General features: G+C 36.0%; 7 protein-coding genes across 8 annotated transcripts in view; 5 read left to right on the forward strand and 2 right to left on the reverse strand.

The window, feature by feature from the left end:
- Positions 1-25951: 25951 nt before the first annotated feature.
- LOC141692005 (uncharacterized) lies at positions 25952-27227 on the reverse strand. The gene is made up of 2 exons (XM_074496752.1): positions 27138-27227; positions 25952-26479 (listed from the first exon to the last, which is right to left on the reverse strand). Exons 1-2 carry the CDS (start codon positions 27225-27227, stop codon positions 25952-25954), a joined length of 618 nt encoding a protein of 205 aa, XP_074352853.1.
- Positions 27228-33603: 6376 nt separating this feature from the next.
- Positions 33604-40031, forward strand: LOC141689646 (DEAD-box ATP-dependent RNA helicase 7-like). Its single transcript, XM_074493999.1, has 14 exons — positions 33604-34128; positions 34911-35045; positions 35146-35286; positions 35417-35528; positions 35706-35776; positions 35921-36075; positions 36158-36269; positions 37137-37238; positions 38165-38225; positions 38314-38482; positions 38565-38661; positions 38745-38839; positions 39092-39225; positions 39477-40031. Exons 1-14 carry the CDS (start codon positions 33679-33681, stop codon positions 39674-39676), a joined length of 2034 nt encoding a protein of 677 aa, XP_074350100.1. The 5' UTR covers positions 33604-33678; the 3' UTR covers positions 39677-40031.
- Positions 40032-43157: 3126 nt separating this feature from the next.
- Positions 43158-44970, forward strand: LOC141692007 (subtilisin-like protease SBT1.3). Its single transcript, XM_074496753.1, is given in 10 exon segments — positions 43158-43268; positions 43271-43346; positions 43529-43916; positions 43918-44116; positions 44118-44411; positions 44414-44507; positions 44510-44547; positions 44550-44678; positions 44681-44710; positions 44713-44970. Coding segments are annotated over 10 exon segments (1617 nt in total).
- A 3452-nt stretch (positions 44971-48422) lies between these two features.
- LOC141692008 (uncharacterized) lies at positions 48423-49478 on the reverse strand. Its single transcript, XM_074496754.1, has one exon. It carries the CDS (start codon positions 49476-49478, stop codon positions 48423-48425), a length of 1056 nt encoding a protein of 351 aa, XP_074352855.1.
- Positions 49479-50537: 1059 nt separating this feature from the next.
- On the forward strand, positions 50538-59363 carry LOC141689021 (PTI1-like tyrosine-protein kinase At3g15890). The gene is made up of 4 exons (XM_074493176.1): positions 50538-50673; positions 50919-51069; positions 51166-51428; positions 58563-59363. The coding sequence occupies exons 1-4, from the start codon at positions 50618-50620 to the stop codon at positions 59212-59214; spliced, it is 1122 nt and encodes a 373-aa protein (XP_074349277.1). The 5' UTR covers positions 50538-50617; the 3' UTR covers positions 59215-59363.
- Positions 59364-65295: 5932 nt separating this feature from the next.
- Positions 65296-69261, forward strand: LOC141689754 (putative fructokinase-7). The gene is made up of 7 exons (XM_074494136.1): positions 65296-65592; positions 66245-66462; positions 67080-67292; positions 67390-67587; positions 67716-67856; positions 68285-68401; positions 68828-69261. Exons 1-7 carry the CDS (start codon positions 65571-65573, stop codon positions 68960-68962), a joined length of 1044 nt encoding a protein of 347 aa, XP_074350237.1. The 5' UTR covers positions 65296-65570; the 3' UTR covers positions 68963-69261.
- A 655-nt stretch (positions 69262-69916) lies between these two features.
- LOC141689755 (uncharacterized) overlaps positions 69917-71932 on the forward strand; it is a 3894-nt gene continuing 1878 nt past the window's right edge. The window contains exons 1-4 of one of the 2 annotated variants that reach the window (XM_074494138.1): positions 69917-70223; positions 70456-70487; positions 71164-71261; positions 71366-71448. In XM_074494138.1, coding sequence (XP_074350239.1) covers positions 70107-70223; positions 70456-70487; positions 71164-71261; positions 71366-71448 — 330 coding nt within the window. In that variant the 5' untranslated portion in view covers positions 69917-70106. The remainder of the gene's footprint in view (positions 70224-70455; positions 70488-71163; positions 71262-71365; positions 71449-71932) is intronic. The other variant, XM_074494137.1, reaches the window with a different exon arrangement.

Genomic DNA, 71932 nt, shown 5'->3' on the forward strand with positions numbered 1-71932 from the left:
TTGGATGTAAGTGCTTTATACTGAGGAATCAATCTGACTATAAAGGAAAGTTTGATGCAAAGGCTGATGAAGGGATATTTGTTGGTTACTCAGCTGGAAAATCTTATAGGGTCTACAATCTAAGAACCAACATTGTTATGGAATCTGTGCATGTTGTGTTTGATGATAAAAAGATTGATGGACTAACAGATGAGGGACACAATGAGAGACTCAAATTTGACAATATTGAGATATATTATGATGATAGTGAAGAGGAGATTGATGGAGATGACACTTCAAAAGGGATTCAAAATATGCCCTTGGATAATGCACAAAATTCTGCACCCGTTGATAAAGGCAATGCAGTATCCGTTGAAAGACATAGTGCATCATCCGTTGAAGTACAAAATGAAGCATCCGTTGATCATAGTTCATCAACGGATAATCGATTTACATCATCAGTTGATAGAACTCCAAATTCCCTGCAAAGAACCAACAACTCAGGGGGAGTTTCAACTAATCAACACTCTGTCTCACATCATGACAATACTGAGGCCACCTCATCTAGAGCAAATCTTCCACCTTAAAGGAAATGGACCAAGAATCATCCCTTTGAACTGATCATTAGTGATGCATCATCTAAAGTGCAAACAAGAAAAGCTACTCAAGATGAATGTCTGTATAGTAGTTTTCTATCTCAGGAGGAACCTAAGAAAGTGGAAGAAGCTTTATTGGATCCAGATTGGATATTAGCTATGTAGGAAGAGCTGAACCAATTTGAGAGAAATAAAGTTTGGAAGCTGGTACCCAAACCAAAGAACAAGAGTCCTATTGACACAAAATGGGTATTCAGAAACAAGATGGATGAAAATGGCATCGTCATAAGGAATAAAGCCAGATTGGTTGCTAAAGGCTATTCTCAACAAGAGGGAATAGATTTTGATGAAACATATGCTCCTGTTGCAAGACTTGAAGCCATCAGAATTTTTCTAGCCTATGCAGCCCATGCCAATTTCAAAGTCTATCAAATGGATGTCAAGAGTGCATTTCTAAATGGGAAATTGGAGGAAGAAGTCTATGTAAGTCAACCTCCAGGGTTTGAAGATCCAAATTTTCCAGACTATGTGTATTATCTGTTGAAAGCACTCTATGGACTGAAGCAAGCACCTAGAGCCTGGTATAAAACCCTATCAAAATTCCTTTTGGAGAATCACTTCACTAGAGGTACTGTTGATAAAACTCTCTTCTTTAGGAATGTTAATGGCTCTAGTATACTTGTTCAAATTTATGTAGATGACATAATATTTGGTTCTAAAGATAATAAACTTTGCAAAAAGTTTGCTAAGCTAATGCAAAGTAAGTATGAAATGAGCCTGATGGGAGAACTAACCTATTTTCTTGGTTTACAAGTTAAACAAGTTAGTGATGGAATTTTCATTAGTCAAACTAAATATATTCATGATCTTTTAAAGAAGTTTGACTTAATGGAATGTTCATCTGCAAAAACTCCCATGGCCACTGCCACCAAACTTGAATTAAATAAGACTGAAAGGTCTGTGGACATTACAAGTTATAGAGGCATGGTTGGTTCACTTTTATATTTAACTGCCAGTAGACCAGATATAATGTTTGCTACATGTCTGTGTGCTAGATTTCAAGCTGATCCTAGGGAGTCTCACTTAATTGCTATCAAGAGGATTTTCAGATATCTCAAGGGTACACCAAATTTAGGTATTTGGTATCCTAGAGAATCTGGCTTTGATCTAATTGGTTATTCAGATGCAGACTATGCAGGTTGTAAAATAGACAGGAAAAGTACAACAGGCTCCTGCCAATTCCTGGGAAACAAGCTTGTATCATGGTTTAGCAAAAAGCAAAATTCAGTCTCTACTTCTACAGCTGAGGTTGAATACATTGCTGCTGGAAGTTGCTTCTCTCAAGTGTTATGGATGAGGAATCAACTCCTTGATTATGGACTTCATGTTGATAGAATTCCTATCTTTTGTGACAACACAAGTGCCATAGCCATAACAGAGAATCCTGTGCAGCACTCAAGGACCAAGCACATTGATATCAAGTACCACTTCATCAGAGAGCATGTCATGAATGGTACAGTGGAACTACATTTTGTTCCAAGTGAACAACAAATTGTAGACATATTTACCAAGCCACTTGATGAATCAACATTCACAAGATTGGTAAGTGAGCTAGGTATGCTTAATTACTCATAAAATTTATGTCCTTATTGCAATTTGAATTGAAGCCTGAAATGTATTAGTTGCTAGAACAAATTTGACTTCTTAACAAAGATTATTCCATCAACGGATATTTCCTATCCGTTGAAAGTCAAAATTGTTCTGTCATCGGATGTTCATTATCCGTTGAAAGACATATACATTTCTGGAATTTTTATCCGTCAACGGATAAAACTGAAGTACCTTTCAACGGATGACAGTTTACTTTATCCGTTGAAATGTCACATCAGTCGATTCAGGTGTTTCACAGTCGTTGATTCTATTTTCTTAACCGTTGATACTCATACATACAGCTGTATGTATTTATTTTAAAGGTAGTTTTTAGAATACTTACAGTTTATTCTTAAACGGCTGAAATTCACTAGCATATATTTATTGTTTAATCTTTTATTTATGCTTTTTAATTTGAGAAAGTATATAAGCCCTTCTGATTTTTCATTTTTACTTTACGCTTTCTTGAAATTTCAAAGCTTTTACCATTTTCTCTCTGCAAATCCTTCAAGTTATTCTCTGCAACTTCTACTTACAACAATGGCACCTGTAGTAAAAATTATGTCTCAATCTGGGTTCATCTATGAGAAGAACAATTTCATAGCTTTGGTAGCAAAGAATGAAGCCCACTCAGATTATCACAAAATGATGGACTTCATCAAAAACTGTAAACTTAGCTATGCAATGCTGGAAGCCCCAACGATTTACTGTGAAGTAGTTGAGGAGATTTGGACAACTGCTGAGTTCAACTCCATAGATATGACCATCTCTTTCACTCTCAAAGGTTTGGTCATAACCAATGAGAATAACAAACTCAAGTGTTGGGCACAAGAGAAAAGAGTTCTTGCAGATTTATTGAGAATGGATCTCAACAGCAGTGTACCATTGGTATATTTACCAATCATGGATGCACCTCAGGTAAGTGAGGTAATTGTTTCTACAACTCCTACTTCTTCCAACCCCTCTATTTCTTTATCTTCTAGTGTGCCCATGGAATCTGTGATAATGCCCCAACAGATTCCTACCAAGGTCACCAAAACTAAAATTTCAAAATCAAAGACAAAGAAAACCACCTCTGTTGTTTCTCAAAAGACAACAGTTGTAACACCTACCCTTAACCCTGAGGGGAGTGAACAGGGTGTGAGTGGTGAGGGGAGGGGTGAACATCAAAGAAACCCCCAGGATAAGGAAGGAGAGATAAGTGTTTCCCAAGCTAGCCAAGCCACAGTTTCTCAAAAAGCTGTGGTGTTTGAAAAGGTTACTAGCACATCCCTAGCTGCATTCTCCCAAAAGGATGCAACTATTGAAAATAGTTCCCAACCAGGAATACAGAACAAACGAGGGAGGGACACAGAAGCCAAACACTCACCAACAAAAGCTTTTATTAGAAGAAATAGGGCTAGAACCCAATCTTCTACACAGGGTGCACACACTGCACAGATACATCCATCTGTATCTATGCCTTCTCAAACTCAGTTTGATGTGGCTCCAACAAATGTGGAGTCACAGCCCCATTCTCTCACAATTAACACACATCAATCAACACACACTTCATCACCATCTCTGGATGTGGATATGTTATTCCCATCAATTCCTGATTCTCCCTCTTTACAACTCAGGGAGGAGCCCCACTCAAATACAGGTGATCATCATCTTTTAGATGATTTGTTGGATCACCCGCAAATTCTTTCAGATGTAATTGAAGGATCTGTGTCACCAAAACTCAAATCAATCCACACAGATTCAACAGTTATATCACTTTCAATTTCTACTTCTTTTCCTTCCTCAACGGATATCACTCATCCGTTGACAAGTGGTTGTTCTTCAACGGATAAGCTTAACAGCAGTTATCCGTTGATACCATCAGTGTCACCTTCAACGGCTATTTCATATCCGTTGATAGTCTCTACACACACAACTGAAACAATTCCAAGTGTAGAAGACATGATTACTGTACAATCACTTTTAGGATTGAGGGAAGGGAGTGACAATTTGAGTGAGAGGCTGGGTTGCTCCCAGGCAAAAGGAGAGATTGAGAGCTCAAATAAGCATGCTATTTCTTCCAGCATGGCAAAAGTAAGTGAGAGGAGTACCACCTTAGTAGGTGAAGGTGAGGGTGTGAGGAGTGTGAGCCAGGGGGAGCCCCTGATGCAAGAATATAGAGAAAAAGAGAGAAAGGCAGGTACAACAGATATAAGGGTGGATCCAGCCATTGCTAATGAGTCAATGATTGTGGATGATGCTGAAAAGGAAAGACAATTTCAGCAACATTACAAAGCTGTAATTGATAACATTTCCTTGGATGCTGACACTTTTACTCATCCTGTGTCAGCCTATCATTTATTGGCTGCTCAGGGCAATGAGGAGGCAGAAAAGACACTACATCTAGTACATACAACAGAATCTCTTCAAAGGGATAAAGCTGTTATTAACAAGATGCCTTCTACAGCTGGTGAGTCATCTGAGGAATTTGGAGTAAATTCTGATGATGATGACTCTGTTTCTTTTGATGGAAGCATGAACTTAGGGGGAGATGAAAGCCCTAGTTCTATTCCAAATTTACCTAAATGGGCCTTGACAAAGGAGTCTACACCAGGGCAATTCAATGTCTCCTTAGTCAAACAAATCAGTACTATCCAACAGGCCATTCAGAAAACTTCACATGCTGGTACCAAGGCAATCCTTACAACTCACCTGGACTCACTGCATCTCATGAAGTTGCAGCAAGTAAGCCAGAATCAGAGTGTGGATGAACTCAAGAAGGATATTGCTGACTTGAAATCCTATAATTCTGAAAAATTGGATTCAGTCATGCCCTATGGTACAATGAAGGACTTATTGTTGAGATTGAAAAAGGATTCAAATACTGAAAAGAGGCTGGCTAAGTTAGAAGACAAAGTCCAAGTTATTGAAAATTCTGTGGCCAGCATTCTTCACAACCAACAATCTCAAACAAGTCTACTTATGCAGCTGGCAAAGGCACAAGGCTTGACCCCTCTCCTTGATGATAACAAAAAGGGGGAGAGAAAAAGGGAAGGGGAAGGAGAGCCATCTACAAAAATCCAGATATCTAAACTGCTAGTTCCTGCCATCACTACTTCTCCAATTATGCAGATCAAAGGAAAGCCTGATGGAATTGACCTAATTCAGTTAGCAGCAGCTGAAATTCAAGTGAAAGAGCAAAGGAGGAGAATTGATGAAAGGGTGCAACAAATGTTTGGCTCAACACAAGATAAATCAATATCTGTGAAACATAGCACAAAGGTTGAACCAATCATTATGGAGCACAAGCCAGAAAGGAGGAATAATGTTGGAGAGACTTCTTTCAAGAATCTAAAACCTATAGTTCTCAAGCCCAATACTAGATCCAGCAAGGACTCCACAAAGAACCCCCTAGACTTTGCTCAGATGAAAGAAGTGGACTTTCCTCTTCCAAAGCCTGATGAAGACAAAGTTTTGGGTACTAACATTATAAAGTACAAGGAGACCAAGGACATAGCTGAAAGAATGAAAATGGCCATTATCTTTAGAGAGGGAAAGAGTATTTGTGTGATGCAAGGACATCCCAAATTTCTAAAGGCCAAGAGGGAAGAAACCAAAAGGTTGAAGAAAGAAGCTGAAAAACTCAAGGCTGACAAAAGAGCACAAGCAAAGCTTGAACAACAGCTAAAGTCAAGTCGAGTTGAAGGAGAGAAAGGAATTGAAGTCAGGGGTGAAGACAAGATTGCAAACCTAGATGAGGTTTTTGGGAGTATATTTGGTGAGAGTATGGAGGAAAGAGAGGAATGGCAGAAGGGAAACAGAAGAAAGGCCAAGGCACATAGAAGGAGTGAAGATAACACTGAAGAAACTAAATCAATATCTAAACCACTACCTTCCATACCTGAACCTTGTGTTGTTGATCCCACTATAAACATCCATGGTGAACTAATCATCCCAAAAGAGGAACCTATTGATTGGGACACCATCAAATTGCCTACCTTTTTAACCACTCTTCCACTACCAAAGAAACAGAAAAGAAAATCCAAATCTACACCTCCCCTAACCTCTAAGAAATTCACTCAAAAACAAAAACCTAAGCCTATGCCACCCATTTCTAAAGATGATTATGTTCACATCTGTGACATAAAAGAAATTTCAGACATTGAACTCTATCTGGATGAGCTGGAGGATGTAAGGGGAATAGCTGCCTACAGACAGCTACCAGAGAGATTGGTGTTCAGATACAAAGGAGCTGGGGAAAGAACATAGTCTCTCTACAGGATTCTGAATGAAGGCTACTCTACCTTGATCAGAGTCTTTTCAGCCATACAAAAGGATTCTGGCTTTACCAGGACTGCCAAGACTGAAATTCTCAACAAGATTTCCAACATAAGGAAAACTTGGAGGGAGCCCAATGCTTTGCCCAGAACCTTACTCATTCAAGAGAGGGGAACTACAATTCATAAATCACCTCATTGGTTGATGGAATTCAGAGATGATAAAGGAGTCAGAAGATTTTTCAGACTTGAAGACCAACTCAAGATTGCCAGCAATGAAACTCTCAAGGAAATGCAATCTAAGTTGGATATCAGTGATGAAGATGAAGCTGAATTCTACAGACAACTCCAACTCCAAATTGAGGAAAATGACAAAGGGCTAGGAAAGAAAACAAGGGAACAAAGAAGAAAAAGATGATTTGCTCAGACTAAAGGAGCACCCTTGGAAATTCTGTAAATCTTCAATTACCTCCTAGTACATACACTTTTGCAGCACTTTTAAATTTCTACTTAGTTTCAATTCATATATTTGTTAAGTGTTTTGTTATCATCAAGTTAACCCTGAATTTATGTCTACAATTCTTATAGACATAAATAGGGGGAGATTGTTAGGAATATATGTGCATTAGTTTGATGATATGTTTAACAAAACACTTAAGTAGAAGTTTAGTGTTTGTAGCCTCAACGGATAAGACCACTTTGGTTATCCGTTGAGGGTGCAGCTTTACTTAGAAATAAGTCTAGTGTTGTAGCACATTTCAGTCTCTGTATTTAAGATATAATTCTTAGAAGTTGAGAGAAAATATAAGTCATGTTGACTACCAGAAGATATGCAAATAGGAAGGCCAATTGTAAATATTTCATGCCTTGTAATTTTGTATAAATGAAGTGGTATCAACGGATGTCTTAAAGACCTTCAACGGATGAGAAACAAAGCTTCAACGGATGTCTCTAAAGCTTCAACGGATAGAGCTTCAACTGCTAACACATCAACGGATAAAGCCATCAACGGATGAAGGCTTCAACGGATGTTCTGTTAAATAGCAGTTGATAAGTGGTAGTTGTAACAGCAGACAGAGGCACATGGGTTGACAGAGATAACTGAAAAGTGGAAGCCTAATTTCAGGAACATCAGAAAAAGCAGCCGTTCTACTCTAGTACAAAGAGGCAATAGTCAACAAAGTACTTGAGTGATATGGAGAAGAAACAAGTGGAGAACTTATTTTATTATTGTATTTTTATATTTGTCTTCACTTGTACACTTGGTGATATAAAAACCAAGTAACAACTAGTAATTAGATAAGAATTTTCCAGTGCTGTTTAGAAAAATCTTGAGAGAAAAATTATCTAGTTTGTAATAGGATGCAGCTGTGATCAACATCTTGAATCACAGATTTTCTGAAATACCATCTCTGGTGGAACAACAATCCACCAGAAAAGTTTTTAAGGTCTGTTGTGTTCTTTACATTAGTGCTTGAATATATATCTGTCTGTATTAGCTTAAAGCAATTCACACACTTGTTTATCTTGAACACAAAGCCTTAAAACTGCTCAAAACTTGAAAAAGTTTTGAGATTTACATTCAACCCCCTTCTGTAAATCTCATTGTTAGTCCACTAGGAATAACAGTGTTTGAAACTAGTTTTATTGGAATGTTTTGAATGTCATAATATGTGAATTTGGATCGCATAAAATTATCGAAGTTATGTTACGTATATGACGGAATACACAAAAAATCATAATAGTAAAAGAAGAACAAAGTATGCTTGGATGCACCGAATATAAATAAATTTTTTACCATTAAAATAAGGAACAGACTAGCATTTTCATGAAAAAGTTCATAGGCATAAACTAAAAACAAAAGACAACATAACTTAACTAAAACAACTTACTACATCAAGGAGATTTCAATACAACTGAAAAATAAATTGCACTAAATATGGATTATCTCGAGTATTGATTCACTCAACGACATCACTTCTGGCTTAGGCGGCTCATTAGAATATATGTCAATGTTGAGGCCTCGCTGCAACTTGTTACTAATTTCTTCATCATATGAAGGTATGTCTTCATCCCCCTCTAGTAATGCATTTAAATCCAAGTTTCTCGTTTTTATAATAGTAATGGAGCAGTACTTCTGAAGTAAGGGTAAGTACGTGTATAGTATGTGTGTGTGTATATATATATCCAGAGAAGCCATACTATGAGTCCTGTAAATTAAGTTTGCAAACGCCTCGATTTCTCTGTTAGTATATTTATGAGGGGTCTTGTGGGTTAATTGAGCCAAATATTGGAAGTACAAATTGAAAGGAATATGTCCTAAGTCCAATCATGAATTAGGATTTAGGAATAACTTCATGTGTAATCTGTTTTGATTTCATTGATATTAATAAAAGACTTGTTTTATTTTTATTACGGGCTCAATCTATTTAAGTGTTTAAATAAGATATACCATAGTTTAGAGTAAAACTTTTTATAGATTATGATGAGATCATAATAGTGAGACCTAAAAGATGATAACTCTAAACTTAAATAGTTTATGGTCGTAGGATTACTAACTGGTAATTAATAATCCGCAGAGATCCGTACATACTATGCTTGCTTCATTATGAAGGATGTCTGTTCTCATAGACATTTGTGTGGTGACACTATAGCTAGTATGTAGGTGCTTATTATGGAATAAGTTCACTGAACATGACTCGCATAGCTGAAAAACTGATGGAGTTCACTCACGTGTCAGCAGTTGTTCACATAGTGATAGTTGTACAAGTATCCTTAGACTTGAGGTCATCATAGTCATCTTGTGTACACTGAACTATGCTTGGTTTAGTTCTTAGTCTCCAGGGACAATTATTAGGGCTCTTCTGGGTATAGGAATTTGTACACGAAGATAGTGTATGATCAATAAAGGATCTACCCCTTCTAGTGAAGGAAGCGAATGTTCAAGGCTGATCCACTTATGCTAGTTCAGGAATCTCTGGCCAGAGTGAATGAAATTAGAAAGGAGTTTCTAATTTGCATAGAACTACGCATAGTAAATGGTAAGCAAGTGATTGAATTAGACAGGCTTGACACGAGATCCATGTCTTGTATTTAATCGGGACATTGTAGGGTAGAAGGAGTTTATTGTACGGTAACTATTCACTGAATAGGTTCTTGGTATTCTAAGCAGTGAATTCATATTATCCGGATAGTCGCGATATGCTGAGAAGTATCCCTCACGATGTAGAATAAATGTGATTAATTAATTAATCATATTTAATAAATTAGAGAATTTATATAAATAATGATAAAATAGTTTTATTATTATTTATTTCTACTACCGGCTTAATATTGAACCTACAGGGTCACACCATAAAAAGAGAATGATTTATTGGTGGAGGAATTAATTAATAATGGCTAATACTTATTTATTTGTGAAATAAATAATTAATTGACAAATTTAATAATTGATTAAATGAGATTTAATTGATTATAAATTAATTAAGAAAAGTTCTTAATATTATTAATTAAGGATTTAATTTTTGGAAATTAAATCAAGAGAGAGAATTATTTCTAAAGTGTTTAGAAAAAGGATTAATAATTAAAAGGTGTTTTAATTATTAATGAGAATAATAAATGGGATAATAATAATATTATTTATGGGAAAATTTCAGCTGAAAATTTTGCCTATAAATACACTATTATAGACCCTATTTTTATTCGAACCTAAGAACCCCAAAAACCCAAAAAGTTTGGAAAACCCAATTCTCTCCACCTCCTTCCTCCTCCTTAACATCGTTTTCTTGGTGGATACCGGTGGAGTGCTTCACACTTGAGGAGCAACTGCTAAGGATCTCTGATCGTTGTCTCCGAATTATTTTAAAAGGTTAGATTCGATCCCTCGAATTTTTATTCTTGATCTGTATGCTTTTATTTGGATTTTATATGTGTAAAAGTGTTTTTCCATGCCCCACTGCGATTAAAAATCCAACAATGGTATCAGAGCATAGGTTGTATGCATATAGATCTGTGGTAAAAATTTCAGAATTTTATGTGCTTGTATGAATTAATTATGATTTTTACAAGTTATATCATGGATTAATTTTGTCTGATGAGAAATCGTTTCTCAGAATAATTTTGAATGTTGATCTGGGTTCTACAAGAGTTGTAGATCGTCTGGGTATTTTTCTTATATTTTTATGATGTATAGATTTTTTATTATGAATTTTTGAAGTTCTTGTAATTAAAATTCGTAATTAAATAAGTAAATATATATATATAGTATATATATATGTTTGTATGTCTGTATACTGCTGTTGTCTGTGTTGTTCTGCACGGAGAAAAGAAAAGGAGACAAGGTACAGAGGTCTGACAGGTACGGCGGCACGCTAATCGAGAAACGGCGGCTGCTGCAGAAAAAAAAAAGGGTGTCACGCATTCCGGGAATGCGTTACACACCTGTGGCGCATTCACGGAATGCGTTACACCTTTTAATGGCTTAAAAGGGTTGTAACGCATCACCGGAATGCGTTACAGGGCTTGTAACGCGTTCCTGTAATGTGTTACAGCCCGACTGTTTACATTAAAATTGATTTTCTGGGAGTTTCGTAACTCCGTTTTAGGCGTGCAATATACCGTTGGATTCGTTTTTCCGAGACGGATCTAATGGAGTGATCAATTTTAGTTTATATAAAAGTTTTGAATTGTTTATATTTCCATGAAGTGTTTTAAAGCTATTTTTGACTGTTTTAATTGCTTTTAAATGCTTCATGTGATACATAGAGATGTATAATGATTAGACTAATGTGCTAGATGATATAACATGCCTACTTTGATGTTTATTCATGTTTATATATGTGATATATGCTTAGTTTATCATGCGATGATAGATTTAGGTGAACTTAAATGAACATAAGGCGTTTGTTAGACAACCCAGTATAGTGAAATTGTTTCATAACCTTAATAATAATATTATGAATACAATCATGAGATTCTTGTGTTTATGAAACATGTAATTGAATATGAATTTTCGATATGAGAGAAAGGATGATTCTGTCAACAACAGATTTCTATCTGTAAGAAAGAGTTATTAAGTGACGCCTCTTGACAATGCTCCACCCGATCTGGGAATCATCTGATTATTGATTTGAAATATTTAATTTAAAAGGAAGAATTTCTTTATAATATGATTATGATTGTAACGTAATATAATCCCTCTAAAATTAAATAATATCAAGTAGTAATTGGCCAATGATACAACGGGCTTGTGTCGGTCATAGCCTTCCAACATGATAGAAAGTAGTTCTTATTTTTGAATCATTGTCGGTTCGTGCTACAGCCGAGGGCTTTGATTTCGAAATAAGAAATACTTGTCTATTACATAGAGATGTGTACATTGAATAAGAATGTAAAGGTCGGTACGTTCTACAGCCGTGGGCCTTTGGGGACTGATTCAACTGTACGGAATGTTGGGTTAGACTTGACTTAGAATATTGAGTTTGTCGTGCCACGGCCGAGACTCAATTATTCAAGAGGCTAAAGTTTGATTAGGGAATAACATAAGATGTAATTGACAAGAGTTGTCTGCCTATTGAATATCTATACTATATTGTAGCATTTGATTCAATTCATTTTATACTATTTAAAGAAATATATATATATTATTCAATAATTTGAAATAATTAACCAGTTCAACTCATATTTATAAAATTATACCGAATTAAAAAATATTTAATTTTAGAAGAAGAATAATATACAATGTTATCAAATTATTATATGAAGAAATATTAGAGTCGTAATATGAAGAAATAACGATATAATTACAATTTTTCCTTCGAATTCTTGAAAAAAAATCATGAATATCAGTAATAAGTCTTCACAATATATAATTCATTTTTATGTTACAACCATGATTTATACTCAGTTGCGTAAAAAATAGATATGGATTATTTATCATTGATAATGTAAATACTATATATAAATTATCGCAATTTATTTATTACATAATTTTAATTTTTAAATAACTATAAATGCATGTATCTAAGTAATTAATTGCCTCACTAGATGTTAATAATGAATATACATATACGTAAATCAAATATTTAGCATAAAAATAATTAAAATCATCGTAATTTACTAAGATATGTAACATACGATAATTTACATGTTGACACACACACATACAACTTAATATTACTTTGTTAACCGCAATGTAAATAAAAACTAACATTTTTCCTTACATAAATACGTTGAATTTCAAAAACTAATATTTTTTCACTAAAATCAACTTTTATATTAACGGTAGTGTAAATTTTACATTATTGTATATTATAATTGCAAGTCATTCTGACTTCAGTTATGCATTTTTTATCTTTTTAAATTGAGTAAGTTAATTGAAGTTAGTAATGAACTCAGTAATAATATAGACGAGTAAATATAGTTTATTTAAATAAAATTCAAAAAATTTTGTCAACTCTATATTCAATATACATGTTATTTTTTAGTTTTTTCTTTGTAAACATAGTAACGAAATTCCACAAATTAAGTTTAATCGTTTGTTTTAAATGTACTGCACTGTTTACACCTTTTTTAATGATATAAAAAATTTCTTTGAAATTTTTAAATTAAAATATATTGTCATGATTACATATGAAATTCACATAAAAAAATTGAAGTATGTATCATCTTTTACAAAAAAAAAGGTTTTGTCAAATATATCACACTTATAATATAAAATATTTTAAAAATCACGAGTTATTATTTCAAAAATAAAAACATTTAAATTATACGAATGGAACCGTGTTTTGCAGGGCTATCATGCTAGTTAGCATTATAGTGCAAAATATTAGAAATATATATTTGGAATGTTACTAATCATTCATAGGTAAAACTGTAAATCAATTCCAATAAATAAGATCATACATACAATGTTACTAATCCAATAAGTTATAATACATAATCATAATATAATTTTTTATTGCTCACTCACCTTCAGTTTGTGATCTATCTTCATCATAATATTGGCTAAAATATTGGCAAAATATGAATAAAAATATTAGGAATATAATATAATAAAAAATAATTATTATGTCTGTAATTGAATTGCAATTCTTTCATGTGGCCTTATAGCATCCTAGTGTCTTCGTTATTTATCCACTGCCTTAAAAACATGCAAATATGTATGAGTGTTTCTCACTTATTTTAAAAAACTTTCACATATAGATGATAAATAGATATCAAATAACATATAGTAAAATTCTGTGCATGTTTGGGAGCTTCAAATTTTTGCTTAAACGGACTTAAAACTCAATTGAAATTTCATCTTACTATTTGGAAATCTAAAATAAACCATCATATAAGTGGAAAATTGTTGAAAATGTAAAAGTTGGGAGGAGGGTTCATTCCCATTTTAATTTTACTATTCATGTCAATTTTGTATGTTTACCTTATTGTAACATTCATTTATATTATTATTGTATATTTTAAAAAATTCCTTTTATTTTTATATTTATGTTTTACAATTATTATAATTTAGTTTTTTAACTTCAAATTTTAAAGTTCTAATTTTTTAATTTCAAATTTTTTGAATAAGTTTTAATTTTATTTTATCATGTTGTAATCGTATAATTTTGTTTTAACCTGGGATCATTATATTGACTAAACTAAATCAATCTAATTATATCTAGTTTTTTAACCTGGATTAATAGTATAATTTATTTTCGTCGAGATGAATAGTGCATATTAAATAGTTTTATCCTAATATCATTATCCTTATTTTTTAAATTTTCTCCTTTTTATTTTATATTCATGAATCAAAATTATTAATTCAAAATTTGTAATTTACATTTTAATTTTGTTTCAAAAAAAATTATAACTTATAAGTTATGATTTGCCAAACACATTAACAACTTATAAGTTACTTAAACGTAAAATTATCTATACACCTAAATAACTTATAAGTTATGATGTTCATATACGGTACTTTTCAACTTTAAGTTATAAGTTAAATTTCTTAAGAAACTCCAAACGGGACCTATATTCAATCTCCAACCATATATTAAGATTAAAGTATACTTAATACCGACTTGATATAAAAAAATGAAATAAAACTGATTTACCTTTGGATTGAAACCAAGATTGATACTTGATGTAATTGAAGAAGAAATAAAATTGACAAATGAGAAAAAGATAATTGAAACTGAAATTGATTACGCTATAACGATTTCAATGTTCCCGTATATGTTCATAACTAGCATAATAACCCGTGCGAGGCACGGGTCATTTTCTAAAATTTTTTATACACCATAATATTATAATGTTTTTAGTGCAATTCCAACAATGTCCTTATATAGGCTCTTGAGTCAAATTTTGAAGAAATAAAAATAAAATTTCTCTCCGACAAACTTCATGTCCCCCTCTATAACATTAAAAGTTTCGAATGTTTCCTCACTTTTAGGAGTGAATATCCTATCAACTATTACTATATTATATTCTTCTTACCCATTATTTTATATTTAATAGAGTACGTTTAAAACGAAACGATTAAACCTAATATGTAGAATGGCGTTAGTATGTTTACAAATAAAAAGTTAAAAATTAACATACATGTTTAATATAGAGTTGACCAAAATCTTAAATTTTATTTAAATAAACTATATGTACTGCTCTATATTATTACTGAGTTCATTACTAACTTACAATTGACATACTCAATTTAAAAAGATAAAAAATGCATAATTGAAGTAAGAATGCCTTGCAATCATAATATACAATAATGTAAAATTTACATTATTGTTAATATTAATGTTGATTTTAATGAAAAATATTAGTTTCAATGTATGTATGTATCATGCATGTATGAGAAAATGTTAGTTTTTTATTTACACTACTGTTAAGAAAGTAAGATTAAGTTATATGTATGTGTGTGTTAGCATATAAATTATTGTATGTTATATCTCTTAGTAAATTATGATGGTTTCAATTATTTATATGCTAAATATCTGATTCATGTACATGTATAATTATTATTAACATCTAGTGAAATAATTGATTACTTAACTAACATGCATTTATAATTATTCAAAAATTAAAATTATGTAATAAATAAATTGCTATTATTTATATATGGTATTCACATTATCATTGACAAACAATCCATATCTATTTTTTACGCAATCGGGAATCAATCATGGTTGTAACATAAAAATGAATTATATATTTTTAAGACTTATTATTCATATTCATAATTTTTTTCAAGAATTCGAAAGAAAAATTGTAATTATATCGTTATTTAAACCGTTTTAAAGTTTCTTTCATTACAACTCTAATATTTCTTCATATAATAATTTGATAACATTTTATACTATTCTCCTAAAATTAAAAAAATTCAGTTCGATAAAGTTTTATAAAATATCAGTTGAACTGGTTAATTCCTTCAAAATATTGAACAATATATGTTTTTTTACTTAAATAATATAAAATGCATTGAATCAAATTGTACAATATAGTATAGATATAACTTTTATTTGAATAATTCAAAATATTAAAATAATTCAAAATATTTGTACAATATTACCTTGATCAATGAATATTGCTGATCTAGAAGAATTCATTTTTAAAAGCTAGTTTTTTAAAGTGAAAAATGAAAAATAAATCGATTTAGTATATCATTGTAGTTTTAACAAATCTCCTGAGATCTCATTTCAAATTTCAAATATTCTTAAAATCGGGACAAATCCCAAAAATAATAATACGTCACTAGTGAAGTTAGTAATTTTAATATAAATAATCAATTGACTTGATCTTATAAAGATATCAAACACATTAATTTATATTAACACAAGATATTAAAAAATTTCACATTATTGGTAAGATATTCTCGCCGAGCTTGTAATTTAAATTTACTAAACGTAGAATGTGACGATGTTTTTCGGCCGGGTCATGTAGTCAAATTTCGAGTATTTTTTGAACAATGGACCAAGTTCTAAAATGCATTGACTCATTATAATTCGAGCTTATCTAAATATGTAAAATCAATATAAATTATTTATATATAAGCGATTCTATTTTCAATATTTTTTTAAAAAATTATATATGTACATTTTAATTACTTTTTATAAAAAAAAATATGTTAAAAATATATAAGATATATTTTCAAACTAAAAAATGATTAATAAATAAGATAATAATCTATTTATGTACTATGCCTAATTTTATATCTAGAATTCAATTCCTTAAAATTAACTGTACAAATATTCAACTAACTATCTTTTTTTGCGTAATTCAAGTAAGTATATTTAAAGTTCAATAAAATATTAATTTAACACACTTACATATTATGTGTATGATAAAAAGTACATGTGAGAATATGGTGTAGTGGTAAGATGTTGTATAGTTGAGTGAAATAACCCGAGTTGGATTCCCATGAAATAAATTTTTTATATAAATATTAAAAATAGAGATAATTTAATTTTTTTAATGAGACTTTTTAATCTCATGAAATTATACTCTTGTTGAGCTATTATATATAGAATAGATTACATGTAACTGTACCGAATCTTGAAATTTGAAAAAAAATTAAAAACCTTAACAAGAATATTGTAGGTTTAAACATTAATTAAGCAAAAGGCAGTATTTAAGAGAAAATACTGAATGCCTAATGTATCGCACTAATCAAGGATTAGGCTTTGAATGCTGCCTACATGGCTTTTTCTAAACATTTTCCATCCTAAGTGATTTTACATTCATGTCCCTTGTTGCAATTTTTTTTAAAGAACTAAATTAGGAAGGGCATAACCGGTAGATCAATGCAAAAAGTATTCAGAAAATAAAACATACATAGAAGATCAGTTTGTTCATGAAAAAACAAACTCCCAACAAGTCTAATTCAATCAACAATTATGCAATATTTCATGGTTAATCGGGAAAAAAGCGTAATCAATACAAGAATCAACGAGAAATAATATACCACAACACGTTAATTTGTGTAAATAAGGTTGTAGATGATATTAAACTTTAAGCAAACAATTATTATTTTTATTCGAACAAATGCCAAAAGTTTTTAAAAATAATATGTTAGTAGCCTAAATTCCACTTAAATAAAATAATGATAATATGATATTCTTTTAAATAAAATATTAAATTAATTTGTAAATTATATCATATACATTATATCCCTTATATATAATAAGCATAAGTGACTTCTTATCCAACATTTTTGGGGTGATGACTCCTAATATCACAATTTACGAAGAAATGACCTAAAGTCTCACAAGCGCGCGAGTATGACCCTTTTTATCACTCAGAAACGCAAAAGAAATAATAATTGTGTTTTGAAGTTAGCACCAAAATGCAAGTTTTTGTTACATTTAGTAGTGAGACCCGACTTGAATCCAAACAAAAAACACAAGGTTTTCTAGCATTTTAGAAGAAAACGCAATCTTCTTATGCGTTGCTTTAACCTAACAACGCAACAAGTAATTGTGTTTTTTTAACTCTTTTGATAGGTCCAATAAGAAATACACGGGCTTTTGACATTCTGTATTTGCGTTTCTGTGTAAGTGATAAAGGCCATTTTCCCCGATTATGATTAAGGGCCTTTTTCATATTTGTTACCAGTACCGTCGAAATAATTTTAATCGTTGATCTGGTATAATAAAAAATAAACGATTAAGATTATATGTTCTAATAATAAGTATATTCTTAATATAATTATAAATAGAAAATAATTATATTGTTCTAATACTATTCAAACATAAATATACAATGTTTAATAGATTTAACAAATCAAAAATATAAAAGGATTGCTTTATTTTACTACTATTCAAATATCAAAATACGATACAATAATAAAACAATACACAAAATAGAACGAATTCTCAAAATACACTACTTTCCAGTTTTGACTGCCCAAAATGTTGGCGATACGTTCCGCCCAAAATATTCGCTAAAAAAATCCGCTAAATACACATTTTAGACATGCATATTCAATTTTTTTTTAAAAAATAAGGAATACGCATTCTTTACATGCGTATTCCTTTTAAAACAATAAAGGAATACACATTATGTGAATGAGTAATCACTAAAATATAAAAGTTAATACACATTGGTGAAATGCATATTTTTTGTTAATTTTTTAAAAAAGTGAATACACATATCCCAAAATGCGTATTTCGTGGGTATTTTGGACGAACACTCCCGTCAATTAATATTTTGGGCATTTATCTCCCAAATGGTGAGTATTTTAGTTTTCACCCGATGGAATATGATTAGAGTTAATTATTAAATAGGTCACCTACTACAATCAAATGTATCAAGTGAGTAACTCATTACAAAACCGTCTCAAATGAGTCACTCATTTAAAAAATTGTATAAAAAAATATCACTTTATCCTTAGTCGATATTCTTAAAAGTATTATATATTGAGTTTCGTAAATTTTTTATGAATGATATTACATTCAAATGAAGGTTCCGAGTTCTACTATTATAGATAATATTGTTAGATTTTTAAATTTTTGATTGTTTTATTTGATTTAATAAAAATAATTAGTAGATAAATTTTTAAAAATCTAAAAATATTATCTAAAATACTAGAACTCGGAATCTTTCATTTGGATGTAATATCATTCATAAAAGATGTGCGAAACTCAATATATATTACTTTTAAGAATTTTGACTAATGATAGAGTCACTAATTATCAAGTGAGTCACTCAATATATATATTTGGGCGCAGTAAGTGACTTATTTGATAATTAACCTATTAGATATTTTACCATATAGTTGTAATAATTCAATTTAACATATGTATATTTCTCAATATTTATATATTTGTTACAATAATATTATAATAAATTATGAAAAATAAGAATAATGTTGTAACAATATCATGAGCAATATTATATATAATTAAAATTTGATTTTTAAAAAATGAAAAACTAAATTTAAAAAAACAGTGCATAACTTTTAACTTTAGTGGGTATTTTGATCGCCACGACTAATATAGACATTTTAAAAATGTTAAAGCTATGCGAGAATCAAGGGCCTGATACACATCACTTGATAACTCGGTTTCTTCCCAGGTCTTCTCCTTTCTCACACGCGCTGGGACCCAACTTCCGTAGCGGCTGGAGTGCGGTTAACCTACTAAGTAGAGGTTTCTGCAAAACAGAACCGGAGGGGGGTTGTATCCCGCGGCAACTCTGGCGTGAGAATAAGAAATGGGCTTTCTTGAAAAAGAAGAAGAAGAAGAAAAGGGAAGAAGGAGCTATTCAAAATAAATGTGAGAGTGTGTGTATAGGAATGTAACAGTCAAATGTTTTTTCAACCCCTAAAACCCTCTTTTTGGGGCCTTTTATAGGTCCCAAGATTTAGGGTTTTTGGGGTTTGTACCTCTTCATCCTGGCCTTTGATCATTCTTGGTTGGTGATAGGTTGGACGGTTCAGATGGGCTATGTGGTCAAGTGTCATTTCTCCATCAGAGTTGTCTTGGGATGATTACCCGTGAACGGCTGGGGTGCAATTGTTCCATTTTGGGTAACATGAGACAGTTGACTCTTTTGTCATGTGCCACGTGGCACCGGGGACCACCCCGGCTTGGATCTGGGGTGTTATCTCTTTTGGGCCTCTGTTCTTTTATCTGGGCCTGATTACTTCTGGCCTATCATTTGCCTCCCACTCCCTTATGCGGGTTTTCCTGGATGGGGGAGTAGTTGTCTTGGAAAAAATTTCACTTCTTTGATTTGTCCCCTGACCCCGGGATGTCGTTGGTTACAAGTTCCCGGGTGGTGTTTGGGTAGGCCCTTTGGTTCTTGGCCCTTTGGAAAATTTTTGTCATTTTTCCTTTGATTTGGGGCCCCTAACCCCGGGGTGTTGTTAGGTACAAGTCCCCAGGGTTGTATTTGGGTAGGCCTTTGGGTTCTTGACACTTGGAAAAATTTTGTCATTTTTTCTTTGATTTGTGGCCCCTAACCACGGGGTGTTGTTGGGTACAAGTCCCCGGGATTGTGTTTTGGGTAGGCCTTTTGGTTCTTGGCACTTGGAATTTTTTTGTCATTTTTCCTTTTGATTTGGGGCCCCTAACCCCGGGGTGTTGTTGGGTACAAGTCCCCGGGGTTGTGTTTGGGTAGGCCTTTTAGTTCCTGGCACTTGGAAATTTTTTATCATTTTTCCTTTGATTTGTGGCCCCTAACCCCGGGGTGTTGTTAGGTATAAGTCCCCGGGGTTCCGTTTGGGTGGGCCTGGGTGCAGATGTGACAGGTGGGTAGTGCTTTAGCGCTTTTCCCGGAGTGTCGGGTGGCGGTTGAGCTTCTTGTACGAATATATGTGTAAGTATATGTATATGCACGAAATGTTGCAGTTTTCCCCTCTCTTTCTCCTCAAAAGCCGCGCCTGTTAAATAATTACAACAATGTAATCATTAACTGTAGCGGTTAGTTTCTGGACGCCCAGGATTGTGCCACGTGTCATCGATCAAAGGACCGGATTGCGAGGCAGTTGAGTGGGTTAACTCTCCCTCTGTGCCTATAAATACTCCGCCTTTCTCATTTCTTTTCTCTTTACGCGACTACAAACACAAAAACTTTCTGCCATTTTACTCCAAGTCGAATTTGGGAGCTCTTTTGTTTTTTGAAGCCGGATTATTCTCCTGCTTTCTTGTAAGTTTTCGAACTTGCCTTCGTTCTACTCTTTGTTTTTTCGTGATTGTTTAGCGAATACTTGTAGTCTGAGCTTTTAGAATGCATGCGTGCCCAATTATCTAAATTAGTTTATTTTCATTGTGTCGAGTTTTGGTGAGTCAAACAGATTGTTTGTTGTTTAGATTTATAGCTTTTGTCTGCGAAGAAACAATTGATGTTTATAATGAATTTGGGCTTGTGTTTTGGTATGCACATATGTGTGAATATGGGTTTTAATCTATGCAAAACTGGGTTTGTTCTTTGCTTTTATGACTGTTCATAACATGTGTTATAGGCGTATATATGTATGTATATGTTGTATGATGTAATTTGGTGTTTTGATTTTAAGGTTAACTGTTTCTGAGTAGCTTTTGTGTTTCTTACTTTCATTTTTCTTCCCGAAATGGCATAGACTCCGGGGTTATATGGTTAGGAGGGGTAGAAGGAAACAATTAGCTAACCTTAAACGTAGACCTGACCGTCCCCACTTTGGATTTCCCGAACATTCTTCGAGTGACTCTTCACCGGAACCAGAAAATATGCCTCCCCGTCGCCAAGCCATAGTTGAGGAGTTGCCTACCTTCCTGTTAAACCCCGGGCAGACTTTGGGTAGGAGAGACGGGTCCTGGATAGACATAGACCATTATTTTGTTCAGACCCGTGAGAATAGTCCTCCCCACGATTATTATTTCAGGGACCTTACTACTGCTTATAGGCCCGGGGGTATAGAACCTTATCATGGGGCCCGTATGGATCAACTTTTCTATAATGCCCCCGGGACTAGGAATGTTCCAGCTCCCCGTCATCCCGACCTCTCTGAGTATACCTTTAAGCAGATAGATGACCTGGTGAAAGCCGTTTTTCACTTCGGGGATGATATGGAGTGGAGGTGGCCCGAGCCTCACGAGAGGGTTTATCACCGCCCTGTTGGCGGTTGGGTAGGAATTCCTTTAGAACATCTGCGTAGCATGAGGCCCAACCTTCATCAGTTTACCAAGTCTCTGTGCCGCGATGTGTACAAGATACCCTTCACCCAGCTGGCTCCGAATTCTGTTAAGTGGGTTTCCTGGTTCCTGGCCTGCTGCCATGTAAAGAAGTATCTTCCTACGTTTAAGCTTTTTCACTACCTCTTTAAGATCAAAAAGTCCACCTTGCCTCCCCTTTTTGAGTTTACCTTTAATATAGATGGTTGTGGGCTCCCTTCTGATGCCAAAAAGGCTCCCGTCTTTATGTTGAACTCGCTCCGGGGCTGGCACCAGGAGTTCATCTTCGTCCGGGGCTGGGACCTGGAGTTTATGCCTTTGTACAAATCTGCTTTGAAAAATAACAGGTTCCCATCCGAGAGGCTCGGTGGAGATGCCCTGGTAAAGATGTATGACTTTGTGGTTGCTCTTGGTGCCCAGTGGACCCGGGATACCTTTTTAGATAATCAAACTTTGTTTAATATTGGCTATAAGTGTTTTACATTAGTAGTTTTTCCCTTGTATTTTTCTTGATGTATATCTTTGCCCTGTTCCTTTTTATAACTGTTGTTCCTTGTGCAGGCCTTCCCTTCCTTAATCCCATCCATTACGCTATGTCGCAACAATTCAAAGATTTGCCCGGGTGGCGCTGTTCACTTGGACTCGGGGAAGAAAGCAGCTGGTGCAGGTAGTGGTTCTCAGACCCGGGATGTTGGTTCCTCGGGAAATAGTGTAAGGCAAAGTGCTCCGGAGGTTACTGCACCTGCCGTCCCGGTGCCTGTGGAGGTTGAGGTAGTTGAGCTGGAAGAGGTGGAGGTTGGATCGTTGAACCCTCGTAAGAGGAAGGCTGCAGTGGAGGATGCTGGTGGTTCCGGAACTCCCCAGCGTAGGAGGGTTTCTGGGTCGGGTCCTTCTGAGGAGGAGAGCCAGAAGTTGGTGGAGGAGGATGCGCTGAAGAATCTCTTAGCCCGAATGACTTTGGATGATCGCCGGAATGAGATGTTTGACAATTATGCCACCCCTGCTGACTTCGACTGCTATGCCACAGATGATCTGGATACCTTCCTTGATCATCTTGTCCGGGATGTTTCGAAGGTAAGACTGTTCCCTTATCATTTTCTTTCCTGCCCTTGTGTTAGTACTTAGTCATTTTATTTCCAGGCCAATGCTCGGATCAGTGGTTGTTCCACCATTCTCCACAACTTCCGCATAAGGGAGGCCAAGAATAAGGTTGCGCTGAAAGAGCTGACTAAGGAGAAGGAAAGCTTCACCAAGTATCGGGAGGTGAAGGAAAAAGAGTCTCGAGAATATAAGAAAGCTGTTGCTGAGGCAGTGAAGTCTCGAGAGGCTGCGGCGCAGTTGGTTGGATCCCTCCGGGCGGAGGTGGAGAACTTGAAAAGGGAGCTTGCTGCTAGCCCCCGGGCAGAGGAGGTGCTGGAGTCCTTCCGGGGTACCCCTGGTTACTACGAGGAGCTTAACAACAAGACCTTTGAGAAGGTCAACATCTGCTGGGACATTGTTTCTGCTTATCTGGCTAAGAATCCGGGTGGTGACATGGACGGATTCATAGAGTTGTACCTTACCGAAGAGCTCCGTCGTGAAGAAGCCTGAGCTACTGAGGCGGGTACTTCCGGGACGCAGCAACCTCCGCCTCCCGAAAAGGGCCGCGAGAAGACTCCTCCTCCTCCAGAGAACTGAGGAATGAAGACCATGGCTTTGTGCCTTGTAATTTTATTTTTCGTAACTTGCAGTTGTTTCAGACTTGGCCCTTGTGGCTTTTAGACTTCGTTTATCTGGTTTCCGTATGACTTTGATTTGGATTTGCCCTGGGCTTGGTTTGCGTCGGGAATGTATGTAAATATATTTTCCTTTCGTATTTGGTTTTGCTTTCTTTTATCGAAAATTTTCTAAGTACACGCGGTTCGCGTTGCGGTCCCCGGGATATGGGTCAAAATTTTACCTGGATAAAAAATTCCTAAATACACATGGTTGTGTAGTGCTTCCCGGGAAGGGGTTTAGTTTAAAATTTTAACTGAATAAAATTTTCTAAGTACACATGGGTTGTGTAATGGTCCCCGGGAAGGGGTTTAGTTTAAAATTTTAACTGAATAAAATTTTCTAAGTACACATGGGCTGTGTAATGGTCCCCGGGAAGGGGTTTAGTTTAAAATTTTAACTGAATAAAATTTTCTAAGTACACATGGCTTGTGTAATGGTTCCCGGGAAGGGGTTTAGTTTAAAATTTTAACTGAATAAAATTTTCTAAGTACACATGGGTTGTGTAATGGTCCCCGGGAAGGGGTTTAGTTTAAAATTTTAACTGAATAAAATTTTCTAAGTACACATCGGTTGTGTAATGGTCCCCGAGAAGGGGTTTAGTTTAAAATTTTAACTGAATAAAATTTTCCAAGTACACATGGGTTGTGTAATGGTCCCCGGGAAGGGGTTTAGTTTGAAATTTTAACTGAATAAAATTTTCTAAGTATACATGGGTTGTGTAATGTTCTCCGGGAAGGGGTTTAGTTTAAAATTTTAACTGAATAAAATTTTCTAAGTATACATGGGTTGTGTAATGGTCCCCGGGAAGGGGTTTAGTTTAAAATTTTAACTGAATAAAATTTTCTAAGTAATATAACGACAGTGATCGAATGATAGTAGAATAATCTTGAGCTATGGGGTGCTCAATGTGGAGTTCTTGTATAATTCATATTAAAGCAAATATACATTCCGGGGAAACGTTGAAAATTACATTCAGCTTTTATAGCCTAAAAGTAGAGGAGATCCCGGAATGTGCGCTCTACCTTTATTGGTAGAATTTCCTTAGGCGGGCTCCGTGCCAAGTGTTTGGGACTTCGGTTCCCCCGAGGTAGCATAACTTGTAAGTTCCTGGTCGGAGCACTTCTTTAACCCTATAGGGGCCTTCCCAGTTGGGTTGGAGTTTTCCCTGATTGGTCGGGTTCGAGGCCTCGGTGTGCCGGGGTACCAAGTCTCCTTCTTCATACTATCTGATTTTTGCCTTCTTCCCAAAGTAGAGTTTTGTCTTTTCTTTGTAGTCTTCCATCCTTTTTACCGCCTTGTCTCTTACCTCATCCAGGAGCTCCAGGTTGGTCTTAAGTCCCTCAATGTTTGAGATCTCGTCAAAGTTAATGATCCTGTGGGAAGGGGACCCGGTTTCGATTGGTATGCGGGCTTCGGTACCGTACGTAAGCTTGAAGGGGGTCTCATTCGTTCCCGTTATGGGGGTGGTTCTGTAGGACCACAAGACTTTTGGAAGCTCATCAGGCCAAGTTTTCTTGGGCTCCTCTAGCCTTTTTTCCAGGCCCCGAAGTATGGTTCTGTTAGTTACTTCGACATGTCCATTCCCCTAAGGGTGTGCAACCGATGCTCTTTTGTACTTGATTCCGAGCTCTTTCAGATATGCCTCGAATTCGGACCCGACGAACTGCGGGCCACTGTCGGAGACTAGAACTACATGGATCCCTAATCTCATGACGATTGAATCCATAAACTTGATGTAATCTTGTTCATTGATTGTTCTCATAGCCTTGGCTTCTGCCCACTTTGTCATGTACTCGATGGCTACCAGGACGTGGCGGAGGTCACCTCTTGCTCGGGGAAAGGGGCCCATGATGTTTATGCCCCAAACGGTAAACGGGATCGGAGATAATACCGATGCTGGCAGGCTGGGGCTTTGCCTGGGAATGTTGCTGAATTTCTGGCATTGGGGGCATTTCTTAACATAAGCGATGGAGTCGGAGTGGATTGTGGGCCAGTAATATCCTTGTCTGATGACTTTGTAAGCTAGAGCTTTGGCCGCCAGGTGGTCTCCGCATATGCCTTTATGGACTTCTCAGAGGCAATAATTGGCCTCATCTGGGTCCACGCATTTCAGGGTGGGTGCTGAGAAGGTTCTTCTGTATAACTGGCCATCTTTCAGGAAGAAACGAGCAACTTTGTGCTTTAAGTACCTGGCCTTGTTCTGGTCTTCCGGGAGCGTCCCATCTCTTAAGTAAGCTATGTAGGGAGTCATCCAATTGTCTGGGCTCCCGATACACAGGACTTCAGCTCGCTCTGGGCTGGGTACTTTGAGTTCTTCGAAGTATACTGAACTGGCGAGGTCCGAAGTATTCTGCACGAGCTTGGACAGCTCATCTACTTTGGAGTTCTCTTCTCTGTTGATCTGAAGTAGGGTGATGTTGGGAGTGACTTCCAAGATATTCCGTACCATTACCTGGTACTGTGCCAATGTTGGATCTTTCGCGATATATTCACCACTGGTTTGCTTGACCACGATATGAGAATCACTGTAGATGATCATCTTTGAAATACCAAGAGATTTTGCCAATTTGAGCCCGGAGATGAGTGCCTCATATTCAGCCTGATTATTTGTTGCCTTGAAAGCAAAAGTTATTGCCTATTGAATGGTAAAGCCCTCGGGGCTGATAAGGATGAGGCCCGCTCCGGAATCTTTCAGCCGTGGATGATCCATCAACATAGAGCTTCCAACATTCCGTTTCTAGGTTGGTTCCTTCTGGGACTATCTCTTAGGGGGAGGGTAGATGCCGCTCCGGGAAGGTGCATTCCATGACGAATTCGGCTAAGGCCTGGGCCTTTATAGCCGTGCGTGGGATGAACTTGATGTTAAATTGATTTAAGTCAATGGCCCAGTTAACCAACCTTCCGGAGGCATCTGGCTTCTGGATGATTTTCCTGAGCTGTTGGTCTGTGACCACTCTGATCTCTCGGCCTTGGAAGTATTGCCTCAGCTTCCTGCTGGAGTGTACAAGGGCCAAGGCGAATTTTTCCAAGTTTGGGTACCGAGTCTCGGCGTCCTTAAGGACTTGGTTGACATAGTAGATGGGGTTCTGCATTCCTCCTTCCTCCCGGACCAGCCGACGAGACAGCCTTGGGGCCAGCGGTGATGTAGAGAGATAAAGGCTCTCCGGGCTTGGCTTTGGAAAGCACTGGGGGGTTCATCAGGTGCCTCTTGATTTCTTCGAAAGCTGTGTGACATTCTGGGGGTCCAATCCACTAACTTCTTGTTCCGGGCGCTTTTTAGCAACTCGAAAAATGGGAGACATCTTTCTGCCAGCTTCGGGATAAACCTTCGCAGGGCCGCTAGGCATCCTGCCAACTTCTGGATGTCCTTCTGTGTGTGAGGTATCTCCATTTCTATTATGGCATTGATTTTCTCTAGGTTTTCTTCTATTCCTCTTTCGCTGACCAAGAATCCCCGAATGTACATTTTTTCGGATTCAGCTTCATGTTGCATCTCCTCAGGTTGTCAAAACACTCCTTGAGGTCTTTTATGTGATCTGGGATTGTGAGTGACTTGGAGATCATGTCGTCTACATAAGATTCCATGTTCCTCCCTAACTGGCTTTTGAAAATTGTGTTCATCATTTTCTGGTAGGTGGCTCCGGCGTTGATGAGCCCGAAAGGCATCATGATGAAGGCATAGACTGCCCTATGAGTGATGAAGGCTGTTTTGGCGATGTCTTCGGGATTCATGCGGACCTAGTTATAACTCGAAAAGGCATCCATAAAGCTGAGCATTTGCATCGATCAGCTGGTCAATGTTCGAAAGGGGATAGGAATCTTTGGGACATGCGACGTTGAGACTCGTGTAGTCGACACACATTATCCACTTTCCATTCGGTTTCTTGACTAGCACTACATTGGCGAGCCAGTCGGGGTACTTGATTTCGCAGATGATATCGGCCCTGAGGAGCTTCTCTATTTCTTCGTCTATTGCTTGCTGTCTTTCGGGGGTAAAGTTTCTCCTTTTCTGTTTGATCGGTCTTTTCCCCGGGTCTACGTCCAGACTGTGCATTGCCACGGACTGATCGATCCCGGGCATATCTTCTGGCGCCCATACGAATATATCTGTATATTCTCTTAACAGCGAGATGAGCTCTTCCTGGAAGGATGTTTCTAGGCCTTTTCCAATTTTCAGCTTCCGGGTGGGGTACCCGGGGTCCAACTCTATCTCCACCGTCTGGGCAGCCGGTTCTACCTTGATTTTCTCTCTTATTTCTACGAATTTTTCTATTCGGGCATCGGCGTTGGTTACGCCGTATCCCGAATCCTCTATCATGTTGACGTCCGACTTTAGCCTTTTGCTGAAATGTTCGCGATGCTTCTTGCGGCTTTGGCCTTTGGGTAAGGCCATTGCCTTCTTTCTGTTTTCTGGATCAGTTTCGGCCATGACCAGCGCCTGTCCGTAGCATTTTCCCGAAATGCCCCGGTCCCCCCTAAGTTCTCCGATGCCTCCCATAGTGGGAAACTTCAGCTTCAGGTGAATTGTAGATGGGATGGCCCGAAGCTTGGTGATGGTAGGTCTTCCCAGAATCATGTTATAAGAGGATGCAGCACTTATCACGTAGAACTTCATGATATGAGATACCTGCCGGGGTGCAGCACCAAAGACAATGGGGAGGTATATTACCCCGCGGAACAGGATCATATTGTTCCCGAATCCATAGAGAGGGTCTTCGAGGCATGGATCGATGCGGAGGTGTCCCAACTTCATCCTGTTAAGGGTATGCTCGAAAACAATGTTAGCTGAGGAACCATTATCAACCAAAATTATTTGTACCGCATTGTCGGCGATGTCGAGAGTCACGATCAGGGCTTGATTGTGCTCGGGATCCAGGCCTTCATAATCTGCATTGGAGAAATATATGCGCTCATCTTCAGCAGGCTGGATCATCAAGACATCATTGCCCTCATCTGGACTCCGGGGTGGGGAGGAGGTTCCCCCAAAAATCATGTTGACCACATGTTTCCCGCCACCAGAGGGCTTATCTCTGTCATCAAGTCTTCTTTGTAGGTACTGGTTCATGTTGCCCTTTTTGATCTGATCTTCGACGAACATTTTGAAAGAGAAGCAGTTCTCCGTGGTGTGACCATGATCTTCGTGGTACCCATAATACTTGTCTCGGACCCTGTTCCCAGGGGGTGCCAACAGCGGCTTCGGGGGGTAATAAAAGGGCTTTCCCTTGACTTACCTCAAGATGTCGGCCCGGGGCCGGTTGAGTATAGTCCATTCGGGCTCTGGTTTTGGTTCCCTCTTAGGCTTGGGCTTCCTTTCAATCTTCTGGGGTCTGGAGTAGTCATCACGGGGTGGGGTCCCCCTGGATTGCTGCACATAATTGGTTTGTCTGTCCGTCCTGTGTCTCTTTTATTTTCCGTAGGCGCGGCGGTGGTCGGAGACTCATCATCATCCCGGATCCTCCTGTTCATCTTCATTGAGGCGAGGAAGTCATTTTCTTTGATAAACTTGGATGCCATCGCATAGGCCGAAGCAAGGCTTCGGGGCTCCCTATGGATTAGGTCTTTCACGTAGCCTTCACATGAAATCGGGTGGAGATTACGCCGGAAAATATTCACGGCTTCCTTCTCTTCAAGGTTGGAGAGCTGGTTAACTGATTCTTGAAATCTTTTGATGAACTCTGGCAGAGTTTCTCTGCTTCTCTGTTGTATGGTTTCCAAGTGGCACATCTGGAGCTCGTTCATACGGTTCGCCCTGAACCTCTTGAGAAATATCTCCCGGAAGTCCTTCCAAGAGTCGATGCTCCGGGAGGAGATTCGACTGAACCATTTATGTGCCCCACCCTTTAGTGTTGAGGCGAAGAAATGACATTTGGTGAGGTCATTGTGGTCATATATGTTCGAGATCTGTTCAAAGTAGTTGAGATGTTCTTCAGGGTCGGCAAGCCCGTCAAAAGAGTCGAAGTTGAAGTGCTTGAGTGTTGGTTCCCTGGGGGTGGATTCCAGCTTTCTGGTGAAGGGTATGGCCGCTGCCCCGACTTCCACATCTCCTTCCACTTTTCTTTTAAGATCCCGGAGAACCCGGGCCATTTGCTTCTGCTTAGATTCCTTTTCCGGTTCAGAATCCGAAGAGACATGGATCCGGCGTGCCTTCTTCTTTAGTTTGGCTTCCTCCTATTGGACTCTCTTTTCAATGTTGGCTTTGGCCTTGGCCTCTTCCTCCTTTCGGATGCGGTCCCGGAGCGTGGCCCTCTTGATCTCGTCTCGGGCGTCCTCTAACGGCCTCTTAGTTTTGCCAATTCGATCCAAGACCGAGCCCCGGGATTCTTCCGAGTGCTCTTTCTGGTCCCCAGGACGGGTTTCAGGAGCCTTGTTCTTTTCTTTCCACAGGTCCATAGCCGCTTGAATCTGCTCCGTGGTCATATTTCCCCAAGGGTTTGTAGAGGTTTCTGCATACCTGTGGGCTGCTTTCTCTATGGTTAACCTCTGGTCTCCGGGCTGAAGCTGAGATGAAGCACGAGCCGTGGGGGGCTCTTCATCTATATCTTCCATCTCGCCGTCCCTGGGCGGGGCAACGATGGACTGAATGGTTCCGGAGATCGAGGTTTTACATTTTCGCGTGGTCATTAGTTTCAGAACAGATTATGGGTGATGGTACCAGGATGCGTGACTGTTCTGGGGAAAAAAAATTGGAAAGTAAGCTGTAAAGAGAGTGAGGGTTTTTGTTCTTACCAGAGAGAAGGTTTCTTTGGTTTTGTAGTTGTGTAATGTAGCTGGAGATGACACCACGTCACCGGAGGTTCGCCCTTCCTTCTAGCGCCAATGATAACTCGGTTTCTTCCCAGGTCTTCTCCTTTCTCACACGCGCTGGGACCCAACTTCCGTAGCGGCTGTAGTGCGGTTAACCTGCTAAGTAGAGGTTTCTGCAAAACAGAACCGGAGGGGGGTTGTATCCCGCGGCAACTCCGGCGTGAGAATAAGAAATGGGATTTCTTGAAGAAGAAGAGGGAAGAAGGATCTATTCAAAATAAATGTGAGGGTGTGTGTATAGGAATGTAGCAGTCAAATATTTTTTCAACCCCTAAAACCCTCTTTTTTGGGCCTTTTATAGGTCCCAAGATTTAGGGTTTTTGGGGTTTGTACCTCTTCATCCTGGCCTTTGATCATTCTTGGTTGGTGATAGGTTTGACGGTCGAGATGGGCTGTGTGGTCAGGTGTCGTTTCTCCATCAGAGTTGTCTTGAGATGATTACCCGTGAACGGCTGGGATGCAATTGTTCCATTTTGGGTAACATGAGACAGTTGACTCTTTTGTCCTGTGCCACGTGGCACCGGGGACCACCCCGGCTTGGCCTTGGGGTGTTATCTCTTTGGGTCTCTGTTCTTTTATCTGGGTCTGATTACTTCTGGCCTATCATCACCTATAAACACACATGACAATATGAAATTTTCGCGCTAAATGCCTTATAATCATTTATAATATTTTTTATAATTAAAATGCTATTATCGATAATATAGATTTCAGTCACATGTATAACACAAACCCGTAAAGCTAGCGTTCGACAGGAAGCAGGAAGGAGGCGATAGCGGAGGACAATGGGTCATATAGAAAGTCGGGGTGCCTTCGCCATATCCATGACTGATATTCAGCATGTAGATAACTGAGCTAACGCTCTTCCAATCTCAGTTTATGTGATTGATGTTTCTGAACTTTAGGCTAACAATGATTTTTACGTGATATGGTCAATTGTGATGTTGATGTTTTCAGGGATGTTGGTGCAGTTTGAACAGCTTGAAATGTTTTTGGTTTCGTTTTTAACTTCAAGAATTTTTTAAATTAAGTGTGTTAAACGATCATGAAACAAATCATCTAATTATTTTTTAGTTTGTTGTTTGTTTTTCAACCTGATTGTATTTGCAGTTGGAGATTTGTCTCGACTCTATTATGTTCAAGTTAATGGAAACTGCTTTTTATTTGTAAAAAAATAATATTTTTGAGCGTGACCTTCAAGAAAAATACTGAGTTCGAGACATCAAAATGAGTGCAATATGAGAAATACAAGAGACTTGCGACAATCACCATTGATCTTTAAATCTGGAGGGAAATAACTTAAATGATCCAATGAGTGAAGATTTTTACGGCATAGTTAAGTTTCATGTGAAAAAAATCACGGGTCTATGGATAGTTCCACTTACTTTTACGTACTTTTATATATTAGTCTATATGACCTTGTACCTACAACACACATATCTGCGCAGACACGAGCCGAAAGTCTTTTGAGAAAACATTAGCTTTATTTTTTGAAACGAGGGTAAGGCTACGTAAAATATATCGTTCCCGCACACTGTCGTGTGCGGTATATACCGTTATAGTTGATTGATTGATATAAAATTAAGTAACAAATAAGTACGTTAAATTAATATCTAATAACATGTCAACATATAAATATAATTAAAAATGTATAAAAATTTAAGTACAAAACATAAAAGTTAAGAAATAATATTATATTAATAAATCATACAGAAATTCATCAAATTCAACCATAAAATTTTAATAAATGAATAATAAAATAATTACTATCAAAGTAAACGATTTTTAAAAAATATAAACAAATTAACATAAAATCTGGAAAACAAAAAATAAAATAAACAAATTCATGTAAAATATAAATCATCCTGTGCAATTTTAAAAATCCAAGAGCATCTCAATTCTCAACTCTCAAGTCTCGTAAATGTGCGGCGATACTAGAGATGCACAAAAAGTCCGGGCCCGAAAATCTGGCCCGGCCCGATCCGGTCAAAGCCCGGTCAAGCCCGGCCCGGTCAAAACCCGACCTGGGCTTCGGGCCTCGATGGGCCCTATATTTTTAGGCAAAGCCCGACCCGGCCCGGCCCGACCCGGTTAAAAGCCCGGGCTTCGGCCCGACACGATTAAAAGCCCGAAAAAGCCCGATTATAATCTGATTATTCTAATATATTTTCTTATATATTTATAAATTCACATTTACTATAAATATAAATAATACTTTAAACACATATATATATTTACATATTTGTGATTAATAATATTATTTATATACCTTGTTGCATAAATAATGAAAGAAGATATAATAAGTACACTATATATATTTGGATATCATTGTTATGAATATTTGGATATCATTGTTATTATAACAATGATAAAAGATATTATATAAACATGTTTATTTTTTGCCGAACTTAAATGTTTTCAACGAAATAATGTTTTCATTAAATATTCCATGTAAACTAATACATTTTTACGATGATCTAGTTGCTAACACATATATTCTTCGAAATCTCTAATAATACTCGATCCGATTTAAATTAGAAAAAAGTCCGGCCCGATCCGATCCGGCCCGAAAAAAAGCCCGGTTAGGCCCGCCTCGAGGGCACAAACGGGCTTTGACATTTCCGGAAAGCCCGGCCCGGTCAAAGTCAAAGCCCGAAAAGTCCGGCCCGGTCAAAACCCGGGTTTTTTAAGACCCGGTCAAAACCCGGACCGGTGGGCTTTTTGTGCAGGCGAGACTGATATTTTTGCAGCACTTAAATCCAATCCGACGGTAATATAGCATGGTTCAACAATCCAACGGTCTAGAATCACTTCCGTACATTCAGCTTAAAAAGTGAAAAAAGGTATAAATAAAACAAACCCTAAACTCGTTCTCCTCCTCTCTTGTCTCCTGCTACTGCAAATTCACTGCCGCAATCTCTCGTAGCAGAGAGTCACCGTAACCCTAATTTATACACACAAAAATCCTAATTGTCATATTATTTATCTCTATTTATGCCTTCTCTAGCAATCGCCGATAACATGTCACCGGAGATGCTAAAAAAAGATAAAAAGAAAAAGATAAAAGAAGAGATGGAGATTGACTCACCAATTGATAACAAGAGCTCAAAAAAAGAGAAGAAGAGCGAGGAGAAGAGTAAGAAGAAGGAGAAGAAGAGGAAGGTGAGTGAGGAGGATGAGGAGAGGAGCGATACGAGCTCGGAGCGAGGCGAGGCGGTTAATTTGAAGAAGAAGAAAGCGAAGAAAGTGAAATTGGAGAGCGAGGTTGAGGAGGAAGAGGTGAAGGAGGAGAATCCGAATGCGGTGTCGAATTTTAGGATTTCGGAGCCGTTGAGGGAGAAATTGAGGGAGAAGGGGATTGAGGCGTTGTTTCCGATTCAGGCGATGACGTTTGATATTATACTTGATGGTACTGATTTGGTTGGGAGAGCTAGGACTGGTCAGGTAATTTTTAGTTTTTTTCGATATATTTGTTAATATGTACGGTTTATTATGCGAGTTTTAATATTTATGGTTTGGAATGGTTTTGTGATGGAAATTTGGGACAAATTTTAGGTTTGGTTAGTGAATCACTAGACAATGACGTAATGTTGGCTGTAGTAGGGCGTTGTATGGAATGTTTGATTTGTTTTGCGGAGATTGAAATGTGTAGGGGAAAAGTAGAAATGTTGTGAATTTGAATGAAATGTCAGCACACGAAATTGAAGGACAAGTTGAAGTTTAACTGTTTGCTCTCTCCTTAAATATTGGCTTACAAAAGTTTAACTTTATGACTGTAATAGGCTAATACCCAACCTCTTTTACACTTTTGGTAAGTTCCAGACTATTGCACTAGTTGATGTGCTGTTTTGCACCAATTTCTTAGTTTGGCAGTGTTTGAGTGAAGAATTTGTTAGGTTGTTATCTGCTATGTTGTCATGGATACACCAGGATTTTTGTGGGTTTCTAATAAAGTTTCAAGGAATATGATGTTTTTGAGAAACAGTCTTCCAGAACTCTAATTTTAGGGTTCATTAAGAAAATATGGGGGGAGTACAATAAACCTAATTAAAGTTCAAGGATGTGCAACAGAAGAAGGATTTATGTTATATATGTACTAGATGACCATACAAACATTACTTGGTCAATGAATTGAATAATTGTGCGAGTTCTGTTTTTGCTTAAATTGGTCTTTTACTACTTATGCTGAAATGGCCATATGGCTTTTGTGCTTTCTAAATGTTCAGGGTAAAACCTTGGCATTCGTGTTGCCCATATTGGAGTCCTTAACAAATGGAGCCTTAAAGGCATCTCGAAAGACTGGTTATGGGAGGTCTCCAAGTGTTATTGTGTTATTACCTACCAGGGAGTTGGCAACGCAGGTATTACGCATGAATACCATTCTACATGTCTTTTACTTAAACGTATTGTAACTCACATTCCCGACTGTAATTTGTTACTTACCCTTCTATTTTCTGGTAGGTGGCTGCCGATTTTGAAGTCTATGGTGGGTCTTTAGGGTTGAACTCGGTCTGTTTATATGGGGGAGCCCCCTATAACTCTCAGCAAATTCAGCTGAAGAGAGGGGTTGATATAGTTGTGGGAACACCCGGTCGTATAAAGGTACTTTTTTTTTAAAATTTGTGAGAGCCCTATTAGCAGTACATGGAAATTTCACTGGTCAAATAGGTATATTTAATAGGACGTCGTGCTTTTGATACTTATTTTCTTCTGTCAATATTGTTATGTGTAGGATCACATTGAAAGAGGCAATGTTGATTTTAGTTCGTTGAAGTTTCGTGTCCTCGATGAAGCTGATGAAATGCTAAGGATGGGTTTTGTTGAAGATGTGGAATATATTCTAGGTAATGAGAGAATCTTGTGCAAAGTGTTTGGCTGCTGTTATCTATATTTGTGACTTTATATATTTTGAGCTATGGTTTCGATGCTCTGCTCCATGGTAGATGCAAGCTGTGATGACATTGTCTTAAGTTGCAATGAAATGTTGCACAGTGTTATTAACTCTTCTTAAAACCATTTAGGTAAAGTTGAAGACACAAAGCAAGTCCAAACACTTTTATTCAGCGCAACATTGCCAGTTTGGGTGAAGCAGGTGAAGTTTTAAATTGGTCAACGTATTTGAATATATTTTAGCCACGCATGTGTAGATATTCTTATTTATTTATTCATTAAACTGATATTTCCTCTCGGGGCCTCGTTAAACTTAGATCTGACATTGTCCTTGTTTTGATGTTAGATCGCAACAAAGTTTTTAAAGCCAGATAAGAAAACTGCAGATCTTGTTGGTAATGAAAAAATGAAGGCTAGTGCAAGTGTCAGACATATTGTTATCCCCTGCTCTAGTTCAGCCAGAGCACAGCTTATTCCAGATATTATTCGCTGTTATAGCAGGTTTAATTATTAGACAATGGAACTTGTTCACGAATCATGATATATCTCCCATCTGCTTATCACCTGTTATATTATATTTCAGTGGGGGCCGTACAATAGTTTTCACGGAGACTAAAGACGATGCTTCTCAGCTAGCTGGCATATTGCCTGGAGCACGTGCCTTGCACGGGGACATTCAACAGGCCACACGCGAGGTACAATGTAAATAAAGTGCCAAGGTTGTCTTCGCACATTTTTCTTTATATCTATTGTGGGGTCTGTTATTGATTTTTCTGTTCATTGTGCAAATAAGCTTTTTGTCATTCTGCCTTGAACCACAAAGAATTTATCCGTCAAATATAAAACTTGCACTTCTTTCCCGCAACTCAAACTTCCCATTCTCCTACCTCCTGTTCTAATTCCCACAAAGCTAGAATCCTACCTAAATCGAAATGCACTTGCATTTTTTTAAATTCTATATCCATGATAGGTATGTAATGTTATCGGTATACAGGATCCTAATAAACAATACACATTTGACTAATTTCTTACAAATTAAATCTTTTTATAGTTTAAAACAACATAATATGTTAGTTTATCACAATGAAAAAAGACATATACACATGTATAATTTTTTAAAATGCTTGGATGAGACATGAGGATATTGTCAAGATCCAGCATGATTAGATTTTAGATGTCGATGGAGTATGTGATGCAAGGGGGAGCAACCTCTAATTTGTATGTCATCAGGGAACTGAAGAAGCCATCACTATTCTTCGTAACGTGTCTCAATATTTAAAAATATTTGAAAATTGGTTCTCAGGCTGACTGATTAATATGTAATAATCACCTTAACTAGTTTCATGGTTTAAAAATTTACGGCTGAGGTTTTAGGTTTTGGAGTTCAAGTTTAATTTATGTATCTGGGTTTTGAACCTGATGAGATATGTTTTAGTTTTAGTTGTATTACATCCAACATTTTTTACTATTAAACATTTGTGAGAGTTGTCTTGATCACCACCTGTATAATTAGCATGAACATTATGTTAATTTTTTCTCCAAATTATGCATTATTCTGTCAGGTTACACTTAAGGGATTCAGATCAGGAAAATTTTTGGCGTTGGTGGCCACCAATGTGGCAGCACGAGGACTAGATATTAACGATGTTCAGTTGATCATTCAGGTTTGTAATCTTTGTCTGTGTGCTATACTGCTATGTTACTCGAACCCGGCTAGAATTGTCCAACATGGATACGTGTCCAAGTGTCGGACTTGGAAATACTTTGGAAATTGTACATGTTTTTGGCCTACAATAAGTGTTCAAGTACAAGTGTTGAGTAGGGCCGTCAAACGGATAATTCAGATACGAATCTGCCTATATTTGTATCCGGATCCGAATCCGAAAATCCGTATCCGTATCCGTATCCGAATCCGGAAATTTTTAAAGGATATAATCCGAATCCGGATCCGACGAATACTATTAGGATACAGATAATATCCGGATCCGAATCCGATTTTCAATCAGATTTTTTTATTTTATATTAAGAATTGAAAAAAAATTAAAAAATGTAGTAAAAAATTAAAAATTTCTTTTTAGAAATTAAAATAAGAGTTAAAGTGATTTAATCATATTATATTTTTTCAAAAACATAATTTTATTTATCTTTTCGATATAATTGTTATCTTTAAATTGTTGAACTCAAATGATTTTTTTAATATGTACATAAAATTTGTAAAAACATAATATTTAATATATATATGTATATATACACATCACACACTATAATTTTAATATAACAAATTTAAAATTATTTAAAATATTTAAATATAATATATATTTATTCGGCTTCGGATATTATCTGATACGAATATGCCTATATCCGTATTCGTATCCGCAATCGTCGGATTCGAATACGAATAATATCCGCTTTGTTTCGGATACAGATGCGGATTTTTCGGACGAATATCGGATTTTTCGAATTTTTTTGACAGCCCTAGTGTTGAGTGTCCAAGTAAAGTGAAGAGTCCGAGAAGCATATCATGTGTGTGTGTGTGTGTTTGTCAATCTGCTATCAATGTTATGACTTATTGTTTACATCTGTGCTCTAGTGTGAACCACCGCGTGATGTAGAAGCATATATCCACCGATCTGGACGGACGGGTAGAGCAGGTGAATCTTTGATACTTAATATGAAAAGTATGTTGCTTTCAGTGTCCAAATCTTTCTGTTTCACATTTTTGGGTTTTGTTGTATGCAGGGAAAACGGGTATTGCTGTTATGCTTTATGATCCAAGGAGGTCAAACTTTTCCAGGATAGAAAGAGAATCTGGTGTAAAGTTCGAGCACATGGCTGCTCCCCAGCCAACTGATATTGCTACGGCTGCTGGTTTAGAAGCTGTAGAAGCAATTAATGAAATTTCTGATAGGTATACATATTTGTTTCCACAAGTGATCTAGTCTTTTCATATGCTTTTACAACATAAAATATTTACACACCAAGATCTGCAGTGTAATTCCGGTCTTTAAGTCTGCTGCGGAGGAGCTAATGAGTACATCTGGTCTGACACCAGTAGAACTGCTGGCAAAGGCGCTTGCCAAAACCACTGTGAGTTCTGTTTGTTTTAGTATCCAAACCCAGAATTTTATATCGGGATATGACATTAATAGCTGTTCTGCTTGTTTTTATAGGGTTATACTGAGATTAAGAGCAGGTCGCTTCTTACTTCTATGGAAAACTTCTCCACAGTACTTCTAGAGGCTGGAAGGCCTATTTACACACCATCGTGAGTGTCTTTGTGCATCTCAATTACACTTCTCATTCCTATTCATGCTGTTTTGGTACAAAACATTATTAATGAGAATGTGCCAAAGTCAATGCTATTGGCTCTGATGCCCTGATGGATCTTTGTGCTTTTATTTTATGTTGATACATCTTAGACGTTGTTGGAGGAGTATACTTTTGGAAAACAGCCAGTATTGCGCTCTCTTAATAATTTGACATTCTAACCGTCGTTTTCGCTTTTTTGATGCTCCAGTGTTGCTTTTAGTATCTTGCGGCAGTTCTTACCTGAACAGAAAGTTGAGACTGTCAAGGGTCTTGCTCTTACAGCCGATGGGAGGGGAGCTGTATTTGACGTGTCTGCAGCAGATTTGGACACATTTCTTGCTGGTACTACTGCATTAAAATTTTCTAGTTTTTTTTGGAAATAATTTTTTCAGTTAAACCAGGTAATTTTAGGGATGGTTACTTGCGTACTTCATTATAAAGCAAGTACCCTTCCTTGAATTCTCGTCACACCTTTTAATCTTGCAGCAGACATATTCCCTTTGAATAGATGGAACTTCAAAGCTATTACGATTGTATCATCTACATGTTTCTTTTTATTTTTTTATTCGAAATAATTTTTTTGTGGGTTGTAGGTCAGGAAAATGCAACTGGTGTTAGTCTGACGGTGGTGAAAGAACTGCCGGAGTTGCAAGAGAAGGATCAGTCTCAAAGGGGAAGATTTGGAGGGGGACGTGGTTTTGGTGGAGGTAGATTCTCTGGAGGAAGAGGCGGTGGATATAGAAATGACAGATTTTCACGTGGGAGAGGTGGTGGTAGAAACAACAGATGGTGAAGTGTCGGTCTGTTGGAGGGAGAGATGGTGTTAGAAACAACAGACTGTTTCTTTTGGACAAACACCTACCACAGCTATGTTATACGGTGATGCCCTAGGGACATTTCAGTTTTGTGATAATGAAGAAATGTATCATTCATTAACTGTGTAAAAGTATATTTAGAAGCCAGAGTGCTTCTATACAAGACAACTTTACTATTTTCTTATTAATCTATAATAATAGTTGATTTCGCTAGAATTGCTTTCTTCTATTTTATAGTACCTTGTGTAAGCAGAACTGTAATTGGAATGAGAAATGACATTTCCTAGTCTTAAATGTACATTTCTTTATTTAATAAATGTACATTATATATTCCATTGAACTGTTTTACGGTAATCAAAAGTTTGTTGTTTTGTTTCTACTCCATAGCATTTATAGGCCTCGTTTGTTTCGTCAACTGTGTAACTTGGAGTTTCCTGGATTAAAAAATAATTACACTGTTTGGTTTAATGTATTTTAAATTGGATAAAGGAATAAAATATAGGAACTTAGTTACCAAGTTCAAGCATGGTCACCGGTTAGGGCTGCTCATGGGTTAGTGAATCCGTTCAAACCAACCCAACCCTTAATTGGACCGACCAAACTGAATCATCCACATCTCTGGGTTAGTTGAGTTAAATTTCCATTGAGCCGATTATATTGGGTTGGTTCAAATTTTAACTTTTTAAAACACTAACCCAACCCGGTCGAATTGTTAATGCCCAGTGCATTTCCTTCATACATTACTGTCTCCTGGCCCATTTTTCATTTCGGACACACTTGTTACATTTGCCCATAACTTATTATGGGCTAGGCAATAGACAAATGAAGTAATAACAATAATATATTTTTAATTTGATTGTAATTTTGAACTAAACTTTTTATATTGAACTGAACTTGGGTAATATGAAACAGATTATGAGCTGTACCACAATCATCACAATAAGGCGCTTTTATAAACTATTATGTTAAACCAATTTAATTGGTTATAATAATTATGGTCATCATATATTTATGCAGAGTAAAAGTAAATTTTGATATGCTGTAAAATTAAGAATTTATATTTCTTGAATCAAGACTGTATCTTTAACTTTCCGCTTATTTTTTTGAGAGTTGTGTTTGTCTTTAACTTTACACTTGCGGTATAAAATATCTTTATACTTATTTTAATATACCCATAATAATTTGAAAGATCATTTATTTATTGTATGTGACTTTTTTTTATTATCTACTATTATTCTTATTCAACCCATTGAACCCAACCTTACCCGACCCAACCCATCACTCATATAATAGGGTCGGATTTTTTTTTTTTTTTTTTATATTAATGGGTTGAAAATTTTTAAACCCGAACTAAACGGGTTGGGTTACTAAATTGTCGAAACCGACCCAACCCAACGCATGTGAGCCCTACCCGAAGGTACATAGATAACAAGTACAAAATCATTTTAATACTTATCAAAATTAACTACATAATCATTAGTTAGATGATAATAAACCAAACACATACATTTCTAATTACAGTGTAACTTATAGTGTAACTTATAGCAGTAACTTAATTCCAAGAAAATTTCTAATTACAGTGTAACTTATAGCACTAACTTAATTTTAAGGAAATTCAAGTTCCCATATAATTCTAGAATCGACGAAACAAACGAGGCCATAGTTTCCTTCCGGGAGTTGGTGGATTTTTCTAATAGGTTATAAACAGGAAAAGAAGCCCTTCATGATAACGGGAGCCATTCGTGACATTGAATTGCATTTTATCGGCCAATGAGGTTTTAAGGTAAATGTCTAATTTGCTATGGCTAGTCTCCAATGTTGAGGTTTACTTGCAAGGTAAATGTCTAATTTGATATGGCTAGTCTCCAATGTTTTGGGAACATATTTTTTTAATTATGCTATCGCTACACTCGATTATTTTCCTGCTTAGACCTTAGTATTTGTAGTTGATATATATGCTCAAGGACCCATCAGCATTGTTAACAAATTCTGCTTCGTGACCACTTCTAATTTCCAGAACTTGTTCCTTTCATCCTTTGCGTTACATCCAAGTTCCATTGCGGCTGCAAAGTAAGCAATCAATGCCTGTTTTTCCTAATTTGTGACCTGTCTCCAATGGCCCCATTCTCGGGCTGAACCAACAAGCTCTAAGCCATCAGCCTCAATTTTGTTTACATTAAGCAGCTGTTTTCCTATCTTTCATCTACAAATATTGATTCGAATATCCCATAATGCAAAGTTCCACAAAAAGAGAAGACTTCATAAGACCAATCAATTTCATTGCCAACGTCAATACGGACAAGAAGAGCACACAAATATATGGAACATAGGCCCAAATTGTTACTTCGAGGAAAAAAGACTCAAAATGTCACCTCATAAAGTCATGTAATATTCCGTTTTTTAGTACATACAAAACAGAATATCGTCTTTCCGTTTTATCTCTTATTTCTTTTAATAATGTAGCAACGTGACTTCAACTCACGTTTTGTATTTCTTTTATTTTCTGTTTTGTTTTCTTATTTTAAGCTTGTTTTGATGTATTATTTAGGGTTCCGGAAACATCATTTAATGTTATATTTTTCAATATTTATATTTATTTAATATTTTTAGAATTTATAAATGATACCATAATTTAACAATTTTTAAAGTTCACCAATTCCCTTTTGGGTTTTAGAAACATTTAAAAAAAAATTAATAAATGTTACACCGATTTAAGGTTTAGGATTTAGGGCCCTAAACCCTAGAGACTAAACCCTAATTTAATCTAGACCCTAAACCCTAGGAACCAAAAATATTAATTTTAAATTAAATAATTATAAAATTTAAGGATGTAACTTAATTTAATAATTTTTTAAATTTTAGTGTTCAACAATCCCATTTTGGGTTTTAGAAAATAATTTAAAATATTTTTTATTAATTTATGATTTAATAATTTACGAGATATAGTGTTTTGTTTATTTTTTATTTTTTTTAAAAAGGTAAAAACGTTACTTTATGTGACGTTTTGCTACAAAACGTTGTTTTATCTAATGTTTTGCCCTATTAAAAAAATCAAAGTGTTAAAACGGTACACGAAGTTCCGTTTTGCAATATATATAAAAAAAAATTAAAGTGCTAAAACGACAGACGAAGTTCCGTTTTACCTTTAAAAAAAATAATTCAAAACGGAACACGATGTTCCGTTAAGAAGTGAAATATAGGACAATCTTTTTTAAAAATAACAATTTGGACCATTTTCTACGTAAAAGTGACATATATATGTGCCTAATTTCGGAGAAGTGATACAATGTGTCTGCTTCCTTTTGATAAGAAGGGTAGGGAAAGAGTTGAAACTTGGTGATAAAGAAATGGAAGCTAGTTAATGACATGTTATAGATTTGGATATCAGTCATCATCTTCATTGTGGTATGTGTTAGAATACATGGAAGCCAAGAAAAAAGTGAAGAAAGGTGATAAAGTATGGCAGCCGGGCTTTGGGAGTGGACTCAAGTCTTCGGTTTGGGAGTAGTTGATACCGGGATATGGCCTGAGAGCCAGAGATTCAATGACAGTGGCTTGCCACCTGTTCCAGATCCCTGGAAGAGTGGAAGGGTACATGTGAAACAGGCTGTGGATTTGATAATACACATTGCAATAGAAAAATTGTCGATACGGGCAAGATCAATGAAAAAAAGCTGTATAAATCACGACGAGATGAAGACGGACATGGCACACACACAACAGCAACAGTTGCTGGTGCTCCAGTGCGAGGTGTCGATATGAGCAAAGATCAATGAAAGAAAGCTGTATAAATCACGACGAGATGAAGACGGACATGGCACACACACAACAGCAACAGTTGCTGGTGCTCCAGTGCGAGGTGATATGAGCAAAGATCAATGAAAGAAAGCTGTATAAATCACGACGAGATGAAGACGGACATGGCACACACACAACAGCAACAGTTGCTGGTGCTCCAGTGCGAGGTGCGAACCTATTAGGCTACATTCAGGACACAGCCAGAGCAATGGCTCCTGGTGCAAGAGTAGCAGCATACAAAGTCTGTTGGGATGCTCGATGTCTCATCTCTGATGTTATTGCAGCAATTGACCAAGCTGTCACCAATGGAGTAAATGTTCTGTCCATATCTTTAGCCCTTTCAACCTCATCTTATCAAACTGACAGTCTGTCCATAGCCACTTTTGGGGCTTTGGAGAAAGGAGTATTTATTTCTTTGGAGAAATAGTGGGCCTACTCCAGATTGTCTAGTAAATGTATCACCATGGCTTACTACAGTTGAAGCCAGCACAATGGATAGAGAATTCCCATCTACTGTAAAGCTTGGGAGTGGTCTAAAACTAACAGGAGATTCACTTTACAAAGGCCAGAAGAAGCTGTCATCGAGAAAACAGTACCCACTGGTGTACCTGGGAAGTAATTTCCAGCATCCAGGATCCGAGTTCATTGTGTTCGTAGGACACCTTAAATTCAAAAGTTGTTTAAGGCAAGATAGTGATATGCAACCGAGGTATTACAAATCGAGTTGAAATAGGCCAAGTGGTGAAAAATGCTGGCGGGGTTGGAATGATCTTAGCCAACACTGCTGAGAATGGAGAAGAATTGATAGCGGATTGTTACACGCTCCCCGCTGTTGACGTTGGTGACAAGGCAGGGGCAGAAATTAAGCAATATGCAATGACTAATTCACATCCTACTGCAACCCTTTCGTTTCGTTTCATGGGACCAGATTAGGAATAAAGCCTTCCCCAGTGGTGACTGCATTTTCAGCAAGAGGGCCTAATGACCTGAATTTAGAGGTTCTCAAGCCCGAATAGTTGCACCAGGGGTGACCATACTTGCTGCCTGGACTCGTGAAGAGAAGTTAGTCCCTCAAGCTTGGTAACCGATAAACGAATAGTAGATTTTAATGTCCTATCTGGAACTTCCATGTCCTGCCCACATGTGAGTTGCATTGCTGCATTGATAAAGGCAAGGCATTCAGACTGGACTGGAGTCCCGCTGCTATAAAATCGACCTTGATGCCTTGATGACTACAGCTTATATCCATGATAACATACGAAAAGCTTTAAACACCGGTCCGATATATGATCTCAGATTCTTGTGCACTCAAATAAGCTCTGAAGACATGCTGGTTTTTGCTAGATTCTCCAACAGGACTTGCCAACACAGACTAACCGGTCTAGCGGATCACACCAGAAATTATCTTATCTTACAGGGTTACAATCTTAGACAAGAAATTACAAGCAGGACCCCAGTCGAGATAAATCCATAGGCCTTGCCTCCTTTCTCTTACTATTTTACGGTTCAAATATGTTATATAACTTCCCAAACTTACTAATAACAATACGAGATATATGAAGAGCCTTTGTGCTTATCTTATACGGGCCTCGTTTGTTTCGATGTAACCGGATTACGTAACTTAAAATTCCTTCAATTTAAAATGAGTTACAATGTTTAGTTTGTTGTATTTTAAAATGGATAAGATGATTTTTGTAGTTACCACAAAATAGGGGTAGTTACTTAGCAAGCTCCACCATGGTCACCACAAGTTACATAGCTATTTAATATAAAAATATTAATTACTGTAAGTTATATTTAGAAGAAACACAGATATTTTATTAACTGATGAACAAATTACAATATTTAAACTACAGAGAGAATATAACTTCTCCTGATAACATGGCTATAACTGCACAAATACATAACTGCTAATATATAATCTGCCTAACTGAATCCTAAAACTATAATAATAGTTTAACACATTATTAAATATAATTTCAGTCCTAAAGCATATATTTAACACTCCTCCTTGCTTTAGGAGCTGCAAACACCAATCTTTTGCCTTAGAAACTGAAACCTACTCACTGGAAACGGCTTTGTGAACAAATCTGCCAATTGATCTTCAGACTTGCAGTAAATTAATGTCACAATCTCTTCCTTCTGCACTTCTCTTACGAAAAACAATTTATGTTGAAATGCTTAGTTGTCCCATGAAACACTGGATCATGGGAAATAGCAATGGCAGCCTGGCTGTCAACAAAAATCTCAGTGCTTGCTTTTTGTTGTAGATTAAGATCCAATAAAATTTTTCTTAACCACAATGCTTGATTAACCGTTGTTGTTGCTGCAACAAATTCCGCCTCAACAGTAGATTGAGCCACGGTTACTTGTTTCTTCGATTTCCATGAGAACATACCAGATCCAAATGTAAAACAGTAACCCGAGGTACTTCTCATGTCATCAGTACAACCACCCCAATCACTGTCAGAGTAACCTACCAGCTTGAAATTCTTGCTTCTTTGAAATTTAATACCATAATGACTTGTCCCTTTAATATATCGTATCACTCTTTTAGCAGCCTTAAGATGCAATTCACTTGCACAATGCATAAACCTGGACAAAACACTTACAGCATTCAAAATATCTGGTCGTGTTGCTGTTAGATACATCAAACAACCAATTATGCTTCTATAGTATCCCTCATCAACTTTATCACCACCATCATTCTCACACAACTTCTCCTTCTGATTCATAGGAGTGCTTACTGCCTTGCACTCTCCAAAGTTAAACTTATTTAATATCTCCTTTGCATACTTCTTCTGACATATGAAAATTTCATGCTCAGCCTGCATAATTTCCATACCAAGAAAGAAAGAAATCAACCCAAGATCTGTCATCTCAAAAACTTTCTTCATTTCTTGCTTAAACCTTGTAACTAGGCCTGCATTATTTCCTGTTACTAAAAGATCATCAACGTAAAGTGAGACAATCACAACATCATCATAATGACGTTTGACATAAAGAGTAGCCTCTGACAAGCATTTTTTAAAACCCAAGCTCAACAAATGATCATCTATCCTTTTGTACCAGGCTCGTGGAGCCTGCTTTAAACCATAAAGAGCCTTCCTGAGAAGATATACCTTGTTCTCTTCTCCCTTCCTCTTAAAACCTTCTGGCTATTCAACGTAAATTTCTTCTTGCAAAACACCATTTAAAAATGCTGATTTTACATCCAACTGATGGACTCTCCAATTCATTTGAGCGGCTATCGCAAGTAAAAGCCTTATGGTGTCCAAACGAGCCACTGGTGCAAAAGTGTCTAATAATCCACACCAAAAACTTGAGAATATCCTTTAACCACGAGTCTTGCTTTGTGTTTATTGACAGACCCATCAGCATTTAGCTTGGTTCTATACACCCATTTGACTCCAATAACCTTTCTGTTTTCAGGCCTTCCCACTAGAATCCATGTATTATTTTTCTCTATCACGGACAACTCCTCGTTCATTGCAGCTACCCAATTTTTGTTTTTTCTTGCTTCTTCATAATTTGTAGGTTCACAAACAGCAATGTTGCATCTTTCATAGATATCAGACAGGCTCCTAGTTCCTCTTACGGGGACATGATCCACCATTTCATTTTGCAAGTCAACATTTTCTTCTAATTCTTCAGTACTTGAACTAGGAAGATTGAATTTCAATTCCGTCATCAAATGATTTTTCTTCTCTGCAACGTCATTCCAGTTCCATTCCTCATTCTCCACAAAGTTAACATCCCTGGTAACAACAAATTGTTCGCTTTGTGGATCGAATATTTTATAGGCCTTATTAACGTAGCCTACAAAAATACCTGGAGATGCTTTTTTGTCCAGTTTATCACGTTTGTTCTGCGGAATATAAGTGAAACACAAACAGCCAAATATTTTAAGAAATTTTAGTGATGGTTTCTTATCATACCAGGCCTCGAATGGTGTTTGATCATTTAGTGCCTTCGTCGGAAGCCTATTCTGAAGAAATACAGCTGTATTTGCTGCCTCTGCCCAAAACGACTTTGGTAAATTTTTTTCATGTAGCATACATCTGGACATTTCCAATATGTACCTGTTTCTCCTCTCACTAACTCCATTTTGTTGTGGCGTGTAAGGAGCTGTTAGTTGATGCTCAATGCCAGCACTTTCACAAAACTGATTGAATTCATTTGATGTGTATTCTTTTCCATTGTCTGATCTCACAATCTGAATTTCTGAATTTTGCAGCCACTTTCATTTTCAACTCTTGCTTTGAACTTCCAAAAGACTTGAGCTACTTCTGATTTAAACTTCAAGAAAAATATCCAGCACATTCTAGTGAAATCATCGATGAAGATAACATAATAAAGACTACCTTTTAAAGAAGGTGTTCTTTGCGGGCCACAAACATCTGTATGAATTAATTGCAGTTTTCTTGTTGCTCTTCCAGATACCTTAGGAAATGGTTTTCTAACAAGTTTACCAAATTGACATGCATCGCAGTTTGAAATCCTATCTTCAAAATCTGGAATATCTTCTGCCATCAATTTTGACTTCATTTGCAACAACCCTTTGTGATAATAATGCCCAAGTCGTTTGTGCCAAACTTCTGTGATATTTTCCTTGATAGTAAATGCTGATTGCTCCTCCTCCAATGGATTTAAAGAAAAACTCTTTCCTTTCATTCTAATAATAAAAATATCTTGATTGGCTGCATCTTTTATTAAACAATGTTTGTTTTCGAAAATAACTTTAAATCCTCTCTCAGTTAGTTGACAAACACTCAACAAGTTTTGTTGAATATCAGGTACATAAAGAACATCAGAAATAAGCCTAGTACCTGAACAACTTGCAATTGCAGCAGTCCCTTTTCCTTTTACTGAGATATAATCACCATTCCCAATCCTAACTTTTGTGATATTGGTTGGCCTTAAATCTCAAAGAATCTCCTTGTCATTTGTCATATGATTGGTGCAACCGCTGTCGATTAGCCAACTCCCACTTTCTTCACTACTTGCAAAACAAGTAGCCACAAATAATAGATCCTCCTCCTCTGGATCAACCATCTTAGCGTCCTCACCTTGTTGCTGATTTTCATTCTTGCATATAATAGCTTCATGTCCCATCTGGTTATATTTGTTGCATTTAGCATCAGGTCTCCTCCAACATTTGAATGGAGGGTGACCCTTTTTTCCACAATGTTGACAAGGAGGATAATCTTTTCTAAATCCTAGTCTTTTATTTTCGAATCTGATCCCGTTACCTGTTGTAGAACCTTCTCCACTTGAAACATGATACTTTTTGTACACAGACCTCTTATTTTTCCCATCGTCTTGATGCTTCATTGGTAGGGCTCCTTCTATACATCCTTCTTGTCTCATTGCACGTCTCTGCTCTTGTGCTTGCAAGACACTTAATAGTTCTGTAAGTGTAATCTTTGACAGATCCTTGGTATTTTCAAGAGTAGTAATTGTGGCCTCAAACCTTTCGGGCACCGTGACGAGAATCTTTTCGACAATCCTGGAATCTGCTATTGAAGAACCTAACAAACTGACTTGATTCCCGATGTTAAGAAGCCTGTCAGCATACTCCTTTATTGTCTCTGTCTCTTTCATCTTTTGCAACTCAAAATTACGAATCAAATTCAACACTTGCATCCCACGAATTCTGTCATTTCCTTTGTACTCAGACTTGAGGAAATCCCATATTTCCTTCGCTGACTTTAGAGACATGATTCGAGTAAAAATGGATGCTGAAACTGCAGCAAACAAACAGGCTTTAGCCTTTGATTTCTTTATTTTCTTCTCCTTCTGTGCTTTGATCTGCACCATCGTAGCATTGTCAGAAAGTTCATGAATTTCGTAGTCTTCCACAACTGCTTCCCAGAGATCTAAAGCATCCAAATACGCCTCCACGCGCACTGCCCAAGTCTGGTAGTTATTTCCATCGAACACTGGTGGAACAATCGAAGAAAATCCAGATTCGGCATCCATTAGTTGTCTAATACGTACAAACACAGATCCCTTAAGAAGAGAGCTTTGATACCATTTGTAAGTTATATTTAGAAGAAACACAGATATTTTATTAACTGATGAACAAATTACAATATTTAAACTACAGAGCGAATATAACTTCTCCTGATAACATGACTATAACTGCACAAATACATAACTGCTAATATATAATCTGTCTAACTGAATCCTAAAACTATAATAATAGTTTAACACATTATTAAATATAATTTCAGTCCTAAAGCATATATTTAACAATTACTTATCAAAATTAACTACGTAACATCTAGTTACATATCAATAAACCAAACACGTATACTTTAATTATCTTGGAATTATTTTGGAATTTGTAGTTGTAACTTAATTACGGGGAATTTCAAGTTCCCGTGTAATTAAAACAATCGAGACCTAAGTAATTTATAAGTTGAAAAATGAACATACTTTACATATCTAATATGTATATTTAAACTAATAATTCTTTTTTAAGACTTCACTAACAAGAATGTGCACGAAAGATTCATCACATGTTTCTAAAATATAACTGGAATTATCAAATTTATTGATAGAATTGTAAAATTTGCGGTCCAGGTCTATGTGTTAAAATAACCTCTGCCACAATAGCAAGAAATTAATGACTAAATTGTAACAACACAAAAATAATCTACACGAGTTGATATGTTAATATTTTTCTTCGACAAACTAAAATATTGAACGAGTCGCTTTCAAAAAAATAGGTAAAAATAATATTTAACAACATTAATATTCTAATATCAAGTAGAAGTATTGTAAACAGAGTAAGATACAGAGAGAAACAGACAAAGAATGCCTTTAGAAATACCTACCATGCTCCCATGTAATCCAAACAGGAGACTTTCAAAGAAATCGAGCTGCAAATATATTAAATTAACAAAATGTACATTAATTAATTATTCACCAATCAATAACACACTTTATAATTCCAGCTGCCTTCTGTCTTTGGCATTGAAAAATCCGTTTTTTCTTACTGCTATTTCATTTGATTTTCTTGCTGGTTCCATCTGTGTTTTCTTCTTTAGATTCTCTTTCTTCTCTCTCACAACTGTAATAATTGACTTCACCCTAGTCTAGATTTAAATTTTGCAATGTTGAAAAAATATTGTTGTTGCATACCGGAGGATCAAGAACAACAAGATTTCAAGTGAGTTGTGTAAATTCCATATTAATGTCGTTTCAGATGGTTTCACGTGTAGAAGTGTTAAATTTCATTTTGTTGTTGTGTTTTAGTTTCAGTGCACAATCAGATAAGTCAATGGTTGTGTAAAATTTCGTGTTTATTCCATTTTTTTGTTCTGTTTTTGCTTTAGTGCACAGTCCGATAAGTCAAGTGTTCATGTGTTAGATGATTCATTGATTCATGTTCATTTATTTTTGTTATTGTTTTAGTGCACAATCCGGCAAGTCAAGAGATTATCCATGGGAGATCTACAGCCTCAGAGAACTTGTACATGCAACAAATAATTTCCATAATGATAACAAGATCGGAGAGGGTGGTTTTGGAAGTGTCTACTGGGGCCGAACTAGTAAAGGCGTCGAGGCAATCGTTCTATTTCTAATACTCTAAATAATTCGAACTCGTGTTCTTAAATTTTTGTTGTTAAAAGTTTTGAAATTCTGATTATGTAACACACAGATAGCAATTAAGCGGTTAAAAGCTATGAGTGCAAAAGCAGAAATGGAATTTGCAGTAGAAGTCGAGATTCTTGGGAGGGTCAGGCACAAAAATTTACTGGGATTAAGAGGTTTTTATGCAGGTGGAGATGAAAGGCTTATAGTGTATGATTACATGCCTAATCACAGCTTGATCACTCATCTCCATGGTCAACTTGCTTCTGATTGTCTGCTCGATTGGCCTCGAAGAATCAGTATTGCCATTGGGTCGGCTGAAGGAATATCGTAAGTACATGCCCTCTTTAATTATTAGTTTATGATTGTGTGTTCTACAAGGCCGGCATACTGAGATTCATTGACTCAATATAATGTTGGGTATAATTCTAACTACACAGCAACAATGAGCAGTTATATATATAATAACAAGAACATGACAAATAACCAACAAACGAAATAAAACACGAAGGTAATAACAAACTATTAAGACTGTAATTGACAAAGAATGTAAAGAAAACTTATCTCTTATCGCTTTCCAAATTCTGATAAGAAGAAGAACACAACAGCTGAGTCGCCAAACCCTTCAAGAGGACTTGACTGATCTTGAATGTGATGGAATGCAGCAATATCGCTTCCAGGATAAACCAACAACAAATCAATCTGACCACAGATGCAACAATGATCAACGGCGACTCGCACCTCAGTTTGCCCAAAAAACCTATGCAACTCATATATGTTTGCGAGTTAGGCACCGAGACTTGTGTCATTTTAATCTCAAGTATACCTCTCAATATATAGGCATCTCAAGTTGCTCTTCTTCTATTTTACTCGATGTGGTACACCAAGTAACAAAACAGAAAAAGTAAACAAAATGGGTTTTCCTTATTATTTATGTTATATCCTGGTTAATTAATATTAATATTACAAAATATATTCAGAGTATGATTAAAATAATCCTTACTCAATATATTTTATATTAATAATTAAATAATCAATATAAATAATTAAACTTGTAATAGAAAAGAAAAATATAAGAGTCCCCACTAGCACTAGGCCACACAAGCATTCCACTAAACTCAATATCATTCTTTTACAATACCAATGTGGGACAAAATCCCCATTACCCATTTCAAACAAGCAACTTTGTCTCAATATATTCATGGATTCCACTAAGAAAATATCTTAGATCCAAATATGAAAGTTTAAGTCCTCATATCAAGGAACAACCTCCAAGTGTTAGTTTCCGGAAATTATATCAAGAACATATATAAAATATGCCTCAAACTTTCCATTTTCTAACAATCCCCCACAAATCCATAATTAAATTGCATACCAGATTTTATCCTGACTTGCTTTTCAGAGTCGGTACCCTCCCGGGTTTGAACCCTCCTAAGTCCTCTACTTCGATGGCTACCGGATACAGATGGAATGTTTCACCTTGAATCTTTATCCGTTGGGTGTAACCACACTCCATAGACAACGACAAGTCAAAGGCTATGGTGCCAATCTACGGCTTTGAGACGTTAATGGTCATGTCTCGATCCTGTTCGTCGAATGTTTCGAGGAATAACCCTTTCCTCTAATTGCGACCACACAATTACATTCGCTTAGCTGGACACCTCCAGAGATGTACTGCTATCATCTCGTCAAACGACTTGACCCCATTCAGAGTTCAAATAACTCTTGCTAACTAGCAGTTCAAGTACCTCTTAAGGTTTATAGGGAATAGACTCAGATACATAAGTATCTAAATGTATATGGTAGAGGTACTACCAATTCATCCTTACAACCTGTTATTACCACATTAAATACACTTCAAGGGATCTCCTCTCAGGTGTATTGGGTTCCCGCTGTTGATGAATTATGATGGGTTACCAGTCTCATCCCCAACCTCGACTTAAGGACTATAGCATGCTCAATCCCTTTAGTCAGCGGATCAGCTATATTATCCTGAGTTCCTATGAACTCTATAGCAATAATCCTATCAGACACAAGACCCCTTATAGACTTTAGTCTAACTTGGATGTGTCTCTTTGTTTTGGCATTATATTTTACACTTCTGACTTTATCGATAGTTGTACGGCTATCACAATGAACAGAAATGGCAGGAAGCGGCTTGCTTACTACATGTAACATACTCATGAGTCCATGTAACCATTCAGCCTCCGTCCCCGTGGCATCAAGTGCACACAACTCAGCCTCAAAAGTAGACCGAATAATCAAAGTCTGTCTAGAAGACTTTCAGGACACTGCTCCACCCGCAAGGGTAAACACATATCCAGTCACTCCATTGGAACCAGATTTCTTAGCTATCCAACTTGCATCACTGTACCCCTCGAGTACCCCCGGAAATCTCCGGTAATGCAAGCCAAGGGAAATAGTTCCATTCATATATCTAAGAACTCTATCCAGTGCCTCCCAATGAGTCTTGTTTGGACCGCTTGTATATCTAGCCAACTTAGATACAGAATAAGAAATATCTGGCATAATCACATTAGCAAGATATTGCAAACTCCCAATAATCTAAGAATACCTTAACTGAGACACAGGAACTCCTGAACTATTCTTGACTAAGGCAACTTTTGAATCATATGGTGTACTAGCGATTCTACAATTTGAATAACCATACTTCTCAAGTATAGATTTCTCTATATAATGAGATTGTGACAAAGTTATTCCATCAGTTGACTGAGTCAACTTGATCCCAAGAATCACACTAGCATCACCCATATCCTTCATCTCAAAGTGCATCTTCAAAAAACTCTTTGTCTCGTTAATAATCTCAATATTGGTTCCAAACAACAAGATATCATCTACATACAAGCACACGATCACACAATCATTACCTCTAACCTTTTAGTAGACACACTTGTCACTTTCATTAACTAAAAAATTCGAAGTCTAAAACAGTTTCATCAAACTTTTTATGCCAGTCTATAGGTGCTTGTTTAAGGCCATAGATGGACTTGACTAGTCTACATACTTTCCTCTCATTACCAGAAGCAACAAATCTCTCAGGCTGATCCATATAAATCTCTTCTTCAAGGTCACCATGAAGAAAAGCTGTCTTTACATCCATTTGATGGATGATAAGACCATGTACAGAAGCCAATGCAATAAACATTCTGATTGTTGTCATTCGGGCAACTGGAGAATATGTATCAAAATAATCAATGCCTTCCCTTTGCCTAAAGCCCTTAGCAACTAGCCTAGCCTTGTACTTATTTATTGAGCCATCAGGGTTTAGCTTCCTCTTAAAGATCCATTTACCTCCAATAGTAGAACACCCTGGAGGGAGATCAACTAACTCCCATATTCCGTTTGAAACAATTGAGTCAATTTCACTCTTTACAGCGCCTTTCCAATTCCTTGACTCCGAAGAATCCTTGGCTTGACGGAAAGTTAAAGGCTCATCCTCGACATTGTAAGTGATAAAGTCACTTCCAAAATCCTTGACTACCTTTGCACGCGTACTCCTTCTAGGTTCCTCTACTTTGTTAGGAGTAGAGCTACTACCAGGATCCACCCCCACATTTGTCATCTTTTCCACATGATCAGGAGTAGAACTTGATGTGTGAGTGGGATCATCCTCAGAACTACCCAAAGATATACCAGTCTTCATTGGGAATACTTCCTCAAAGAAAATTGCATCACGAAACTCAAGTATCGTATTCGCCACAATACCATCTATGTCAGATTTTAATACTAAAAATCTCATAGCAGTTGTGGTTTCAAGATAGCCCAGAAAGATACAATCAACAGTTTTCGGACCCAATTTCTTTCTCTTGTGTTCAGGGAAAAGCACCTTAGCAAGGCACCCCCACACACGAAGATAACTCAAACTTGTCCTACGCTTTCTCCATAATTCATATGGTGTCTTGTCCATATGTTTCAGAGGGACTCTATTCAGAATATGGCAAGCCATATTCAGAGCCTCTCCCCACATGTACTTAGGCAACCCAGAATTAATTAGCGTACTGTTAATCATGTCTTTAAAAGTTCTGTTCTTTCGTTCTGCCACCCATTAGACTCAGGTGTGTATGGTGGAGTAACCTCATGAACTATACCATTGTTTGCGCAAAATTCATTAAACAAGGTACTCGTATACTCACCACCTCTATCAGACCTCAAACGTTTAAGTACTTTGCCAATTTGTGTTTCAGCTTCATTTTTATACATAATGAATTTATCTAGTGCTTCATTCTTATGTTTAAGCAAATAAACATAACAATATCTACTAAAATCATCTATAAAGGTAATGAAATATCTACAGTGATGCTTAGTCAACACACCACCAAATTTACATATGTCTGAGTGTACTAAATCTAACAAGTCTGAATCCCTAACAATATTATGAAAAGGTTTCCTTGTTTATTTAGCAGTTACACACACTTGACACTTAGATTTCTTATCAATGGTGTACTTTAGAATCAACTCTAAATTCATCATATACTTTAGAGCACCAAAATTTAAATGACCAAAGTCGTAAGTGCCACAAATCAGATGATTCTACACAATTAACAAAAGGTGCAACACTATCATTAATAAAACCACCCTAAACGGGTTCAACATTTATTAAAAACAAACCATCAGACAAGTAACCCTTGTCAAAGAATGTACCAGTATGAGTAATAACTACTTTATTACACTTCAAAGAAAGTTCAAAGCCGTTTTTAAGTAAACAACTTCCACTTATAATATTTCTACGAATAGAGGGAACATGATACACTCTAGTGCGAGATAGAATCCGCCCAGAAGCAAACTTCAGGTCCACGTTTCCTATTCCAAGCACTTGTGCAGCACTAGCATTCCCGATCGTCACTGTCACTCTATGACTCTGTTGATAAGATACAAACAAGCTAATATCAGCACAAATATGTAAATTAGCTCTAGTATCAATCAACCACTCATGTGACAGATAAGTGGAAAGTAGTACAGGGTTGTAAGTAACATACTCGACATCGGTTCCAGAGGCAACAACCTCACCAATGACCATGTTAGCTACTGGCCCACTCGTGGTTCCAAGTCCAAGCACAGTATTTGCTTGAGCTACCACTCCAGATTTCTTAGCTTTCTTACTTGGACAATCCTTGCCTTTTCTGTCCTACAGTCACTACATTTACCTTCGAGCTCCCATGTTCCACATGCAACACATGTCCCTATTTGGACTTGTGCTGCTCCCGTACTGAGATGTCCAACATCAAGTTAGTCCATGTGATCTCTCCTTTTTATCTTTTCAGGAAGAGAGCAAACTCTTCCCAAGACTTATGGAGCTTTTCAATCACAGACATCACTAGAAACTTCTCAAGCAAGACCATACCGGACTCACCCAAATCATGAACTAACATCTCAAACTCATGGACCTGTTCAGTCATGGATTTTCCATCCACTAGCTTAAAATCAAGAAACCTAGCCACAGAATACTTCTCAAATCCTTGAGAATCAGTATTATGGGATTGGTCCAGCTTATCCCATAAGACTTTAGCAGTATAGGCATCTGATGAATAAACATCGAACAAGGTGTTCTCCAAGGATGCCAAAATTGGCTGCCCTAGCCACCCCATCCTTCTCAGCCCATAAAGCATAAACCTTAACATATTCAGCTTTCTCTTGATCCAACCCAGGAGGATCATACTGTACCACTAACAATAGATCCTTAACCGTTAACTAGAGCTTCGTCTTTTTCTGCCAAAGAGAAAAAGAAGCTCCACCACTAAATTTATTAGGCATACCCGATAAATCAATTGGATGGGGAAAACGGTACGTGGTCCAGTCAATGGTAGTAGTACCACCAGAACCAGAACCAGTCTCAACAGTTTTAGGAACATCACCAGTTTCGTTAACCATCTTGCTAATTAACTATATATAACAATAATCTCTTCAAGATTGTTGGGTATAATTTTAACTACACAGCAACAATGGACAGTTATATATATAATAACAAGAACATGGAAAATAACCAACAAACGAAATAAAACACGAAGGCAATAACAAACTATTAAGACTGTAATTGACAAAGAAAGTAAAGAAAATTTATCTCTTATCGCTTTCCAAATTCTGATAAGAAGAAGAACACAACAGCTGAGTCGCCAAACCCTTCAAGAGGACTTGACTGTTTTTGAAGAGATTATTGCCCTCCACTTAAGCTGTGATGGAATGCAGCAATATCACTTCCAGGATAAAACAGCAACAGATCAATCTGGCCACAGAACCAACAATGATCAACGGCGACTCGCACCTCAGTTTGCCCAAAAAACCTATGCAACTCATATATGTTTGCGAGGTAGGCACCGAGACTTGTGTCATTTTAATCTCAAGTATACCTCTCAATATATAGGCATCTCAAGTTGTTCTTCTTCTATTTTACTCGATGTGGTACACCAAGTAACAAAACAGAAAAAGTAAACAAAATGAGTTTTCCTTATTATTTATATTATATCCTGATTAATTAATATTAATATTACAAAATATATTCAGAGTATGATTAAAATAATCCTTACTCAAGATATTTTATATTAATAATTAAATAATTAATATAAATAATTAAACTTGTAATAGAAAAGAAAAATATAAGAGTTCCCACTAGCACTAGGCCACACAAGCATTCGACTAAACTCAATATCTTTCTTTTACAATACCAATGTGGGACAAAATCCCCATAACCCATTTCAAACAAGCAACTTTGTCTCAATATATTCATGGATTCCACTAAGAAAATATCTTAGATCCAAATATGAAAGTTTAAGTCCTCACGTCAAGGAACAACCTTCAAGTGTTAGTTTCCGGAAATCATATCAAGAACATATATAAAATATGCCTCAAACTTTCCATTTTCTAACATATAATACAACAGTTTGTGTTCTTAGTTTCATAGTCTAAGCCAAATAGTTATATTAAACAAGTAAATAAAGAGTAGTATACGACTTGATTATTTATCAGTCTCTCTAGTCTCTGCTATCCTCGGTGCAGGAGTAAGATCCCCGGTAGGTAGAGGGGCGCTTAGGGAGCGCGAGGTGAGCCATTGCACAGGGTCCCAAAATTTTAAGACCTTATATATATTTAAGAACAACAATATGATAATAAATGCAAAAACCGAATGTGCATTTTTGGATAAAATGGATGTTGAAAGTGTTTTATAAAAAATATGAGAATAAGTTCTATGTGTGAAAAGAGTCTTTCATTTTAACTAAATTGTCGGAATATATTTCTTGTTTAAATATTTTGATAGTTATCAGAATATATCTCCTTTAAATTTATATTAAAATAAAAATTGCGGACCCAATTTTGTAATTTCGCACAGGGTCCCCGATTATTTTGCCCCGGCCGGTAGGTTTACGTACCGACATATTTGGTTTGGTTTAGATTTAACTTGTTTAAGTGATTAACCATCTTACGTTTTGTCATTTACGTTGTTGGTTGAAGGTACCTGCACCAAGAGGCGAATCCTCATATCATTCATAGAGACATCAAAGCTAGTAATGTGCTCTTAGATTCAGAATTCCAAGCAAAAGTTGCTGATTTTGGTTTTGCAAAACTTGTCCCGGAAGGTGTCACTCACATGACTACAAGGGTTAAAGGCACCCTCGGGTATTTAGCACCAGAGTACGCAATGTGGGGAAAAGTATCTGAAAGCTGTGATGTTTATAGTTTTGGAATACTACTACTCGAGATCATTAGTGCTAAAAAGCCATTAGAAAAACTTCCGGGTGGAGTTAAGCGCGACATTGTACAATGGGCAAGTCCATTGGTACAAAAAGGTGCTTATGAACAAGTTGTTGATGGTAGGCTAAAGGGAAAGTATGATCGCGCTCAGTTGAAAAGCCTAATTATAATTGCAATGAGATGTACTGATAGTAATCCCGAGAATCGCCCGAGTATGATCGATGTTGTAGAATTGCTCAAGGGAGGCAGTGTCAGTAGTAGACGGAAAGAGATAACAATAGTGAAAGATATGGCTGATGGAAATGAAGATGAAGATTTCGGTGACGATGATACTGATTACGAAGGCCAGTTTGGGAATGGAAAGCCAGCGCCAAGAATGGTAAAAGAAGGATCAAGAAGAAGAAGAAAGTGAAATGAATTGAGTTTCTGGAATGAGCTTGTGTTGTTCTTGATGCAGGTGCGGAATTAGGCCAGAGTGATCGAAATGTGAAATTTATAAATATTTTGAAATAACTTGAATCGATTTCCGTTAAATATTATTCGGTCCCTGTTTCAAAATCATGCAGCTCCTTCTTGACTATTAATGCATTTTGTTACTAATTCAACTAAAGCAATTAGAAGGATGGCTAGTGGCTTCTTGTACTTCAACGTTCATTTGTATATTGTTCTAGATGATCAAACATTTGGGTGTTAGATTGCGGCACACCAAATAAACCATGGGAAAAAATTCGAAATACCGACGACATGATGCACCTGCAAAATGTGTATATGTTTTTTTCATGCTACTTTTATAGTAATATGCAGGGTATGCTTTATATATTACTGTATGCCCAATAAATTCTTTACATACTTGTGTTCCATCTCTCATACTTGCCACGCATTTTAAAGGTTATTATAAAATATAATTATATATTTCTTTTAAAAAAAATTCTGTATAAAGTTTAAATATTATATTTTTATTTAAAAGAAAAATATATTTAAAATTATATAGAGAACCATATTTTACGGAGTCTTAAAATGCGTGCCGATTCCCCATCTGAGCCAACCCATTTCCGGTACTTAATAATCTTGATTATTTTCATTTTTTACATGAAATTTTATGTTTTTCTAATTTAAAAATTAAAAAATGTCAAATTTCATATATATTTTTCGCACTAACTTTATTATACAATATCTTCGAACATTACTCACAATTTTTGGTATAAAATGTACGATTTAACAATATTTTTAATTTATATTTTGCCTATTTGAAACTTAAAATTATTAATAGTTTTGAAATTACTGATATGCCCCCGATGATCAAAGCACTTTAACTCACTCACAACAATCATATATAAGATATAATGACGTATTCTTATAAATAACAACAAAATAAGCTTTTCCATAAAATAATGAGCTATTTAATGAATATCAAAGATATTTATAGTTTTTTGAATGTGTGAAAAGTAATAAATAATATCCATTTTTAAATAAATTTTATGATAAGTAAAAAATCAATGTCTTGAATAAAATTCCGGATAAACGTTGAATTAAAGAGCAGTAAAACTATTTACTCAGAAATGATTCTAAAAATATTCCAAAATGATAAATAAGGTGATTTTACTTGGGGATTCATATGAATACAAAATGATTTTTATCATTAATAAGATAATAATTAATAATATATAAATAATTAAGTATTTTAAAATGACTTTTGGAAGGGACCAATCAATTTCTTATTATTTATAATACCCTCTAGGCAACACGAATACTGCAATTTTATTCTATAGTTAAACCTTGATAAATTAATAAACTTAATTGATTAATAGTTTTTTGTAATTCCGACTCAAACCCGATATAATAAATTAATAATTTGTTAAATTTATAAGATTATAAAAATATATAAGTTCAATATAATATATAAATTAATATTCTATCGCATATCAAAATATATTTATTCATGGATATATTCTTAAAATAAGACTATAATTGATAACTCCTGGTGGCGGGGCCACTCCTTCGACGCCGCGCCTAGATCCTTCGCCGCTGTGGGGGTGTAGCTGTGTTGGGGTTCCTACAAAACAACACCGGAAGGGGGGTTTGAGTCCCGCGGCGCCTCCAGTGTGAGAGTAAGAACTCGCTTTTGGGGAAGATGAAGACAAATATGAATGCAAGATGGCTGTGTGTGTATATGAGTGTAAGAGAGTGATTCACCTCAAAACCTTACCTTCTCGGGCTATTTATAGCCCAAGGATAGGGTTTTGGGGTTGGTACCTTTAAATTGTAAGATATAAAGCCCAGCTCGTAGCCCAGGGATTCTCTCCAAGGCCTGAATTTGATTACCATGAAACTTACTCTCCTGTGATGGATGGAGTTGCTTTTCGTTTTCTTATGAATATGGCTTGTATGGAAAAATTGGAAACACGCCTGATGGACGTTGCGACAGTCTACCTATATGGATCACTTGATAGTGATATTTATATGAAAATCCCTGACGGATTAAAATTGGATGAGACTAAGACTTGTCATTTATACTCAGTTAAATTACAACGATCAATATATGGACTGAAACAATCTGGCCGTATGTGGTACAACAAGCTTAGTGAATACCTATTGAATGATGGGTATGTTAATGATAAAGTATGTCCATGTGTGTTTATTAAAAGATCTCAAACTGGTTTCGTTATTATTGCTGTATATGTGGATGATTTGAATATTGTAGGTACTTCTGAAGATATTACTAATGTTGCTAATTATTTGAAAAATGAGTCTGAGATGAAAGATCTTGGAAAGACAAAGTTTTGTTTAGGTTTACAGGTGGAACACTTATCTTCAGGAATATTTGTTCATCAATCAACCTACACATAAAAAGTTATTGATTGATTTTACATGGACAAATCTCATCCTCTGACTACACCAATGGTGGTTCGGTCACTTAAAGTTGAAAAAGATCCATTTCGTCCAAAAAAAGAAGATGAAGATCCACATGGACCAGAAATTCCACATCTTAGTGCAATTGGCGGTCTTATGTACCTCGCAAACAACACACGACCTGGTATTGCTTTTGTTGTGAATCTATTAGCAAGATTCAATTCAGATCCAACTAAAAAACATTGGATGGAATCAAGCATATATTGAGATATCTTCGCGGGACAATTGATCTTGGATTATTTTTTCCAACTAATTCGAAATTACAGCTGGTTGGATATGCGGATGCTGGATACTTGTCAGATCCTCATATTAGACGATCACAGACATGTTACTTATTCACATATTGCGGTACTGCTATCTCTTGGAAATCTACAAAGCAGACCATGGCTGCAACTTCATCAAATCACGCAGAATTACTAGCAATTCATGAAGCTAGTAGGGAATGTGTCTGGCTACGATCCATAATCCAATATATTCGACATTCATGTGGATTATCAAATGTCACAGACGGCCCTACTATTTTGTTTGAAGATAATTCAGCTTGCATTAAACAGCTAAAGGAAGGATATATCAAGGGACATCGAACACAACACATCTTACCAAAATTCTTCTACAATCACGAATTACAAGAGAATGGAGATATTGAGGTACAACAAGTTCGATCATGTGATAATTTAGCGGATATACTTACAAAGTCACTATCAACATCAACATTTGAAAAGTTACGAAATAACATTGGAATGTGAAGATTAAAGAACATATTACATCAAGATGTCAATATGTGAGATATTTTATTCAGGGGGGGACTGTACTCTTTTTCCTTCGTCAAGATTTTTATCCCACTGGGTTTTTCCTTGCAAGGTTTTAACGAGACAGTCAATCTTTGAGATACTCACATTTGACAATAAAGGGGGAGTGTTATAATAATGATTGTCAAATCTTACTAAGGAAGATTGCAATACTTACTAAGGAAGACTCGCGATACTTATCAAGAAAGACTTAATTTAATATTGGAAACTTGTCACGAGAATCAAGATTTTGTTAACCTGACTAAGAAAACTTACCTATTAAGTTTTCTTAGTATAGTTGATAAAACTCTACTATAAATAGAAGGTTTGCCTAGTCATTTGTACTTGAACAATCACAAAAGAAGTAATAATACTTTTGAGATCTCTCTCTTTCCTTCTCCATTTTTTACAATATAGTTTAAAGTTTATTTAAATATAACAACAATGGTCTATTTGGTAGTTTTCAGTTTCCAGACACAATCCTAGATAATTTGATGGATATGTTTGCGGTCAATAAACTAATTTATTACGTATGATTGAAAGTTAGCCGATTTCCTGAAATTAAGCATATTGCATCCCATTTTTTTACAGATCATGTTTAATTTGAGTATAGATGATTTTTTAAGTTGCTTGTCTCTCGATATTAAATCAAATTAATAAATATACATATATATTGTAATTGCTGAATATTGTTATCAATATTATTTCATAAAAAAGGTTTTTTGAATAATTATTATATAAATCAGGCGTCCGAGTCAGCTTGCAGCTTCCCACGACTAATTATCGAGATAATTTATCCAACATTCCACTATTGTAACCTCTTGCCCAAATCAAAATTTCAAACATTCACTTTAAATAAATACTAAGATATTGGGATGATAAATTCAATTCGGGTCTTAACCATCTTAGTTTCCCGGATGAGTTCATAAAATACGTCATAAATGATTTTTTTATTAAACATAAATAAATCTTTAAAATCTATCCTTAAATAATGACTTTCAGGCGACTTTCTTAATATTTAAATTAAAATTAATTTAAATCAATTATACTAGGTATTATATTGAGAAGTTTAGCTTTTAAAGTGGTTTTGAAAAAGACAGGTAAAAAGATGGTTGCTTATTCGAAAATTTTCAATTTGGTGTAGGAATTTTAAGAAAAATCAAGCCTATTTAACGTACATTTAGTCGGTTTGTTGAGTTACATATGTTCAATTTTGATATATCTATATTTTGGTGGACTTTAAGAATGCCTTTGATATGATTGATAGGAAAAAATGCCTGAAGAAGCCAGAGTTACGTATAAGTCTATATTTTTTTGGGTGAAATTTGTTTATGGGCAATCAACTAGGCTATTTATGGGGTCCGAAATTATATGGTTAGCTCGTGGTATACAATAAGGGGATCCATTAAGACCTATCCTTTTTGCACTAACTTTACATCTGATAATTCTTAGAATGCGTAACATATGTACTCTTTCTCTTCAAACGTGGTATTTGGATCATATGATAAGAGATTAAGTTGATGTCTCTAAAACCTTGACTATTATTCAATTGGAGAGAACAATTGAGTTTAGACTTAGTATAGGGAAGACATAGTTTTTTGGCTTGTTTATGACCCAAGTATTTCCAAAAATGAATTTTTTTTCTCCTGATATTGGTGGTTCTGTAAGCATGAACAAATAGTTTGTAGATGAATTTTTTAAAAATAAGTGGTAAAGTGTGTGAAGTTTATGGATGTTTTGGAAAAACTTAATGATCCACAACGTGAGTTTGTATTACTTAGAATTTGTATGAGACTAAATAAACTCTATTATGTTTTGTGCACCTGCCCATCACAATTTTTTGAAGAAACTTATGCTCAATTTGATAGAGTGTTGAGAAAGATACTGGACAATTTTGTAACGTCGGAAGGATCTAGATTTGATGACCTTCAATGGAGATTGGCGACTTTGCATATTGATTCAAGTGGTAGGTGTGTATAATGCATGCGACGCTAGATTATATGCATTATGACTTTTTGCATCCAATCTATTTATTTACAAGATCATATTTTACGAGAATGTGAGCTAATTTCAAGCGGAGATCATTTTAATTTAGTACAAAAATCGTTGCAAATTGTGCTCTCTGGGCCTTTAGCGGAGGTTTGATTTAATTACCCAGTAAAGGGTTTATTCTTCCTAAATCAATGTAATATTTGACAGACCATTATTTTAATAGTATTTGCGAGAATCTTCCTAATAAATATAATTTTCAGAAGACAAATAACAGTTTTCCGGTGTTTGGTAGTCACACATACTCGGAAATTCCTATTAGCCACGCCTATAGAGGGGTTAGGACATCATATACGTAAATGAAGTATCAAATGATATTGCGGACAGTCTCATGATTCATTTTCTTCAAATGGAGCTCATTGTCCTTATTGCACGTGTCAGATGATTATATTTAGAGAACGCGATGTTCATTATCAATATATCGACACATTTGATAAAAAATAGCTATATGATGTATTATGAAGAGTTGAGATTTTAGCTAAAAATAAAACACCCGTTAACATGTTATATTATTTGTCAAAAGAAAATTGTATATAAAAAGTTAAGCCATTATTTTTTAGAGAAATAAAATAAAAAGTAGATTCACATTAGGTGCTCATCCAACCTGCTCAAGAATATTATTTCTTAATAGTTACTCAAAAAATAAATAAATAGGTCGTAATAATTCACAAAAAATGCGCCGGCTATCCGTACAAAAATGAACCAAATCTACTCGAAAGGTTTGAAGGGACACACTTTACAGAGGGCACCCCCACATGCGACCCGTGAGCCCAAGTTGACTGAATCATTCAGACCTCATATACAAACATACATACATATAGATACACCTGCATATTTTCCACCGCCTTCTGTTTCCTAGTATTTTCAAGATTCTTTTTTATTCTCCTCCCTCTATATTTCTTGCACTTTTTAATTTTTTTTACGTTTTTTATTTTATGTATATAAAAATTTGTGTGTTGTTAAAACATCTCGAAGCTCCTCTCATTATTGTTGGTGTGGTGAATCTTTGTCTTTAGCTATCATGACGGACTCTCACGTGTTAGGTTCGTTTTCTTGTAACATAATCTTGATTTTTACATTTTTTTTATACTTGTGTTTTATGTTAATGTTCTTGATTCTTGCAACTTGATTTATTTGGGTTTTTGAGGCCATGATTGTTTGATTTTTATTTGTGTGTTTTTTGAATTGTGCATTGATTTCTTGATTATCCGTGTAAAAAATAAAATAAATTGAATTGAAATCTTGGTGATTGGTAGGAAATTTTTAGACTTGTTTTGAATGTTCTTGTTATTGTTGATCTCTTTTTTATGTTTTTGTTGGGTTGCCTTTTGTTGAAATGTTGGGTTTTCGCAATTTTTAGCTGTTTGATAGTTCCGAGAAGGGTAGAATTGATGTCCATTTTTGTATAAATATTTCGAGATGTAGTTGTGTTGTGTAATCATATAATAGGCCTCTTGTAGCCGTGTATGTGGTCGAATCATGTATTTTATGAGAGGCATTTGGTGTTTTTGTTCTGTTTGTGTTTAGATTGTAAGTGCACATATGAACTGTGTGTTAATATGAATGGTGTTGCATTTTGTGTGTTAATATGAATGGTGTTGCATTTTGCAAAAGGACCTTGTTATGTTGTTTTGTTCCGATGCTACAAAATTTTTAGTGTAGTGTTCTTATTTATGGTAAATATTTGATTTGTAGGTCAAATTAAGGATCTGACGTTAAATTCCAATGGAGGAGAACGAAAAGATAGTGCGCTGGTTGTATGCTTTGGGGAACTTTTGATTGACTTTGTGCCAACAGTTGGTGGGGTTTCACTTGCAGAAGCACCTGCATTTCAAAAAGCTCCTGGTGGTGCTCCTGCTAATGTTGCTGTTGGTATATCACGGCTGGGAGGTTCTTCAGGTTTCGTAGGCAAGGTGAACCTTGCGTTGTCCTGTTGCCTCTTTAACTGTTACTATCTATTGCGAGTACAATACACCATTACATTCTTTTGTGATATGTAACTTTTCTTATGGCGCATGTCTATTATTTTTAAGTGATCTTTACTGCTGCTCTTGTATATTCTATCTTAAGGAATTTGAAAGAAACCAACTGTTGCTGGTTTAGCAGCAGTTTTGCATGCCAGTTGTAGATACGATCTTGATAAATGTGATTACAAGGGATTATTGGTGATTAATATGAAGGAGAAAGTTCACTTTGAATGATCTTTTCTTTTTATAATTTTGTTGGATTTCTATCAGAAAACCATATTGACATTTTTTTATTATATATTATTCTGGAATACCTACCTTGCTACCCACATTGTAACTATTTTCTTTAAGTACAAAGCCGAGCAACTTGGCAAATGTATTTGGAATTTGTATGTTACTTGCGTGGGTGCAATTTTGGCTTGAACAAATGACCTCTCCATGTAGAAATATTTGTTACCTTTTCTCCTCGTCATATAAGTTACATACTTTTATGAATATTTTGATTGCTCTTTTTTTTTTGCTGAAATGCTTATTGGTCCTGAACTGTGGAATTCTTACCTCAGGTGGGAGATGATGAATTTGGGTACATGTTAGCTGACATGTTGAAGCAAAACAAGGTCAACAACTCTGGCATGAGATTTGACCCAGCTGCAAGGACAGCACTGGCATTTGTTACATTGCGGTCTGATGGTGAACGTGAATTTTTGTTTTTCCGTCACCCTAGTGCTGATATGCTTCTTCATGAATCAGAACTTGACAGAGATCTAATCAAGAAAGTATGTGTTTGTTGTCTTTCTAATTTATCAATTCAAAATTTGATTGCTTGCACATAACACAGCTGCTAATTCTTCAGTTGAATTTTTTCTTAAGCAGGGTAAAGTCTTTCATTATGGTTCAATTAGTTTGATTGAAGAACCATGTAGGTCTGCTCATCTTGCTGCAATGGCAATTGCTAAAGAATCTGGAAGCATTCTCTCTTATGATCCAAATTTAAGGTTGCCGTTATGGCCGTCAGCTGATGCTGCTCGAGAGGGTATCATGAGCATATGGGACAAGGCAGACATTATTAAGGCAAGATTTTAGATTATAGACCTAGCTGGGAATTTGGCTAAATTATAGCCATTTATATGTGGTATCAACAGTTTGGTGTGAAATTATTATGCTTTGTGGAGCTCACTTTCACTCTGTTGAATTGGCAGATAAGTGAGGATGAGATCTCATTCCTAACTGGAGGTGAAGATCCTTATGATGACAATGTGGTGTTAACAAAGCTTTATCACTCTAATCTTAAGCTTTTGCTTGTAAGTGAAGGAGCAGAGGGTTGCAGATATTATACCAAGGTACGGGCTGTAGATCATCAAATTACCTAGTTGTGTCTATTTTTATTGATTAGTTCTTTTTTGTAACAAATATCGAAATTAAAACATGGGGATAGATTAGCAGTAAAGGTCTATCTCCTTTCCCTTCTCTCCATGAGAAAGTCACGGGTGTAGAGTGCTAGAGGCCCTGTTTATACAACCCGCTTGCCTTTAGAAAATATCAGTAATCAAGAAATGATGTAAATAGGCAAATTGGCAACTTAAATTCGATACATAAGTAGCCCCAGAATACTTGAGATCATCTAAATGTTGCTTTTTTTCTTCCCATATGTGTTTTTTTCTGGTATGTGTGTTACTGGAATCTCTCTCTGTGTTTGATTTTCAATTCAGTTCTCTTCAGTATTAATGAGTTATGAGCCCAGCTTAAAAGAAACTACACATTTATGCAGAAACTCAAAGGTCGAGTTGCTGGTATTAAAGTAAAACCTGTGGATACAACCGGTGCTGGTGATTCCTTTGTTGCTGGATTGCTATACTGCTTCGCTTCTGACATGAACCTTTACCAGGTAACAATTTCTGCTGGAAAACGAGTGTTTCTTGTATTTTTTAAAGAAGTTCTCGTGTTTGATGGGATTTAAACCTTTAGTACCTCAGCTGTTATGTCATACTTATCCTACACTCCATTAAAATCATGCTACTCTTGACGTATTACCTTTAATAGTTATTTGCTCGAAAATATTGCAACCATGTTAAACGATCTGGCTCAAAATATTTCATTTTGGCTAGTCCATGACTGCTAAGTGCTAAGTGACAATAGCAAGATGCATACTGTTGACTAATTTATCAGCTTTAATATCGATAACAGCGAAATCCATATCCATTGTTTTCCTGTGAGCCTTCAAGTAAATGGACAAGCATTTTGCAACATCAGCCCGCCTACAAACTTTAATCTAGTTGTTAAAAAACCTGACTTTCTATTTGGTGTTTGGCAGGATGAGAAGAAACTAAGAGACGCACTTCGTTTCGCAAATGCTTGTGGTGCTGTAACTGTAACAGAGAGAGGAGCGATCCCTGCCATGCCCACGAAGGAGGCAGTCTTGCAAATCTTGGCAAAAAATGCTGGATGAGGAAATGAAAGAGACCCCATGTTTCTGTATATTGTCCGGTTAAGCTAAATGTAAAATCTAAAGATTCCTGCTCTGGCAGCCAAGAAAACGCATCCGCTTCATTTTTCATTTTTGTCATATTTCCCTCTTTTTAAGATAAATTTGTAAAGAGATCCTAATAAATACCATAAACTCTGAAGCAAGGTTGTTTGCAACTTGTACAAGCCTACAAGGAAATATAGAAGGTGTAGTTGTAGTATGTCTGTATGTGTTTATATGGATACTGGGGAATCTAATGTAGCACACTGCTTTGATGCAAACAGTTGGGAAAAAAAAATATGAACTTCATATCACATAGCTCTTCCTGTTTTTCACTTTGACTGCTTTCTGTAAAGCAAACTCTTGTTATTTGAAATTATATCATCTCTCATAAATTTAAGGAATTTGTCTGGAACAAACTATTGTTGTAATATATGATTGTGCGTGTACATTAGGATTTTTAGTATTTATTCATGGGGCTATATCTATATAAATATATTTTTTAATTTCTCGCAATATGATTGCCACTAGTAATCGTTTGTCTTGGAACATCTATATTCTTTTATTCAAATGCTAGCAAGCAATTATTTTTTTTATCTTATAAATATTTGCCCCAAATGAGGCCGTGAACAGAATGTTGATAACTAGCTGCGGAAAATATAAATTTTGAACTAATGCTCTTTTTTTTTGACAAGAATGCCCTCTTTTTCTAAAGATAATATAATGCATTCAAACCGCACTTTATACTGGTTTTATTAATTTTTTTACTCTCTTCATCTCACAATGTGTAGTTCTTATGTTCAACACAGTATTTTAAATATATTTAACTAAATGATAATTTCACAAGCTTTTTATATTTTCTCTTTATAGACCAAACGTTAAATTAGTTTTATTTTAATTTTTTTAAATATTTTTTAAAATAATTTTTAATCAACAGGCCTAAGCGGGGGAGTATAAACGAATTAAAGTGTTGGAGATGGAGATGTTGTGGGTAATTAATTAGTAGACATTGTTTTGAAACGCACACACTGGGGGTCATATCTTACGGCGAATTTGACGCACGGCGAAGTGATCTCGTGCCGGAGTTAATAAGTTGAAGACGACGACGACGACGACGAGATCTGAAATGTCTACCGACAATAATAATGTGAAGAATCAAAATGCAACACCTCCACCACCTCCACCTGAGATCGGCCCTGACGGTCTTCCTAGAGAATCTTCCGTCATTTCCTACACTGAGAAGGTCTCCTCTCTCTCTCTCTCTCTATCATGATTACAAATTACAGTTTAAGTTTATATTTCATTTCGAATTATTATACTCTCTCTCTCTCGTGATTACAAATTACAGTTCAAGTTCATATTTCAATTCATAAAATTATACTCTCTCTCTCTCTCTCTCATTCTCGTGTATAGATTGCACTGCTAGTGACTTATTCGGTATGATCATTTGATGTAACTACTCTTTGTTGTTTCAGATTATCGAGGAAGAGCAACTTCAATTGAGAAAGTGAGTAGCAGTATTTTTCCTTTTTTGATCTACTTCTTATCCATATTCTCGATTTTCATTTTTATAACTGTACTTTCTCTTCTTATGAAATTGTGATTTGATTTTCTCTAACTTCTAATGTAATACGTTGAGGAGCAGCTAGCTAGGTAAATTAGTTGATAGTACTGAATCCTGCATTACTTTAAATTGTAAATTCACGTTGTTTTTATGATTTTTGAGATTCTACCTCTGTAGGATTTGGTTTACATAGGACTCTTACGGATTATATGGAATGAGGGGAGACTTAGTACCTTAAAGTCGGAAATTTGTAGATATTTGCATCCGAGGCTGGAGCCATATTGCAAACTAGAATTTGCAGAAATTTCAAAACACTCAACCAATATGAGGTCTCATTGCCCCAAACTAAGTATGATGTAGTTGTCCTTGAACGCCAGGCTTGCTTGTATGTGAAAAGTACTGGTGATATTAAATTATATTCCTTAATTTTCCTTTATGCCTTCGCTAAGGTCTATAGAACAGTCTTGTTTAAAGATATATAGTTTGTTCTATATTGATCAACATATGACATATTATTCTCCGTCCATCTCCTTATAATACCAGAGAACGTGTTTGCTAAGTGCATCTTTATTCTCCACTTGTCAATTTATTATGTGTGCCTTAACTGGATACCTTTCAGATATATCGACGAAAATTATTCTAAAATTCGTGATGTTGAAAAAGAGCTTACCAATCTTAACATGGAGATGAAACTTACAGCTGGACCAAAAAAGGCAGGTTAGTGTACTTCCTCGGTAATCTTACAAATTTGTTATTATTTTAATTGTTTTAATAATCACAGTAAGTGATCAATTTTGTTTTCCACCATGTATATTCTTTAGCACTTGAACACATGAGAAAGAAAATTGAAATGTCAACTGAGAAGATTCGTCTTGCTAAGCTGAAGGAAGAACAAGCTCGGAAGGTCCGTCTCTTTCAGTTGACTCGAGAATGCTTATCCTATTTAGTATCGACTTTACTATTCATTTCTATAATAAAACAACTTATCACTTATTAATGTTCAAATTTTAATTAGCATTTTTGACATTTGATGGTGATCATATTTGGAGTCTTGCTATACTGAATGCTGTTGATTTAGTCACTTACTCCAGACCTTATCCTTTTCTCTTTTTGATCCTTGAATAAATTATAATTCACTACAGTTTGGAAAGTATTCGTTTATGATATATAATTGTTGTAATGTTTTTTGTACAAACATAAAAAGTTCATTCTCTCTGTATCTCTAATATTCAGCATTTAATCTTGAGCACTCGACCAACAAGAAGAGTTTAATAATCACAGTGGTTTTGTATTTAATTTTTTTTATCATATTGTATATTGTATATTGTTAGAACGTTTCTAAAATAATACAACTGAAACCTGAAATCGACATTTGCATTGTAATACTA

Source organism: Apium graveolens, chromosome 10, assembly GCF_009905375.1.
Source record: "Apium graveolens cultivar Ventura chromosome 10, ASM990537v1, whole genome shotgun sequence".
In the NCBI taxonomy this organism is placed as follows: domain Eukaryota; kingdom Viridiplantae; phylum Streptophyta; class Magnoliopsida; order Apiales; family Apiaceae; genus Apium; species Apium graveolens.

Coding starts and splice junctions, on each gene's coding strand:
- LOC141692005 (XM_074496752.1), bottom strand. CDS start 27,227: ATGCCTAGCGGCCCTGCGAAGGTTTATCCCGAAGCTGGCAGAAAGATG. Junction 26,480..27,137: donor AAAAGCGCCCGGAACAAGAA/GTTAGTGGATTG, acceptor ACAAATAATCAG/GCTGAATATGAGGCACTCAT.
- LOC141689646 (XM_074493999.1), top strand. CDS start 33,679: ATGCCTTCTCTAGCAATCGCCGATAACATGTCACCGGAGATGCTAAAA. Junction 37,239..38,164: donor ATGTTCAGTTGATCATTCAG/GTTTGTAATCTT, acceptor TCTGTGCTCTAG/TGTGAACCACCGCGTGATGT. Junction 38,662..38,744: donor AGGCGCTTGCCAAAACCACT/GTGAGTTCTGTT, acceptor TTGTTTTTATAG/GGTTATACTGAGATTAAGAG.
- LOC141692008 (XM_074496754.1), bottom strand. CDS start 49,478: ATGGATGCCGAATCTGGATTTTCTTCGATTGTTCCACCAGTGTTCGAT.
- LOC141689021 (XM_074493176.1), top strand. CDS start 50,618: ATGTTGAAAAAATATTGTTGTTGCATACCGGAGGATCAAGAACAACAA. Junction 51,070..51,165: donor GAACTAGTAAAGGCGTCGAG/GCAATCGTTCTA, acceptor TGTAACACACAG/ATAGCAATTAAGCGGTTAAA. Junction 51,429..58,562: donor GGGTCGGCTGAAGGAATATC/GTAAGTACATGC, acceptor TGTTGGTTGAAG/GTACCTGCACCAAGAGGCGA.
- LOC141689754 (XM_074494136.1), top strand. CDS start 65,571: ATGACGGACTCTCACGTGTTAG. Junction 67,857..68,284: donor GTTGCAGATATTATACCAAG/GTACGGGCTGTA, acceptor ACATTTATGCAG/AAACTCAAAGGTCGAGTTGC. Junction 68,402..68,827: donor CTGACATGAACCTTTACCAG/GTAACAATTTCT, acceptor GGTGTTTGGCAG/GATGAGAAGAAACTAAGAGA.